This window comes from Periplaneta americana, unplaced genomic scaffold (assembly GCF_040183065.1).
Source record: "Periplaneta americana isolate PAMFEO1 unplaced genomic scaffold, P.americana_PAMFEO1_priV1 scaffold_20, whole genome shotgun sequence".
Taxonomy (NCBI): Eukaryota; Metazoa; Arthropoda; class Insecta; order Blattodea; family Blattidae; genus Periplaneta; species Periplaneta americana.
The window spans coordinates 2,205,548-2,277,636 of record NW_027185501.1 but is presented as its reverse complement, the minus strand read 5'-3'; positions in this window follow the sequence as shown (position 1 = coordinate 2,277,636).

Here is a 72,089-nt window from a genome sequence, read left to right as displayed (position 1 = left end):
TATGTAGCAAACATTGGGAGCGAGAAGATGGGACCCACAGTGCACGGAGTTATGAAGCAAACATTGGGAGCGAGAAGATGGACCCACCGTGCACGGAGTTATGAAGCAAACATTTGGAGCGAGAAGATGGACCCACAGTGCACGGAGTTATGGAGCAAACATTGGGAGCGAGAAGATGGACCCACCGTGCACGGAGTTATAAAGCAAACATTGGGAGCGAGAAGATGGTCCCACCTTGCACGGAGTTATGTAGCAAACATTGGGAGCGAGAAGATGGGACCCACAGTGCACGGAGTTATGAAGCAAACATTGGGAGCGAGAAGATGGACCCACCGTGCTCGGAGTAATGTAGCAAACATTGGGAGCGAGAAGATGGACCCACAGTGCACGGAGTTATGTAGCAAATATTGGGAGCGAGAAGATGGGACCCACCGTGCACGGAGTTATGAAGCAAACATTGGGAGCGAGAAGATGGGACCCACCGTGCACGGAGTTATGTAGCAAACATTGGGAGCGAGAAGATGGGACCCACAGTGCACGGAGTTATGTAGCAAACATTGGGAGCGAGAAGATGGAACCCAACGTGCACGGAGTTATGTAGCAAACATTGGGAGCGAGAAGATGGGACCCATCGTGCACGGAGTTATGTAGCATACATTGGGAGCGAGAAGATGGGACCCACAGTGCACGGAGTTATGAAGCAAACATTAGGAGCGAGAAGATGGGACCCACCGTGCACGGAGGTATGTAGCAAACATTGGGAGCGAGTAGATGGGACCCACCGTGCACGGAGTTAAGTAGCAAACATTGGGAGCGAGAAGATGGGACCCACAGTGCACGGAGTTATGTAGCAAACATTGGGAGCGAGAAGATGGGACCCACCGTGCACGGAGTTATGTAGCAAACATTGGGAGCGAGAAGATGGGACCCACCGTGCACGGAGTTATGTAGCAAATATTGGGAGCGAGAAGATGGACCCACCGTGCACGGAGTTATGTAGCAAACATTGGGAGCGAGAAGATGGGACCCACAGTGCACGGAGTTATGTAGCAAACATTGGGAGCGAGAAGATGGGACACACCGTGCACGGAGTTATCTAGCAAACATTGGGAGCGAGAAGATGGGACCCACCATGCACGGAGTTATGTAGCAAACATTGGGAAAGAGAAGATGGACCCACAGTGCACGGAGTTATGTAGCAAACATTGGGAGCGAGAAGATGGGACCCACCGTGCACGGAGTTATGTAGCAAACATTGGGAGCGAGAAGATGGGACCCACCGTACACGGAGTTATGTAGCAAACATTGGGAGCGAGAAGATGAACCCACCGTGCACGGAGTTATGTAGCAAATATTGGGAGCGAAAAGATGGACCCACAGTGCACGGAGTTATGTAGCAAACATTGGGAGCGAGAAGATGGGACCCACAGTGCACGGAGTTATGAAGCAAACATTGGGAGCGAGAAGATGGACCCACCGTGCACGGAGTTATGTAGCAAACATTGGGAGCGAGAAGATGGACCCACAGTGCACAGAGTTATGTAGCAAACATTGGGAGCGAGAAGATGGACCCACAGTGCACGGAGTTATGAAGCAAACATTGGGAGCGAGAAGATGGACCCACCGTGCACGGAGTTATGTAGCAAACATTGGGAGCGAGAAGATGGGACCCACCGTGCACGGAGATATATAGCAAACATTGGGAGCGAGAAGATGGGACCCACCGTGCACGGAGTTATGTAGCAAACATTGGGAGCGAGAATATGGGACCCACAGTGCACGGAGTTATGTAGCAAACATTGGGAGCGAGAAGATGGGACCCACCGTGCACGGAGTTATGTAGCAAACATTGGGAACGAGAAGATGGGACCCACAGTGCACGGAGTTATGAAGCAAACATTGGGAGCGAGAAGATGGACCCACCGTGCTCGGAGTAATGTAGCAAACATTGGGAGCGAGAAGATGGACCCACAGTGCACGGAGTTATGTAGCAAATATTGGGAGCGAGAAGATGGGACCCACCGTGCACGGAGTTATGAAGCAAACATTGGGAGCGAGAAGATGGGACCCACCGTGCACGGAGTTATGTAGCAAACATTGGGAGCGAGAAGATGGGACCCACAGTGCACGGAGTTATGTAGCAAACATTGGGAGCGAGAAGATGGAACCCACCGTGCACGGAGTTATGTAGCAAACATTGGGAGCGAGAAGATGGGACCCATCGTGAACGGAGTTATGTAGCATACATTTGGAGCGAGAAGATGGGACCCACAGTGCACGGAGTTATGAAGCAAACATTAGGAGCGAGAAGATGGGACCCACCGTGCACGGAGTTATGTAGCAAACATTGGGAGCGAGTAGATGGGACCCACCGTGCACGGAGTTATGTAGCAAACATTGGGAGCGAGAAGATGAGACCCACAGTGCACGGAGTTATGTAGCAAACATTGGGAGCGAGAAGATGGGACCCACCGTGCACGGAGTTATGTAGCAAAAATTGGGAGCGAGAAGATGGGACCCACCGTGCACGGAGTTATGTAGCAAACGTTGGGAGCGAGAAGATGGACCCACCGTGCACGGAGTTATGTAGCAAACATTGGGAGCGAGAAGATGGGACCCACAGTGCACGGAGTTACGTAGCAAACATTGGGAGCGAGAAGATGGGACCCACCGTGTACGGAGTTATGTAGCAAACATTGGGAGCGAGAAGATGGGACCCACCATGCACGGAGTTATGTAGCAAACATTGGGAAAGAGAAGATGGACCCACAGTGCACGGAGTTATGTAGCAAACATTGGGAGCGAGAAGATGGGACCCACCGTGCACGGAGTTATGTAGCAAATATTGGGAGCGAGAAGATGGGACCCACCGTGCACGGAGATATGTAGCAAACATTGGGAGCGAGAAGATGAACCCACCGTGCACGGAGTTATGTAGCAAACATTGGGAGCGAAAAGATGGACCCACAGTGCACGGAGTTATGTAGCAAACATTGGGAGCGAGAAGATGGGACCCACAGTGCACGGAGTTATGAAGCAAACATTGGGAGCGAGAAGATGGACCCACCGTGCACGGAGTTATGTAGCAAACATTGGGAGCGAGAAGATGGACCCACAGTGCACGGAGTTATGTAGCAAACATTGGGAAAGAGAAGATGGACCCACAGTGCACGGAGTTATGAAGCAAACATTGGGAACGAGAAGATGGACCCACCGTGCACGGAGTTATGTAGCAAACATTGGGAGCGAGAAGATGGGACCAACCGTGCACAGAGATATGTAGCAAACATTGGGAACGAGAAGATGGGACCCACCGTGCACGGAGTTATGTAGCAAACATTGGGAGCGAGAATATGGGACCCACAGTGCACGGAGTTATGTAGCAAGCATTGGGAGCGAGAAGATGGGACCCACCGTGCACGGAGTTATGTAGCAAACATTGGGAGCGAGAAGATGGGACCACCGTGCACGGAGTTATGTAGCAAACATTGGGAGCGAGAAGATGGACCCAACGTGCACGTAGTTATGTAGCAAACATTTGGAGCGAGAAGATGGGACCCATCGTGCACGGACTTATGTAGGAAATATTGGGAGCGAGAAGATGGGACCCACCGTGCACGGAGTTATGTAGCAAACATTGGGAGCGAGAAGATGGGACCCACCGTGCACGGAGTTATGTAGCAAACATTGGGAGCGAGAAGATGGGACCCACAGTGCACGGAGTTATGTAGCAAACATTGGGAGCGAGAAGATAGACCCACAGTGCACGGAGTTATGTAGCAAATATTGGGAGCAAGAAGATGGGACCCACCGTGCACGGAGTTATGTAGCAAACATTGGGAGCGAGAAGATGAGACCCACCGTGCACGGAGTTATGTAGCAAACATTGGGAGCGAGAAGATGGACCCAAAGTGCACGGAGTTATGTAGCAAACATTGGGAGCGAGAAGATGGACCCACAGTGCACGGAGTTATGTAGCAAACATTGGGAGCGAGAAGATGGGACCCACAGTGCACGGAGTTATGAAGCAAACATTGGGAGCGAGAAGATGGACCCACCGTGCACGGAGGTATGTAGCAAACATTGGGATCGAGAAGATGGACCCACAGTGCACGGAATTATGTAGCAAACATTGAGAGCGAGAAGATGGACCCACAGTGCACGGAGTTATGAAGCAAATATTGTGAGCGAGAAGATGGACCCACCGTGCACGGAGTTATGTAGCAAACATTGGAAGCGAGAAGATGGGACCCACCGTGCACGGAGTTATGTAGCAAACATTGGGAGCGAGAAAATGGGACCCACAGTGCACGGAGTTATGTAGCAAACATTGGGAGCGAGAAGATGGGACCCACCGTGCACGGAGTTATGTAGCATACATTGGGAACGAGAAGATGGGACCCACCGTGCACGGAGTTATGTAGCAAACATTGGGAGCGAGAAGATGGACCCACCGTGCACGTAGTTATGTAGCAAACATTGGGAGCGAAAAGATGGGACCCACAGTGCACGGAGTTATGTAGCATACGTTGGGAGCGAGAAGATGGCACCCACCGTGCACGGAGTTATGTAGCAAACATTGGGAGCGAGAAGATGGGACCCACCGTGCACGGAGTTATGTAGCAAACATTGGGAGCGAGAAGATGGGACCCACCGTGCACGGAGTTATGTAGCAAACATTGGGAGCGAGAAGATGAGACCCACAGTGCACGGAGTTATAAAGCAAACATTGGGTGCGAGAAGATGGGACCCACCGTGCACGGAGTTTTGTAGCAAACATTGGGAGCGAGTAGATGGGACCCACCGTGCACGGAGTTATGTAGCAAACATTGGGAGCGAGAAGATGGGACCCACCGTGCACGGAGTTATGTACCAAACATTGAGAGCGAGAATTATGGACCCACAGTGCACGGAGTTATGTAGTAAGCATTGGGAGCGAGAAGATGGGACCCACCGTACACGGAGTTATGTAGCAAATATTGGGAGCGAGATGATGGGACCCACAGTGCACGGAGTTATGAAGCAAACATTGGGAGCGAGAAGATGGGACCCACCGTCACGGAGTTATGTAGCAAACATTGGGAGCGAGAAGATGGGACCCACAGTGCACGGAGTTATGAAGCAAACATTGGGAGCGAGAAGATGGGACCCACAGTGCAAGGAGTTATGTAGCAAAATTTGGAGCGAGAAAATGGACCCACCGTGCACGGAGTTATGTAGCAAACATTGGGAGCGAGAAGATGGGACCCACAGTGCACGGAGTTATGTAGCAAACATTGGGAGCGAGAAGATGGTACCCACCGTGCACGGAGTTATGTAGCAAACATTGGGAGCGAGAAGATGGGACCCACCATGCACGGAGTTTTGTAGCAAACATTGGGAACGAGAAGATGGACCCACCGTGCACGTAGTTATGTAGCAAATATTGGGAGCGAGAAGATGGGACCCACCGTGCACGGAGTTATGTAGCAAACATTGGGAGCGAGAAGATGGGACCCACAGTGCACGGAGTTATGAAGCAAACATTGGGAGCGAGAAGATGGACCCACCGTGCACGGAGTTATGTAGCAAACATTGGGAGCGAGAAGATGGACCCACAGTGCACGGAGTTATGTAGCAAACATTGGGAGCGAGAAGATGGACCCACAGTGCACGGAGTTATGAAGCAAACATTGGGAGCGAGGAGATGGACCCACCGTGCACGGAGTTATGTAGCAAACATCGGGAGCGAGAAGATGGGACCCACCGTGCACGGAGATATGTAGCAAACATTGGGAGCGAGAAGATGGGACCCACCGTCCACGGAGTTATGTAGCAAACATTGGGAGCGAGAATATGGGACCCACAGTGCACGGAGTTATGTAGCAAACATTGGGAGCGAGAAGATGGGACCCACCGTGCACGGAGTTATGTAGCAAACATTGGGAGCGAGAAGATGGGACTACCGTGCACGGAGTTATGTAGCAAACATTGGGAGCGAGAAGATGGACCCACCGTGCACGTAGTTATGTAGCAAACATTGGGAGCGAGAAGATGGGACCCACCGTGCACGGAGTTATGTAGCAAATATTGGGAGCGAGAAGATGGGACCCACCGTGCACGGAGTTATGTAGCAAACATTGGGAGCGAGAAGATGGGACCCACAGTGCACGGAGTTATGAAGCAAACATTGGGAGCGAGAAGATGGACCCACCGTGCACGGAGTTATGTAGCAAACATTGGGAGGGAGAAGATGGACCCTCAGTGCACGGAGTTATGTAGCAAACATTGGGAGCGAGAAGATGGACCCACAGTGCACGGAGTTATGAAGCAAACATTGGGAGCGAGAAGATGGGACCCACCGTGCACGGAGTTATGTAGCAAACATTGGGAGCGAGAAGATGAGACCCACAATGCACGGAGTTATAAAGCAAACATTGGGAGCGAGAAGATGGGACCCACCGTGCACGGAGTTATGTAGCAAACATTGGGAGCGAGAAGATGGACCCACCGTTCACGGAGTTATGTAGCAAACATTGGGAGCGAAAAGATGGGACCCACAGTGCACGGAGTTATGTAGCAAACATTGGGAGCGAGAAGATGGGACCCACCGTGCACGGAGTTATGAAGCAAACCTTGGGAGCGAGAAGATGGGACCCACAGTGCACGGAGTTATGAAGCAAACATTGGGAGCGAGAAGATGGACCCACCGTGCACGGAGTTATGTAGCAAACATTGGGAGCGAGAAGATGGACCCACCGTGCACGTAGTTATGTAGCAAATATTGGGAGCGAGAAGATGGGACCCACCGTGCACGGAGTTATGTAGCAAACATTGGGAGCGAGAAGATGGGACCCACCGAGCACAGAGTTATGTAGCAAACATTGGGAGCGAGAAGATAGACCCACAGTGCACGGAGTTATGTAGCAAATATTGGGAGCAAGAAGATGGGACCCACCGTGCACGGAGTTATGTAGCAAACATTGGGAGCGAGAAGATGAGACCCACCGTGCACGGAGTTATGTAGCAAACATTGGGAGCGAGAAGATGGACCCACCGTGCACGGAGTTATGTAGCAAACATTGGGAGCGAGAAGATGGACCCACAGTGCACGGAGTTATGTAGCAAACATTGGGAGCGAGAAGATGGGACCCACAGTGCACGGAGTTATGAAGCAAATATTGGGAGCGAGAAGATGGACCCACCGTGCACGGAGTTATGTAGCAAACATTGGGAGCGAGAAGATGGGACCCACCGTGCACGGAGATATGTAGCAAACATTGGGAGCGAGAAGATGGGACCCACCGTGCACGGAGTTATGTAGCAAACATTGGGAGCGAGAAGATGGGACCCACAGTGCACGGAGTTATGTAGCAAACATTGGGAGCGAGAAGATGGGACCCACCGTGCACGGAGTTATGTAGCAAACATTGGGACCGAGAAGTTGGGACCCACCGTGCACGGAGTTATGTAGCAAACATTGGGAGCGAGAAGATGGACCCACCGTGCACGTAGTTATGTAGCAAACATTGGGAGCGAAAAGATGGGACCCACAGTGCACGGAGTTATGTAGCATACGTTGGGAGCGAGAAGAAGGCACCCACCGTGCACGGAGTTATGTAGCAAACATTGGGAGGGGTACATGGGACCCACCGTGCACGGAGTTATGTAGCAAACATTGGGAGCGAGAAGATGGGACCCACCGTGCACGGAGTTATGTAGCAAACATTGGGAGCGAGAAGATGGGACCCACCGTGCACGGAGTTATGTAGCAAACATTGGGAGCGAGAAGATGGGACCCACAGTGCACGGAGTTATGTAGCAAACATTGGGAGCGAGAAGATAGACCCACAGTGCACGGAGTTATGTAGCAAATATTGGGAGCAAGAAGATGGGACCCACCGTGCACGGAGTTATGTAGCAAACATTGGGAGCGAGAAGATGAGACCCACCGTGCACGGAGTTATGTAGCAAACATTGGGAGCGAGAAGATGGACCCACAGTGCACGGAGTTATGTAGCAAACATTGGGAGCGAGAAGATGGACCCACAGTGCACGGAGTTATGTAGCAAACATTGGGAGCGAGAAGATGGGACCCACAGTGCACGGAGTTATGAAGCAAACATTGGGAGCGAGAAGATGGACCCACCGTGCACGGAGGTATGTAGCAAACATTGGGATCGAGAAGATGGACCCACAGTGCACGGAATTATGTAGCAAACATTGAGAGCGAGAAGATGGACCCACAGTGCACGGAGTTATGAAGCAAATATTGTGAGCGAGAAGATGGACCCACCGTGCACGGAGTTATGTAGCAAACATTGGAAGCGAGAAGATGGGACCCACCGTGCACGGAGTTATGTAGCAAACATTGGGAGCGAGAAAATGGGACCCACAGTGCACGGAGTTATGTAGCAAACATTGGGAGCGAGAAGATGGGACCCACCGTGCACGGAGTTATGTAGCATACATTGGGAACGAGAAGATGGGACCCACCGTGCACGGAGTTATGTAGCAAATATTGGGAGCGAGAAGATGGACCCACCGTGCACGTAGTTATGTAGCAAACATTGGGAGCGAAAAGATGGGACCCACAGTGCACGGAGTTATGTAGCATACGTTGGGAGCGAGAAGATGGCACCCACCGTGCACGGAGTTATGTAGCAAACATTGGGAGCGAGAAGATGGGACCCACCGTGCACGGAGTTATGTAGCAAACATTGGGAGCGAGAAGATGGGACCCACCGTGCACGGAGTTATGTAGCAAACATTGGGAGCGAGAAGATGAGACCCACAGTGCACGGAGTTATAAAGCAAACATTGGGTGCGAGAAGATGGGACCCACCGTGCACGGAGTTTTGTAGCAAACATTGGGAGCGAGTAGATGGGACCCACCGTGCACGGAGTTATGTAGCAAACATTGGGAGCGAGAAGATGGGACCCACCGTGCACGGAGTTATGTACCAAACATTGAGAGCGAGAATTATGGACCCACAGTGCACGGAGTTATGTAGTAAGCATTGGGAGCGAGAAGATGGGACCCACCGTACACGGAGTTATGTAGCAAATATTGGGAGCGAGAAGATGGGACCCACAGTGCACGGAGTTATGAAGCAAACATTGGGAGCGAGAAGATGGGACCCACCGTGCACGGAGTTATGTAGCAAACATTGGGAGCGAGAAGATGGGACAAACCGTGCACGGAGTTATGTAGCAAACATTGGGAGCGAGAAGATGGGACCCACCGTGCACGGAGATATATAGCAAACATTGGGAGCGAGAAGATGGGACCCACCGTGCACGGAGTTATGTAGCAAACATTGGGAGCGAGAATATGGGACCCACAGTGCACGGAGTTATGTAGCAAACATTGGGAGCGAGAAGATGGGACCCACAGTGCACTGATTTATGAAGCAAACATTGGGAGCGAGAAGATGGACCCACCGTGCACGGAGTTATGTAGCAAACATTGGGAGCGAGAAGATGGACAAACAGTGCACGGAGTTTTGAAGCAAACATTGGGAGCGAGAAGATGGACCCACCGTGCACGGAGTTATGTAGCAAACATTGGGAGCAAGAAGATGGGACCCACAGTGCACTGATTTATGAAGCAAACATTGGGAGCGAGAAGATGGACCCACCGTGCACGGAGTTATGTAGCAAATATTGGGAGCGAGAAGATGGGACCCACAGTGCACGGAGTTATGTAGCAAACATAGGGAGCGAGAAGATGGGACGCACCGTGCACGGAGTTATGTAGCAAACATTGGGAGCGAGAAGATGGGACCCACAGTGCACGGAGTTATGAAGCAAACATTGGGAGCGAGAAGATGGACCCACAGTGCACGGAGTTATGTAGCAAACATTGGGAGCGAGAAGATGGACCCACAGTGCACGGAGTTATGTAGCAAACATTGGGAGCGAGAAGATGGGACCCACAGTGCACGGAGTTATGAAGCAAACATTGGGAGCGAGAAGATGGACCCACCGTGCACGGAGTTATGTAGCAAACATTGGGAGCGAGAAGATGGACCAACAGTGCACGGAGTTATGTAGCAAACATTGGGAGCGAGAAGATGGACCCACAGTGCACGGAGTTATGAAGCAAACATTGGGAGCGAGAAGATGGACCCACCGTGCACGGAGTTATGAAGCAAACATTGGGAGCGAGAAGATGGACCCACCGTGCACGGAGTTATGTAGCAAACATTGGGAGCGAGAAGATGGGACCCACACTGCACGGAGTTATGAAGCAAACATTGGGAGCCAGAAGATGGACCCACCGTGCACGGAGTTATGTAGCAAACATTGGGAGCGAGAAGATGGACCCACAGTGCACGGAGTTATGTAGCAAACATTGGGAGCGAGAAGATGGACCCACAGTGCACGGAGTTATGGAGCAAACATTGGGAGCGAGAAGATGGTCCCACCGTGCACGGAGTTATGAAGCAAACATTGGGAGCGAGAAGATGGACCCACCTTGCACGGAGTTATGTAGCAAACATTGGGAGCGAGAAGATGGGTCCCACAGTGCACGGAGTTATGAAGCAAACATTGGGAGCGAGAAGATGGACCCACCGTGCTCGGAGTTATGTAGCAAACATTGGGAGCGAGAAGATGGACCCACAGTGCACGGATTTATGTAGCAAACATTGGGAGCGAGAAGATGGGACCCACAGTGCACGGAGTTATGAAGCAAACATTGGGAGAGAGAAGATGGACCCACCGTGCACGGAGTTATGAAGCAAACATTGGGAGCGAGAAGATGGACCAACAGTGCACGGAGTTATGTAGCAAACATTGGGAGCGAGAAGATGGACCCACAGTGCACGGAGTTATGAAGCAAACATTGGGAGCGAGAAGATGGACCCACCGTGCACGGAGTTATGAAGCAAACATTGGGAGCGAGAAGATGGACACACCGTGCACGGAGTTATGTAGCAAACATTGGGAGCGAGAAGATGGGACCCACAGTGCACGGAGTTATGTAGCAAACATTGGGAGCGAGAAGATGGACCCACCGTGCACGGAGTTATGTAGCAAACATTGGGAGCGAGAAGATGGACCCACAGTGCACGGAGGTATGTAGCAAACATTGGGAGCGAGAAGATGGGACCCACCGTGCACGGAGTTATGTAGCAAACATTGGGAGCGAGAAGATGGGACCCACAGTGCACGGAGTTATGAAGCAAACATTGGGAGCGAGAAGATGGACCCACAGTGCACGGAGTTATGTAGCAAACATGGGGAGCGAGAAGATGGACCCACAGTGCACGGAGTTATGTAGCAAACATTGGGAGCGAGAAGATGGGACCCACAGTGCACGGAGTTATGAAGCAAACATTGGGAGCGAGAAGATGGACCCACCGTGCACGGAGTTATGAAGCAAACATTGGGAGCGAGAAGATGCACCCACAGTGCACGGAGTTATGGAGCAAACATTGGGAGCGAGAAGATGGACCCACCGTGCACGGAGTTATAAAGCAAACATTGGGAGCGAGAAGATGGACCCACCTTGCACGGAGTTATGTAGCAAACATTGGGAGCGAGAAGATGGGACCCACAGTGCACGGAGTTATGAAGCAAACATTGGGAGCGAGAAGATGGACCCACCGTGCTCGGAGTAATGTGGCAAACATTGGGAGCGAGAAGATGGACCCACAGTGCACGGAGTTATGTAGCAAATATTGGGAGCGAGAAGATGGGACCCACCGTGCACGGAGTTATGAAGCAAACATTGGGAGCGAGAAGATGGGACCCACCGTGCACGGAGTTATGTAGCAAACATTGGGAGCGAGAAGATGGGACCCACAGTGCACGGAGTTATGTAGCAAACATTGGGAGCGAGAAGATGGAACCCACCGTGCACGGAGTTATGTAGCAAACATTGGGAGCGAGAAGATGGGACCCATCGTGCACGGAGTTATGTAGCATACATTGGGAGCGAGAAGATGGGACCCACAGTGCACGGAGTTATGAAGCAAACATTAGGAGCGAGAAGATGGGACCCACCGTGCACGGAGTTATGCAGCAAACATTGGGAGCGAGTAGATGGGACCCACCGTGCACGGAGTTAAGTAGCAAACATTGGGAGCGAGAAGATGGGACCCACAGTGCACGGAGTTATGTAGCAAACATTGGGAGCGAGAAGATGGGACCCACCGTGCACGGAGTTATGTAGCAAACATTGGGAGCGAGAAAATGGGACCCACCGTGCACGGAGTTATGTAGCAAACATTGGGAGCGAGAAGATGGACCCACCGTGCACGGAGTTATGTAGCAAACATTGGGAGCGAGAAGATGGGACCCACAGTGCACGGAGTTATGTAGCAAACATTGGGAGCGAGAAGATGGGACACACCGTGCACGGAGTTATCTAGCAAACATTGGGAGCGAGAAGATGGGACCCACCATGCACGGAGTTATGTAGCAAACATTGGGAAAGAGAAGATGGACCCACAGTGCACGGAGTTATGTAGCAAACATTGGGAGCGAGAAGATGGGACCCACCGTGCACGGAGTTATGTAGCAAACATTGAGAGCGAGAAGATGGGACCCACCGTGCACGGAGTTATGTAGCAAACATTGGGAGCGAGAAGATGAACCCACCGTGCACGGTGTTATGTAGCAAATATTGGGAGCGAAAAGATGGACCCACAGTGCACGGAGTTATGTAGCAAACATTGGGAGCGAGAAGATGGGACCCACAGTGCACGGAGTTATGAAGCAAACATTGGGAGCGAGAAGATGGACCCACCGTGCACGGAGTTAAGTAGCAAACATTGGGAGCAAGAAGATGGGACCCACAGTGCACGGAGTTATGTAGCAAACATTGGGAGCGAGAAGATGGGACCCACCGTGCACGGAGTTATGTAGCAAACATTGGGAGCGAGAAGATGGGACCCACCGTGCACGGAGTTATGTAGCAAACATTGGGAGCGAGAAGATGGACCCACCGTGCACGGAGTTATGTAGCAAACATTGGGAGCGAGAAGATGGGACCCACAGTGCACGGAGTTATGTAGCAAACATTGGGAGCGAGAAGATGGGACACACCGTGCACGGAGTTATCTAGCAAACATTGGGAGCGAGAAGATGGGACCCACCATGCACGGAGTTATGTAGCAAACATTGGGAAAGAGAAGATGGACCCACAGTGCACGGAGTTATGTAGCAAACATTGGGAGCGAGAAGATGGGACCCACCGTGCACGGAGTTATGTAGCAAACATTGGGAGCGAGAAGATGGCACCCACCGTGCACGGAGTTATGTAGTAAACATTGGGAGCGAGAAGATGAACCCACCGTGCACGGTGTTATGTAGCAAATATTGGGAGCGAAAAGATGGACCCACAGTGCACGGAGTTATGTAGCAAACATTGGGAGCGAGAAGATGGGACCCACAGTGCACGGAGTTATGAAGCAAACATTGGGAGCGAGAAGATGGACCCACCGTGCACGGAGTTATGTAGCAAACATTGGGAGCGAGAAGATGGACCCACAGTGCACGGAGTTATGTAGCAAACATTGGGAGCGAGAAGATGGACCCACAGTGCACGGAGTTATGAAGCAAACATTGGGAGCGAGAAGATGGACCCACCGTGCACGGAGTTATGTAGCAAACATTGGGAGCGAGAAGATGGGACCCACCGTGCACGGAGATATATAGCAAACATTGGGAGCGAGAAGATGGGACCCACCGTGCACGGAGTTATGTAGCAAACATTGGGAGCGAGAATATGGGACCCACAGTGCACGGAGTTATGTAGCAAACATTGGGAGCGAGAAGATGGGACCCACCGTGCACGGAGTTATGTAGCAAACATTGGGAACGAGAAGATGGGACCCACAGTGCACGGAGTTATGAAGCAACCATTGGGAGCGAGAAGATGGACCCACCGTGCTCGGAGTAATGTAGCAAACATTGGGAGCGAGAAGATGAACCCACAGTGCACGGAGTTATGTAGCAAATATTGGGAGCGAGAAGATGGGACCCACCGTGCACGGAGTTATGAAGCAAACATTGGGAGCGAGAAGATGGGACCCACCGTGCACGGAGTTATGTAGCAAACATTGGGAGCGAGAAGATGGGACCCATCGTGCACGGAGTTATGTAGGATACATTGGGAGCGAGAAGATGGGACCCACCGTGCACGGAGTTATGAAGCAAACATTAGGAGCGAGAAGATGGGACCCACCGTGCACGGAGTTATGTAGCAAACATTGGGAGCGAGTAGATGGGACCCACCGTGCACGGAGTTATGTAGCAAACATTGGGAGCGAGAAGATGGGACCCACAGTGCACGGAGTTATGTAGCAAACATTGGGAGCGAGAAGATGGGACCCACCGTGCACGGAGTTATGTAGCAAAAATTGGGAGCGAGAAGATGGGACCCACCGTGCACGGAGTTATGTAGCAAACATTGGGAGCGAGAAGATGGACCCACCGTGCACGGAGTTATGTAGCAAACATTGGGAGCGAGAAGATGGGACCCACAGTGCACGGAGTTATGTAGCAAACATTGGGAGCGAGAAGATGGGACCCACCGTGTACGGAGTTATGTAGCAAACATTGGGAGCGAGAAGATGGGACCCACCATGCACGGAGTTATGTAGCAAACATTGGGAAAGAGAAGATGGACCCACAGTGCACGGAGTTATGTAGCAAACATTGGGAGCGAGAAGATGGGACCCACCGTGCACGGAGTTATGTAGCAAATATTGGGAGCGAGAAGATGGGACCCACCGTGCACGGAGTTATGTAGCAAACATTGGGAGCGAGAAGATGAACCCACCGTGCACGGAGTTATGTAGCAAACATTGGGAGCGAAAAGATGGACCCACAGTGCACGGAGTTATGTAGCAAACATTGGGAGCGAGAAGATGGGAACCACAGTGCACGGAGTTATGAAGCAAACATTGGGAGCGAGAAGATGGACCCACCGTGCACGGAGTTATGTAGCAAACATTGGGAGCGAGAAGATGGACCCACAGTGCACGGAGTTATGTAGCAAACATTGGGAGCGAGAAGATGGACCCACAGTGCACGGAGTTATGAAGCAAACATTGGGAGCGAGAAGATGGACCCACCGTGCACGGAGTTATGTAGCAAACATTGGGAGCGAGAAGATGGGACCAACCGTGAACGGAGATATGTAGCAAACATTGGGAACGAGAAGATGGGACCCACCGTGCACGGAGTTATGTAGCAAACATTGGGAGCGAGAATATGGGACCCACAGTGCACGGAGTTATGTAGCAAACATTGGGAGCGAGAAGATGGGACCCACCGTGCACGGAGTTATGTAGCAAACATTGGGAGCGAGAAGATGGGACCACCGTGCACGGAGTTATGTAGCAAACATTGGGAGCGAGAAGATGGACCCAACGTGCACGTAGTTATGTAGCAAACATTGGGAGCGAGAAGATGGGACCCATCGTGCACGGACTTATGTAGGAAATATTGGGAGCGAGAAGAAGGGACCCACCGTGCACGGAGTTATGTAGCAAACATTGGGAGCGAGAAGATGGGACCCACCGTGCACGGAGTTATGTAGCAAACATTGGGAGCGAAAAGATGGGACCCACAGTGCACGGAGTTATGTAGCAAACATTGGGAGCGAGAAGATAGACCCACAGTGCACGGAGTTATGTAGCAAATATTGGGAGCAAGAAGATGGGACCCACCGTGCACGGAGTTATGTAGCAAACATTGGGAGCGAGAAGATGAGACCCACCGTGCACGGAGTTATGTAGCAAACATTGGGAGCGAGAAGATGGAACCACAGTGCACGGAGTTATGTAGCAAACATTGGGAGCGAGAAGATGGACCCACAGTGCACGGAGTTATGTAGCAAACATTGGGAGCGAGAAGATGGGACCCACAGTGCACGGAGTTATGAAGCAAACATTGGGAGCGAGAAGATGGACCCACCGTGCACGGAGGTATGTAGCAAACATTGGGATCGAGAAGATGGACCCACAGTGCACGGAGTTATGTAGCAAACATTGAGAGCGAGAAGATGGACCCACAGTGCACGGAGTTATGAAGCAAATATTGTGAGCGAGAAGATGGACCCACCGTGCACGGAGTTATGTAGCAAACATTGGAAGCGAGAAGATGGGACCCACCGTGCACGGAGTTATGTAGCAAACATTGGGAGCGAGAAGATGGGACCCACAGTGCACGGAGTTATGTAGCAAACATTGGGAGCGAGAAGATGGGACCCACCGTGCACGGAGTTATGTAGCATACATTGGGAACGAGAAGATGGGACCCACCGTGCACGGAGTTATGTAGCAAACATTGGGAGCGAGAAGATGGACCCACCGTGCCCGTAGTTATGTAGCAAACATTGGGAGCGAAAAGATGGGACCCACAGTGCACGGAGTTATGTAGCATACGTTGGGAGCGAGAAGATGGCACCCACCGTGCACGGAGTTATGTAGCAAACATTGGGAGCGAGAAGATGGGACCCACCGTGCACGGAGTTATGTAGCAAACATTGGGAGCGAGAAGATGGGACCCACCGTGCACGGAGTTATGTAGCAAACATTGGGAGCGAGAAGATGAGACCCACAGTGCACGGAGTTATAAAGCAAACATTGGGTGCGAGAAGATGGGACCCACCGTGCACGGAGTTTTGTAGCAAACATTGGGAGCGAGTAGATGGGACCCACCGTGCACGGAGTTATGTAGCAAACATTGGGAGCGAGAAGATGGGACCCACCGTGCACGGAGTTATGTACCAAACATTGAGAGCGAGAATTATGGACCCACAGTGCACGGAGTTATGTAGTAAGCATTGGGAGCGAGAAGATGGGACCCACCGTACATGGAGTTATGTAGCAAATATTGGGAGTGAGAAGATGGGACCCACAGTGCACGGAGTTATGAAGCAAACATTGGGAGCGAGAAGATGGGACCCACCGTGCACGGAGTTATGTAGCAAACATTGGGAGCGAGAAGATGGGACCCACAGTGCACGGAGTTATGAAGCAAACATTGGGAGCGAGAAGATGGACCCACAGTGCACGGAGTTATGTAGCAAACATTGGGAGCGAGAAGATGGACCCACAGTGCACGGAGTTATGTAGCAAACATTGGGAGCGAGAAGATGGGACCCACAGTGCACGGAGTTATGAAGCAAACATTGGGAGCCAGAAGATGGTCCCACCGTGCACGGAGTTATGTAGCAAACATTGGGAGCGAGAAGATGGACCCACAGTGCACGGAGTTATGAAGCAAACATTGGGAGCGAGAAGATGGACCCACCGTGCACGGAGTTATGTAGCAAACATTGGGAGCGAGAAGATGGGACCCACCGTGCACGGAGATATGTAGCAAACATTGGGAGCGAGAAGATGGGACCCACCGTGCACGGAGTTATGTAGCAAACATTGGGAGCGAGAATATGGGACTCACAGTGCACGGGGTTATGTAGCAAACAATGGGAGCGAGAAGATGGGACCCACCGTGCACGGAGTTATGTAGCAAACATTGGGAGCGAGAAGATGGGACCACCGTGCACGGAGTTATGTAGCAAACATTGGGAGCGAGAAGATGGACGCAACGTGCACGTAGTTATGTAGGAAACATTGGGAGCGAGAAGATGGGACCCACCGTGCACGGAGGTATGTTGCAAATATTGGGAGCGAGAAGATTGGACCCACCGTGCACGGAGTTATGTAGCAAACATTGGGAGCGAGAAGATGGGACCCACCGTGCACGGAGTTATGTAGCAAACATTGGGAGCGAGAAGATGGGACCCACAGTGCACGGAGTTATGTAGCAAACATTGGGAGCGAGAAGATAGACCCACAGTGCACGTAGTTATGTAGCAAATATTGGGAGCAAGAAGATGGGACCCACCGTGCACGGAGTTATGTAGCAAACATTGGGAGCGAGAAGATGAGACCCACCGTGCACGGAGTTATGTAGCAAACATTGGGAGCGAGAAGATGGACCCACCGTGCACGGAGTTATGTAGCAAATATTGGGAGCGAGAAGATGGACCCACAGTGCACGGAGTTATGTAGCAAACATTGGGAGCGAGAAGATGGGACCCACAGTGCACGGAGTTATGAAGCAAACATTGGGAGCGAGAAGATGGACCCACAGTGCACGGAGTTATGTAGCAAACATTGGGATCGAGAAGATGGACCCACAGTGCACGGAGTTATGTAGCAAACATTGGGAGCGAGAAGATGGACCCACAGTGCACGGAGTTATGAAGCAAATATTGTGAGCGAGAAGATGGACCCACCGTGCACGGAGTTATGTAGCAAACATTGGGAGCGAGAAGATGGGACCCACCGTGCACGGAGTTATGTAGCAAACATTGGGAGCGAGAAGATGGGACCCACAGTGCACGGAGTAATGTAGCAAACATTGGGAGCGAGAAGATGGGACCCACCGTGCACGGAGTTATGTAGCAAACATTGGGAGCGAGAAGATGGGACCCACCGTGCACGGAGTTATGTAGGAAACATTGGGAGCGAGAAGATGGACTCACCGTGCACGTAGTTATGTAGCAACCATTGGGAGCGAAAAGATGGGACCCACAGTGCACGGAGTTATGTAGCATACGTTGGGAGCGAGAAGATGGCACCCACCGTGCACGGAGTTATGTAGCAAACATTGGGAGCGAGAAGATGGGACCCACCGTGCACGGAGTTATGTAGCAAACATTGGGAGCGAGAAGATGGGACCCACCGTGCACGGAGTTATGTAGCAAACATTGGGAGCGAGAAGATGAGACCCACAGTGCACGGAGTTATAAAGCAAACATTGGGAGCGAGAAGATGGGACCCACCGTGCACGGAGTTTTGTAGCAAATATTGGGAGCGAGTAGATGGGACCCACCGTGCACGGAGTTATGTAGCAAACATTGGGAGCGAGAAGATGGACCCACAGTGCACGGAGTTATGAAACAAACATTGGGAGCGAGAACATGGACCCAGAGTGCACGGAGTTATGAAGCAAACATTGGGAGCGAGTTGATGGGACCCACCGTGCACGGAGTTATGCAGCAAACATTGAGAGCGAGAATTATGGACCCACAGTGCACGGAGTTATGTAGCAAACATTGGGAGCGAGAAGATGGGACCCACAGTGCACGGAGTTATGAAGCAAACATTGGGAGCGAGAAGATGGGACCCACCGTGCACGGAGTTATGTAGCAAACATTGGGAGCGAGAAGATGGGACCCACAGTGCACGGAGTTATGAAGCAAACATTGGGAGCGAGAAGATGGACCCACAGTGCACGGAGTTATGAAGCAAACATTGGGAGCGAGAAGATGGACCCACCGTGCTCGGAGTAATGTAGCAAACATTGGGAGCGAGAAGATGGGACCCACAGTGCACGGAGTTATGAAGCAAACATTGGGAGCGAGAAGATGGACCCACCGTGCACGGAGTTATGTAGCAAACATTGGGAGCGAGAAGATGGACCAACAGTGCACGGAGTTATGTAGCAAACATTGGGAGCGAGAAGATGGACCCACAGTGCACGGAGTTATGAAGCAAACATTGGGAGCGAGAAGATGGACCCACCGTGCACGGAGTTATGTAGCAAACATTTGGAGCGAGAAGATGGACCAACAGTGCACGGAGTTATGTAGCAAACATTGGGAGCGAGAAGATGGGACCCACAGTGCACGGAGTTATGAAGCAAACATTGGGAGCGAGAAGAAGAACCCACAGTGCACGGAGGTATGTAGCAAACATTGGGAGCGAGAAGATGGACCCACAGTGCACGGAGTTATGTAGCAAACATTGGGAGCGAGAAGATGGGACCCACAGTGCACGGAGTTATGTAGCAAACATTGGGAGCGAGAAGATGAACCCACAGTGCACGGAGTTATGTAGCAAATATTGGGAGCGAGAAGATGGACCCACAGTGCATGGAGTTATGGAGCAAACATTGGGAGGAGAAGATGGACCCACCGTGCACGGAGTTATGAAGCAAACATTGGGAGCGAGAAGATGGACCCTCCGTGCACGGAGTTATGTAGCAAACATTGGGAGCGAGAAGATGGGACCCACAGTGCACGGAGTTATGAAGCAAACATTGGGAGCGAGAAGATGGACCCACCGTGCTCGGAGTTATGTAGCAAACATTGGGAGCGAGAAGATGGACCCACAGTGCACGGAGTTATGTAGCAAACATTGGGAGCGAGAAGATGGACCCACAGTGCACGGAGTTATGTAGCAAACATTGGGAGCGAGAAGATGGAGCCACAGTGCACGGAGTTATGTAGCAAATATTGGGAGCGAGAAGATTGACCCACCGTGCACGGAGTTATGTAGCAAACATTGGGAGCGAGAAGATGGACCCACAGTGCACGGAGTTATGTAGCAAACATTGGGAGCGAGAAGATGGACCCACCGTGCACGGAGTTATGTAGCAAACATTGGGAGCAAGAAGATGGACCCACAGTGCACGGAGTTATGTAGCAAACATTGGGAGCGAGAAGATGGGACCCACCGTGCACGGAGTTATGTAGCAAACATTGGGAGCGAGAAGATGGGACCCACAGTGCACGGAGTTATGAAGCAAACATTGGGAGCGAGAAGATGGACCCACCGTGCACGGAGTTATGTAGCAAACATTGGGAGCGAGAAGATGGGATCCACATTGCACGGAGTTATGAAGCAAACATTGGGAGCGAGAAGATGGACCCACTGTGACGGAGTTATGTAGCAAACATTGGGAGCGAGAAGATGGACCCACAGTGCATGGAGTTATGTAGCAAACATTGGGAGCGAGAAGATGGACCCACAGTGCACGGAGTTATGAAGCAAACATTGGGAGCGAGAAGATGGACCCACCGTGCACGGAGTTATGAAGCAAACATTGGGAGCGAGAAGATGGACCCACAGTGCACGGAGTTATGTAGCAAACATTGGGAGCGAGAAGATGGACCCACAGTGCACGGAGTTATGAAGCAAACATTGGGAGCGAGAAGATGGACCCACCGTGCACGGAGTTATGTAGCAAATATTGGGAGCGAGAAGATTGACCCACCGTGCACGGAGTTATGTAGCAAACATTGGGAGCGAGAAGATGGACACACAGTGCACGGAGTTATGTAGCAAACATTGGGAGCGAGAAGATGGACCCACAGTGCACGGAGTTATGAAGCAAACATTGGGAGCGAGAAGATGGACCCACCGTGCACGGAGTTATGAAGAAAACATTGGGAGCGAGAAGATGGACCCACAGTGCACGGAGTTATGTAGCAAACATTGGGAGCGAGAAGATGGACCCACAGTGCACGTAGTTATGTAGCAAACATTGGGAGCGAGAAGATGGGACCCACAGTGCACGGAGTTATGTAGCAAACATTGGGAGCGAGAAGATGGACCCACCGTGCACGGAGTTATGAAGCAAACATTGGGAGCGAGAAGATGGACCCAAAGTGCACGGAGTTATGTAGCAAACATTGGGAGCGAGAAGATGGACCCACAGTGCAAGGAGTTATGTAGCAAACATTGGGAGCGAGAAGATGGGACCCACAGTGCACGGAGTTATGTAGCAAACATTGGGAGCGAGAAGATGGGACCCACCGTGCACGGAGTTATGTAGCAAACATTGGGAGCGAGAAGATGGGACCCACAGTGCACGGAGTTATGAAGCAAAATTGGGAGCGAGAAGATGGACCCACCGTCCACGGAGTTATGTAGCAAACATTGGGAGCGAGAAGATGGACCCACAGTGCACGGAGTTATGTAGCAAACATTGGGAGCGAGAAGATGGACCCACAGTGCACGGAGTTATGGAGCAAACATTGGGAGCGAGAAGATGGACCCACCGTGCACGGAGTTATGAAGCAAACATTGGGAGCGAGAAGATGGACCCACCTTGCACGGAGTTATGTAGCAAACATTGGGAGAGAGAAGATGGGACCCACAGTTCACGGAGTTATGAAGCAAACATTGGGAGCGAGAAGATGGACCCACCGTGCTCGGAGTAATGTAGCAAATATTGGGAGCGAGAAGATGGACCCACAGTGCACGGAGTTATGTAGCAAATATTGGGAGCGAGAAGATGGGACCCACCGTGCACGGAGTTATGAAGCAAACATTGGGAGCGAGAAGATGGGACCCACCGTGCACGGAGTTATGTAGCAAACATTGGGAGCGAGAAGATGGACCCACAGTGCACGGAGTTATGAAGCAAACATTGGGAGCGAGAAGATGGACCCACCGTGCACGGAGTTATGAAGAAAACATTGGGAGCGAGAAGATGGACCCACAGTGCACGGAGTTATGTAGCAAACATTGGGAGCGAGAAGATGGACCCACAGTGCACGTAGTTATGTAGCAAACATTGGGAGCGAGAAGATGGGACCCACAGTGCACGGAGTTATGTAGCAAACATTGGGAGCGAGAGGATGGACCCACCGTGCACGGAGTTATGAAGCAAACATTGGGAGCGAGAAGATGGACCCAAAGTGCACGGAGTTATGTAGCAAACATTGGGAGCGAGAAGATGGACCCACAGTGCAAGGAGTTATGTAGCAAACATTGGGAGCGAGAAGATGGGACCCACAGTGCACGGAGTTATGTAGCAAACATTGGGAGCGAGAAGATGCGACCCACCGTGCACGGAGTTATGTAGCAAACATTGGGAGCGAGAAGATGGGACCCACAGCGCACGGAGTTATGAAGCAAAATTGGGAGCGAGAAGATGGACCCACCGTCCACGGAGTTATGTAGCAAACATTGGGAGCGAGAAGATGGACCCACAGTGCACGGAGTTATGTAGCAAACATTGGGAGCGAGAAGATGGACCCACAGTGCACGGAGTTATGGAGCAAACATTGGGAGCGAGAAGATGGACCCACCGTGCACGGAGTTATGAAGCAAACATTGGGAGCGAGAAGATGGACCCACCTTGCACGGAGTTATGTAGCAAACATTGGGAGAGAGAAGATGGGACCCACAGTTCACGGAGTTATGAAGCAAACATTGGGAGCGAGAAGATGGACCCACCGTGCTCGGAGTAATGTAGCAAATATTGGGAGCGAGAAGATGGACCCACAGTGCACGGAGTTATGTAGCAAATATTGGGAGCGAGAAGATGGGACCCACCGTGCACGGAGTTATGAAGCAAACATTGGGAGCGAGAAGATGGGACCCACCGTGCACGGAGTTATGTAGCAAACATTGGGAGCGAGAAGATGGGACCCACAGTGCACGGAGTTATTTAGCACACATTGGGAGCGAGAAGATGGACCCACAGTGCACGGAGTTATGGAGCAAACATTGGGAGCGAGAAGATGGACCCAACGTGCACGGAGTTATGAAGCAAACATTGGGAGCGAGAAGATGGACCCACCTTGCACGGAGTTATGTAGCAAACATTGGGAGCGAGAAGATGGGACCCACAGTGCACGGAGTTATGTAGCAAATATTGGGAGCGAGAAGATGGGACCCACCGTGCACGGAGTTATGAAGCAAACATTGGGAGCGAGAAGATGGACCCACCGTGCTCGGAGTAATGTAGCAAACATTGGGAGCGAGAAGATGGACCCACAGTGCACGGAGTTATGTAGCAAATATTGGGAGCGAAAAGATGGGACCCACCGTGCACGGAGTTATGAAGCAAACATTGGGAGCGAGAAGATGGGACCCACCGTGCACGGAGTTATGTAGCAAACATTGGGAGCGAGAAGATGGGACCCACAGTGCACGGAGTTATGTAGCAAACATTGGGAGCGAGAAGATGGAACCCACCGTGCACGGAGTTATGTAGCAAACATTGGGAGCGAGAAGATGGGACCCACCGTGCACGGAGTTATGTAGCATACATTGGGAGCGAGAAGATGGGACCCACAGTGCACGGAGTTATGAAGCAAACATTAGGAGCGAGAAGATGGGACCCACCGTGCACGGAGTTATGTAGCAAACATTGGGAGCGAGTAGATGGGACCCACCGTGCACGGAGTTATGTAGCAAACATTGGGAGCGAGAAGATGGGACCCACAGTGCACGGAGTTATGTAGCAAACATTGGGAGCGAGAAGATGGGACATACCGTGCACGGAGTTATGTAGCAAACATTGGGAGCGAGAAGATGGGACCCACCGTGCACGGAGTTATGTAGCAAACATTGGGAGCGAGAAGATGGACCCACCGTGCACGGAGTTATGTAGCAAACATTGGGAGCGAGAAGATGGGACCCACAGTGCACGGAGTTATGTAGCAAACATTGGGAAAGAGAAGATGGACCCACCGTGCACGGAGTTATGTAGCAAACATTGGGAGCGAGAAGATGGACAAACAGTGCACGGAGTTTTGAAGCAAACATTGGGAGCGAGAAGATGGACCCACCGTGCACGGAGTTATGTAGCAAACATTGGGAGCAAGAAGATGGGACCCACAGTGCACTGAGTTATGAAGCAAACATTGGGAGCGAGAAGATGGACCCACCGTGCACGGAGTTATGTAGCAAATATTGGGAGCGAGAAGATGGACCCACAGTGCACGGAGTTATGTAGCAAACATAGGGAGCGAGAAGATGGGACCCACCGTGCACGGAGTTATGTAGCAAACATTGGGAGCGAGAAGATGGGACCCACAGTGCACGGAGTTATGAAGCAAACATTGGGAGCGAGAAGATGGACCCACAGTGCACGGAGTTATGTAGCAAACATTGGGAGCGAGAAGATGGACCCACAGTGCACGGAGTTATGTAGCAAACATTGGGAGCGAGAAGATGGGACCCACAGTGCACGGAGTTATGAAGCAAACATTGGGAGCGAGAAGATGGACCCACCGTGCACGGAGTTATGTAGCAAACATTGGGAGCGAGAAGATGGACCAACAGTGCACGGAGTTATGTAGCAAACATTGGGAGCGAGAAGATGGACCCACAGTGCACGGAGTTATGAAGCAAACATTGGGAGCGAGAAGATGGACCCACCGTGCACGGAGTTATGAAGCAAACATTGGGAGCGAGAAGATGGACCCACCGTGCACGGAGTTATGTAGCAAACATTGGGAGCGAGAAGATGGGACCCACAGTGCACGGAGTTATGAAGCAAACATTGGGAGCCAGAAGATGGACCCACCGTGCACGGAGTTATGTAGCAAACATTGGGAGCGAGAAGATGGACCCACAGTGCACGGAGTTATGTAGCAAACATTGGGAGCGAGAAGATGGACCCACAGTGCACGGAGTTATGGAGCAAACATTGGGAGCGAGAAGATGGTCCCACCGTGCACGGAGTTATGAAGCAAACATTGGGAGCGAGAAGATGGACCCACCTTGCACGGAGTTATGTAGCAAACATTGGGAGCGAGAAGATGGGACCCACAGTGCACGGAGTTATGGAGCAAACATTGGGAGCGAGAAGATGGTCCCACAGTGCACGGAGTTATGAAGCAAACATTGGGAGCGAGAAGATGGACCCACCGTGCTCGGACTTATGTAGCAAACATTGGGAGCGAGAAGATGGACCCACAGTGCACGGAGTTATGTAGCAAACATTGGGAGCGAGAAGATGGGACCCACAGTGCACGGAGTTATGAAGCAAACATTGGGAGCGAGAAGATGGACCCACCGTGCACGGAGTTATGTAGCAAACATTGGGAGCGAGAAGATGGACCAACAGTGCACGGAGTTATGTAGCAAACATTGGGAGCGAGAAGATGGACCCACAGTGCACGGAGTTATGAAGCAAACATTGGGAGCGAGAAGATGGACCCACCGTGCACGGAGTTATGAAGCAAACATTGGGAGCGAGAAGATGGACCCACCGTGCACGGAGTTATGTAGCAAACATTGGGAGCGAGAAGATGGGACCCACAGTGCACGGAGTTATGAAGCAAACATTGGGAGCGAGAAGATGGACCCACCGTGCACGGAGTTATGTAGCAAACATTGGGAGCGAGAAGATGGACCCACAGTGCACGGAGGTATGTAGCAAACATTGGGAGCGAGAAGATGGGACCCACCGTGCACGGAGTTATGAAGCAAACATTGGGAGCGAGAAGATGGACCCACAGTGCACGGAGTTATGTAGCAAACATTGGGAGCGAGAAGATGGACCCACAGTGCACGGAAGTATGTAGCAAACATTGGGAGCGAGAAGATGGGACCCACAGTGCACGGAGTTATGAAGCAAACATTGGGAGCGAGAAGATGGACCCACCGTGCACGGAGTTATGTAGCAAACATTGGGAGCGAGAAGATGGACCCACAGTGCACGGAGTTATGTAGCAAACATTGGGAGCGAGAAGATGGACCCACAGTGCACGGAGTTATGGAGCAAACATTGGGAGCGAGAAGATGGACCCACCGTGCACGGAGTTATGAAGCACACATTGGGAGCGAGAAGATGGACCCAACTTGCACGGAGTTATGTAGCAAACATTGGGAGCGAGAAGATGGGACCCACAGTGCACGGAGTTATGAAGCAAACATTGGGAGCGAGAAGATGGACCCACCGTGCTCGGAGTAATGTAGCAAACATTGGGAGCGAGAAGATGGACCCACAGTGCACGGAGTTATGTAGCAAATATTGGGAGCGAGAAGATGGGACCCACCGTGCACGGAGTTATGAAGCAAACATTGGGAGCGAGAAGATGGGACCCACCGTGCACGGAGTTATGTAGCAAACATTGGGAGCGAGAAGATGGGACCCACAGTGCACGGAGTTATGTAGCAAACATTGGGAGCGAGAAGATGGAACCCACCGTGCACGGAGTTATGTAGCAAACATTGGGAGCGAGAAGATGGGACCCATCGTGCACGGAGTTATGTAGCATACATTGGGAGCGAGAAGATGGGACCCACAGTGCACGGAGTTATGAAGCAAACATTAGGAGCGAGAAGATGGGACCCACCGTGCACGGAGTTATGTAGCAAACATTGGGAGCGAGTAGATGGGACCCACCGTGCACGGAGTTAAGTAGCAAACATTGGGAGCGAGAAGATGGGACCCACAGTGCACGGAGTTATGTAGCAAACATTGGGAGGGAGAAGATGGGACCCACCGTGCACGGAGTTATGTAGCAAACATTGGGAGCGAGAAGATGGGACCCACCGTGCACGGAGTTATGTAGCAAACATTGGGAGCGAGAAGATGGACCCACCGTGCACGGAGTTATGTAGCAAACATTGGGAGCGAGAAGATGGGACCCACAGTGCACGGAGTTATGTAGCAAACATTGGGAGCGAGAAGATGGGACCCACCGTGCACGGAGTTATCTAGCAAACATTGGGAGCGAGAAGATGGGACCCACCATGCACGGAGATATGTAGCAAACATTGGGAAAGAGAAGATGGACCCACAGTGCACGGAGTTATGTAGCAAACATTGGGAGCGAGAAGATTGGACCCACAGTGCACGGAGTTATGAAGCAAATATTGGGAGCGAGAAGATGGACCCACCGTGCACGGAGTTATGTAGCAAACATTGGGAGCGAGAAGATGGACCCACAGTGCACGGAGTTATGTAGCAAACATTGGGAGCGAGAAGATGGACCCACAGTGCACGGAGTTATGAAGCAAACATTGGGAGCGAGAAGATGGACCCACCGTGCACGGAGTTATGTAGCAAACATTGGGAGCGAGAAGATGGGACCCACCGTGCACGGAGATATGTAGCAAACATTGGGAGCGAGAAGATGGGACCCACCGTGCACGGAGTTATGTAGCAAACATTGGGAGCGAGAATATGGGACCCACAGTGCACGGAGTTATGTAGCAAACATTGGGAGCGAGAAGATGGGACCCACCGTGCACGGAGTTATGTAGCAAACATTGAAAACGAGAAGATGGGACCCACAGTGCACGGAGTTATGAAGCAAACATTGGGAGCGAGAAGATGGACCCACCGTGCTCGGAGTAATGTAGCAAACATTGGGAGCGAGAAGATGGACCCACAGTGCACGGAGTTATGTAGCAAATATTGGGAGCGAGAAGATGGGACCCACCGTGCACGGAGTTATGAAGCAAACATTGGGAGGGAGAAGATGGGACCCACCGTGCACGGAGTTATGTAGCAAACATTGGGAGCGAGAAGATGGGACCCACAGTGCACGGAGTTATGTAGCAAACATTGGGAGCGAGAAGATGGACCCACCGTGCACGGAGTTATGTAGCAAACATTGGGAGCGAGAAGATGGGACCCATCGTGCATGGAGTTATGTAGCATACATTGGGAGCGAGAAGATGGGACCCACAGTGCACGGAGTTATGAAGCAAACATTAGGAGCGAGAAGATGGGACCCACCGTGCACGGAGTTATGTAGCAAACATTGGGAGCGAGTAGATGGGACCCACCGTGCACGGAGTTATGTAGCAAACTTTGGGAGCGAGAAGATGGGACCCACAGTGCACGGAGTTATGTAGCAAACATTGGGAGCGAGAAGATGGAACCCACCGTGCACGGAGTTATGTAGCAAACATTGGGAGCGAGAAGATGGGACCCACCGTGCACGGAGTTATGTAGCATACATTGGGAGCGAGAAGATGGGACCCACAGTGCACGGAGTTATGAAGCAAACATTAGGAGCGAGAAGATGGGACCCACCGTGCACGGAGTTATGTAGCAAACATTGGGAGCGAGTAGATGGGACCCACCGTGCACGGAGTTATGTAGCAAACATTGGGAGCGAGAAGATGGGACCCACAGTGCACGGAGTTATGTAGCAAACATTGGGAGCGAGAAGATGGGACATACCGTGCACGGAGTTATGTAGCAAACATTGGGAGCGAGAAGATGGGACCCACCGTGCACGGAGTTATGTAGCAAACATTGGGAGCGAGAAGATGGACCCACCGTGCACGGAGTTATGTAGCAAACATTGGGAGCGAGAAGATGGGACCCACAGTGCACGGAGTTATGTAGCAAACATTGGGAAAGAGAAGATGGACCCACCGTGCACGGAGTTATGTAGCAAACATTGGGAGCGAGAAGATGGACAAACAGTGCACGGAGTTTTGAAGCAAACATTGGGAGCGAGAAGATGGACCCACCGTGCACGGAGTTATGTAGCAAACATTGGGAGCAAGAAGATGGGACCCACAGTGCACTGAGTTATGAAGCAAACATTGGGAGCGAGAAGATGGACCCACCGTGCACGGAGTTATGTAGCAAATATTGGGAGCGAGAAGATGGACCCACAGTGCACGGAGTTATGTAGCAAACATAGGGAGCGAGAAGATGGGACCCACCGTGCACGGAGTTATGTAGCAAACATTGGGAGCGAGAAGATGGGACCCACAGTGCACGGAGTTATGAAGCAAACATTGGGAGCGAGAAGATGGACCCACAGTGCACGGAGTTATGTAGCAAACATTGGGAGCGAGAAGATGGACCCACAGTGCACGGAGTTATGTAGCAAACATTGGGAGCGAGAAGATGGGACCCACAGTGCACGGAGTTATGAAGCAAACATTGGGAGCGAGAAGATGGACCCACCGTGCACGGAGTTATGTAGCAAACATTGGGAGCGAGAAGATGGACCAACAGTGCACGGAGTTATGTAGCAAACATTGGGAGCGAGAAGATGGACCCACAGTGCACGGAGTTATGAAGCAAACATTGGGAGCGAGAAGATGGACCCACCGTGCACGGAGTTATGAAGCAAACATTGGGAGCGAGAAGATGGACCCACCGTGCACGGAGTTATGTAGCAAACATTGGGAGCGAGAAGATGGGACCCACAGTGCACGGAGTTATGAAGCAAACATTGGGAGCCAGAAGATGGACCCACCGTGCACGGAGTTATGTAGCAAACATTGGGAGCGAGAAGATGGACCCACAGTGCACGGAGTTATGTAGCAAACATTGGGAGCGAGAAGATGGACCCACAGTGCACGGAGTTATGGAGCAAACATTGGGAGCGAGAAGATGGTCCCACCGTGCACGGAGTTATGAAGCAAACATTGGGAGCGAGAAGATGGACCCACCTTGCACGGAGTTATGTAGCAAACATTGGGAGCGAGAAGATGGGACCCACAGTGCACGGAGTTATGGAGCAAACATTGGGAGCGAGAAGATGGTCCCACAGTGCACGGAGTTATGAAGCAAACATTGGGAGCGAGAAGATGGACCCACCGTGCTCGGACTTATGTAGCAAACATTGGGAGCGAGAAGATGGACCCACAGTGCACGGAGTTATGTAGCAAACATTGGGAGCGAGAAGATGGGACCCACAGTGCACGGAGTTATGAAGCAAACATTGGGAGCGAGAAGATGGACCCACCGTGCACGGAGTTATGTAGCAAACATTGGGAGCGAGAAGATGGACCAACAGTGCACGGAGTTATGTAGCAAACATTGGGAGCGAGAAGATGGACCCACAGTGCACGGAGTTATGAAGCAAACATTGGGAGCGAGAAGATGGACCCACCGTGCACGGAGTTATGAAGCAAACATTGGGAGCGAGAAGATGGACCCACCGTGCACGGAGTTATGTAGCAAACATTGGGAGCGAGAAGATGGGACCCACAGTGCACGGAGTTATGAAGCAAACATTGGGAGCGAGAAGATGGACCCACCGTGCACGGAGTTATGTAGCAAACATTGGGAGCGAGAAGATGGACCCACAGTGCACGGAGGTATGTAGCAAACATTGGGAGCGAGAAGATGGGACCCACCGTGCACGGAGTTATGAAGCAAACATTGGGAGCGAGAAGATGGACCCACAGTGCACGGAGTTATGTAGCAAACATTGGGAGCGAGAAGATGGACCCACAGTGCACGGAAGTATGTAGCAAACATTGGGAGCGAGAAGATGGGACCCACAGTGCACGGAGTTATGAAGCAAACATTGGGAGCGAGAAGATGGACCCACCGTGCACGGAGTTATGTAGCAAACATTGGGAGCGAGAAGATGGACCCACAGTGCACGGAGTTATGTAGCAAACATTGGGAGCGAGAAGATGGACCCACAGTGCACGGAGTTATGGAGCAAACATTGGGAGCGAGAAGATGGACCCACCGTGCACGGAGTTATGGAGCACACATTGGGAGCGAGAAGATGGACCCAACTTGCACGGAGTTATGTAGCAAACATTGGGAGCGAGAAGATGGGACCCACAGTGCACGGAGTTATGAAGCAAACATTGGGAGCGAGAAGATGGACCCACAGTGCTCGGAGTAATGTAGCAAACATTGGGAGCGAGAAGATGGACCCACAGTGCACGGAGTTATGTAGCAAATATTGGGAGCGAGAAGATGGGACCCACCGTGCACGGAGTTATGAAGCAAACATTGGGAGCGAGAAGATGGGACCCACCGTGCACGGAGTTATGTAGCAAACATTGGGAGCGAGAAGATGGGACCCACAGTGCACGGAGTTATGTAGCAAACATTGGGAGCGAGAAGATGGAACCCACCGTGCACGGAGTTATGTAGCAAACATTGGGAGCGAGAAGATGGGACCCATCGTGCACGGAGTTATGTAGCATACATTGGGAGCGAGAAGATGGGACCAACAGTGCACGGAGTTATGAAGCAAACATTAGGAGCGAGAAGATGGGACCCACCGTGCACGGAGTTATGTAGCAAACATTGGGAGCGAGTAGATGGGACCCACCGTGCACGGAGTTAAGTAGCAAACATTGGGAGCGAGAAGATGGGACCCACAGTGCACGGAGTTATGTAGCAAACATTGGGAGGGAGAAGATGGGACCCACCGTGCACGGAGTTATGTAGCAAACATTGGGAGCGAGAAGATGGGACCCACCGTGCACGGAGTTATGTAGCAAACATTGGGAGCGAGAAGATGGACCCACCGTGCACGGAGTTATGTAGCAAACATTGGGAGCGAGAAGATGGGACCCACAGTGCACGGAGTTATGTAGCAAACATTGGGAGCGAGAAGATGGGACCCACCGTGCACGGAGTTATCTAGCAAACATTGGGAGCGAGAAGATGGGACCCACCATGCACGGAGATATGTAGCAAACATTGGGAAAGAGAAGATGGACCCACAGTGCACGGAGTTATGTAGCAAACATTGGGAGCGAGAAGATTGGACCCACAGTGCACGGAGTTATGAAGCAAATATTGGGAGCGAGAAGATGGACCCACCGTGCACGGAGTTATGTAGCAAACATTGGGAGCGAGAAGATGGACCCACAGTGCACGGAGTTATGTAGCAAACATTGGGAGCGAGAAGATGGACCCACAGTGCACGGAGTTATGAAGCAAACATTGGGAGCGAGAAGATGGACCCACCGTGCACGGAGTTATGTAGCAAACATTGGGAGCGAGAAGATGGGACCCACCGTGCACGGAGATATGTAGCAAACATTGGGAGCGAGAAGATGGGACCCACCGTGCACGGAGTTATGTAGCAAACATTGGGAGCGAGAATATGGGACCCACAGTGCACGGAGTTATGTAGCAAACATTGGGAGCGAGAAGATGGGACCCACCGTGCACGGAGTTATGTAGCAAACATTGAAAACGAGAAGATGGGACCCACAGTGCACGGAGTTATGAAGCAAACATTGGGAGCGAGAAGATGGACCCACCGTGCTCGGAGTAATGTAGCAAACATTGGGAGCGAGAAGATGGACCCACAGTGCACGGAGTTATGTAGCAAATATTGGGAGCGAGAAGATGGGACCCACCGTGCACGGAGTTATGAAGCAAACATTGGGAGGGAGAAGATGGGACCCACCGTGCACGGAGTTATGTAGCAAACATTGGGAGCGAGAAGATGGGACCCACAGTGCACGGAGTTATGTAGCAAACATTGGGAGCGAGAAGATGGACCCACCGTGCACGGAGTTATGTAGCAAACATTGGGAGCGAGAAGATGGGACCCATCGTGCACGGAGTTATGTAGCATACATTGGGAGCGAGAAGATGGGACCCACAGTGCACGGAGTTATGAAGCAAACATTAGGAGCGAGAAGATGGGACCCACCGTGCACGGAGTTATGTAGCAAACATTGGGAGCGAGTAGATGGGACCCACCGTGCACGGAGTTATGTAGCAAACTTTGGGAGCGAGAAGATGGGACCCACAGTGCACGGAGTTATGTAGCAAACATTGGGAGCGAGAAGATGGGACCCACCGTGCACGGAGTTATGTAGCAAAAATTGGGAGCGAGAAGATGGGACCCACCGTGCACGGAGTTATGTAGCAAACATTGGGAGCGAGAAGATGGACCCACCGTGCACGGAGTTATGTAGCAAACATTGGGAGCGAGAAGATGGGACCCACAGTGCACGGAGTTATGTAGCAAACATTGGGAGCGAGAAGATGTGACCCACCTTGCACGGAGTTATGTAGCAAACATTGGGAGCGAGAAGATGGGACCCACCATGCACGGAGTTATGTAGCAAACATTGGGAAAGAGAAGATGGACCCACAGTGCACGGAGTTATGTAGCAAACATTGGGAGCGAGAAGATGGGACCCACCGTGCACGGAGTTATGTAGCAAATATTGGGAGCGAGAAGATGGGACCCACCGTGCACGGAGTTATGTAGCAAACATTGGGAGCGAGAAGATGAACCCACCGTGCACGGAGTTATGTAGCAAACATTGGGAGCGAAAAGATGGACCCACAGTGCACGGAGTTATGTAGCAAACATTGGGAGCGAGAAGATGGGACCCACAGTGCACGGAGTTATGAAGCAAACATTGGGAGCGAGAAGATGGACCCACCGTGCACGGAGTTATGTAGCAAACATTGGGAGCGAGAAGATGGACCCACAGTGCACGGAGTTATGTAGCAAACATTGGGAGCGAGAAGATGGACCCACAGTGCACGTAGTTATGAAGCAAACATTGGGAGCGAGAAGATGGAACCACCGTGCACGGAGTTATGTAGCAAACATTGGGAGCGAGAAGATGGGACCCACCGTGCACGGAGATATGTAGCAAACATTGGGAACGAGAAGATGGGACCCACCGTGCACGGAGTTATGTAGCAAACATTAGGAGCGAGAATATGGGACCCACAGTGCACGGAGTTATGTAGCAAACATTGGGAGCGAGAAGATGGGACCCACCGTGCACGGAGTTATGTAGCAAACATTGGGAGCGAGAAGATGGGACCACCGTGCACGGAGTTATGTAGCAAACATTGGGAGCGAGAAGATGGACCCAACGTGCACGTAGTTATGTAGCAAACATTGGGAGCGAGAAGATGGGACCCACCGTGCACGGAGTTATGTAGCAAATATTGGGAGCGAGAAGATGGGACCCACCGTGCACGGAGTTATGTAGGAAACATTGGGAGCGAGAAGATGGGACCCACCGTGCACGGAGTTATGTAGCAAACATTGGGAGCGAGAAGATGGGACCCACAGTGCACGGAGTTATGTAGCAAACATTGGGAGCGAGAAAATAGACCCACAGTGCACGGAGTTATGTAGCAAATATTGGGAGTAAGAAGATGGGACCCACCGTGCACGGAGTTATGTAGCAAACATTGGGAGCGAGAAGATGAGACCCACCGTGCACGGAGTTATGTAGCAAACATTGGGAGCGAGAAGATGGACCCACCGTGCACGGAGTTATGTAGCAAACATTGGGAGCGAGAAGATGGACCCACAGTGCACGGAGTTATGTAGCAAACATTGGGAGCGAGATGATGGGACCCACAGTGCACGGAGTTATGAAGCAAACATTGGGAGCGAGAAGATGGACCCACCGTGCACGGAGGTATGTAGCAAACATTGGGATCGAGAAGATGGAGCCACAGTGCACGGAGTTATGAAGCAAATATTGAGAGCGAGAAGATGGACCCACCGTGCACGGAGTTATGTAGCAAACATTGGAAGCGAGAAGATGGGACCCAACGTGCACGGAGTTATGTAGCAAACATTGGGAGCGAGAAGATGGGACCCACAGTGCACGGAGTTATGTAGCAAACATTGGGAGCAAGAAGATGGGACCCACCGTGCACGGAGTTATGTAGCATACATTGGGAGCGAGAAGATGGGACCCACCGTGCACGGAGTTATGTAGCAAACATTGGGAGCGAGAAGATGGACCCACCGTGCACGTAGTTATGTAGCAAACATTGGGAGCGAAAAGATGGGACCCACAGTGCACGGAGTTATGTAGCAAACATTGGGAGCGAGAAGATGGCACCCACCGTGCACGGAGTTATGTAGCAAACATTGGGAGCGAGAAGATGGGACCCACCGTGCACGGAGTTATGTAGCAAACATTGGGAGCGAGAAGATGGGACCCACCGTGCACGGAGTTATGTAGCAAACATTGGGAGCGAGAAGATGAGACCCACAGTGCACGGAGTTATAAAGCAAACATTGGGTGCGAGAAGATGGGACCCACCGTGCACGGAGTTTTGTAGCAAACATTGGGAGCGAGTAGATGGGACCCACCGTGCACGGAGTTATGTAGCAAACATTGGGAGCGAGAAGATGGACCCACAGTGCACGGAGTTTTTGAAAAAAACATTGGGAGCGAGAACATGGACCCACAGTGCACGGAGTTATGAAGCAAACATTGGGAGCGAGAAGATGGGACCCACCGTGCACGGAGATATGTACCAAACATTGGGAGCGAGAAGATGGGACCCACCGTGCACGGAGTTATGTAGCAAACATTGAGAGCGAGAATTATGGACCCACAGTGCACGGAGTTATGTAGCAAGCATTGGGAGCGAGAAGATGGGACCCACCGTACACGGAGATATGTAGCAAATATTGGGAGCGAGAAGATGGGACCCACAGTGCACGGAGTTATGAAGCAAACATTGGGAGCGAGAAGATGGGACCCACCGTGCAAGGAGTTATGTAGCAAACATTGGGAGCGAGAAGATGGGACCCACAGTGCACGGAGTTATGAAGCAAACATTGGGAGCGAGAAGATGGACCCACAGTGCACGGAGTTATGTAGCAAACATTGGGAGCGAGAAGATGGACCCACAGAGCACGGAGTTATGTAGCAAACATTGGGAGCGAGAAGATGGGACCCACAGTGCACGGAGTTATGAAGCAAACATTGGGAGCGAGAAGATGGACCACCGTGCACGGAGTTATGTAGCAAACATTGGGAGCGAGAAGATGGACCCACAGTGCACGGAGTTATGAAGCAAACATTGGGAGCGAGAAGATGGACCCACCGTGCACGGAGTTATGTAGCAAACATTGGGAGCGAGAAGATGGGACCCACCGTGCACGGAGATATGTAGCAAACATTGGGAGCGAGAAGATGGGACCCACCGTGCACGGAGTTATGTAGCAAACATTGGGAGCGAGAATATGGGACCCACAGTGCACGGAGTTATGTAGCAAACATTGGGAGCGAGAAGATGGGACCCACCGTGCACGGAGTTATGTAGCAAACATTGGGAGGGAGAAGATGGGACCACCGTGCACGGAGTTATGTAGCAAACATTGGGAGCGAGATGGACGCAACGTGCACGTAGTTCTGTAGCAAACATTGGGAGCGAGAAGATGGGACCCACCGTGCACGGAGTTATGTAGGAAATATTGGGAGAAAGAAGATTGGACCCACCGTGCACGGAGTTATGTAGCAAACATTGGGAGCGAGAAGATGGGACCCACAGTGCACGGAGTTATGTAGCAAACATTGGGAGCGAGAAGATGGGACCCACAGTGCACGGAGTTATGTAGCAAACATTGGGAGCGAGAAGATAGACCCACAGTGCACGGAGTTATGTAGCAAATATTGGGAGCAAGAAGATGGGACCCACCGTGCACGGAGTTATGTAGCAAACATTGGGAGCGAGAAGATGAGACCCACCGTGCACGGAGTAATGTAGCAAACATTGGGAGCGAGAAGATGGACCCACCGTGCACGGAGTTATGTAGCAAACATTGGGAGCGAGAAGATGGACCCACAGTGCACGGAGTTATGTAGCAAACATTGGGAGCGAGAAGATGGGACCCACAGTGCACGGAGTTATGAAGCAAACATTGGGAGCGAGAAGATGGACCCACCGTGCACGGAGTTATGTAGCAAACATTGGGATCGAGAAGATGGACCCACAGTGCACGGAGTTATGTAGCAAACATTGGGAGCGAGAAGATGGACCCACAGTGCACGGAGTTATGAAGCAAATATTGTGAGCGAGAAGATGGACCCACCGTGCACGGAGTTATGTAGCAAACATTGGAAGCGAGAAGATGGGACCCACCGTGCACGGAGTTATGTAGCAAACATTGGGAGCGAGATGATGGGACCCACAGTGAACGGAGTTATGTAGCAAACATTGGGAGCGAGAAGATGGGACCCACCGTGCACGGAGTTATGTAGCAAACATTGGGAGCGAGAAGATGGGACCCACCGTGCACGGAGCTATGTAGCAAACATTGGGAGCGAGAAGATGGACCCACAGTGCATGGAGTAATGGAGCAAACATTGGGAGCGAAAAGATGGGACCCACAGTGCACGGAGTTATGTAGCATACGTTGGGAGCGAGAAGATGGCACCCACCGTGCACGGAGTTATGAAGCAAACATTGGGAGCGAGAAGATGGGACCCAACGTGCACGGAGTTATGTAGCAAACATTGGGAGCGAGAAGATGGGACCCACCGTGCACGGAGTTATGTAGCAAAAATAGGGAGCGAGAGGATGAGACCCACAGTGCACGGAGTTATAAAGCAAACATTGGGAGCGAGAAGATGGGACCCACCGTGCACGGAGTTTTGTAGCAAACATTGGGAGCGAGTAGATGGGACCCACCGTGCACGGAGTTATGTAGCAAACATTGGGAGCGAGAAGATGGACCCACAGTGCACGGAGTTATGAAACAAACATTGGGAGCGAGAACATGGACCCACAGTGCACGGAGTTATGAAGCAAACATTGGGAGCGAGAAGATGGGACCCACCGTGCACGGAGATATGTAGCAAACATTGGGAGCGAGAAGATGGGACCCACTGTGCACGGAGTTATGTAGCAAACATTGAGAGCGAGAATTATGGACCCACAGTGCACGGAGTTATGTAGCAAACATTGGGAGCGAGAAGATGGGACCCACCGTACACGGAGTTGTGTAGCAAATATTGGGAGCGAGAAGATGGGACCCACAGTGCACGGAGTTATGAAGCAAACATTTGGAGCGAGAAGATGGGACCCACCGTGCACGGAGTTATGTAGCAAACATTGGGTGCGAGAAGATGGGACCCACAGTGCACGGAGATATGAAGCAAACATTGGGAGCGAGAAGATGGACCCACAGTGCACGGAGTTATGAAGCAAACATTGGGAGCGAGAAGATGGACCCACCGTGCTCGGAGTAATGTAGCAAACATTGGGAGCGAGAAGATGGGACCCACAGTGCACGGAGTTATGAAGCAAACATTGGGAGCGAGAAGATGGACCCACCGTGCACGGAGTTATGTAGCAAACATTGGGAGCGAGAAGATGGACCAACAGTGCACGGAGTTATGTAGCAAACATTGGGAGCGAGAACATGGACCCACAGTGCACGGAGTTATGAAGCAAACATTGGGAGCGAGAAGATGGACCCACCGTGCACGGAGTTATGTAGCAAACATTGGGAGCGAGAAGATGGACCAACAGTGCACGGAGTTATGTAGCAAACATTGGGAGCGAGAAGATGGACCCACAGTGCACGGAGTTATGAAGCAAACATTGGGAGCGAGAAGATGGACCCACCGTGCACGGAGTTATGAAGCAAACATTGGGAGCGAGAAGATGGACCCACCGTGCACGGAGTTATGTAGCAAACATTGGGAGCGAGAAGATGGGACCCACAGTGCACGGAGTAATGAAGCAAACATTGGGAGCGAGAAGATGGACCCACCGTGCACGGAGTTATGTAGCAAACATTGGGAGCGAGAAGATGGACCCACAGTGCACGGAGGTATGTAGCAAACATTGGGAGCGAGAAGATGGGACCCACCGTGCACGGAGTTATGTAGCAAACATTGGGAGCGAGAAGATGGGACCCACAGTGCACGGAGTTATGAAGCAAACATTGGGAGCGAGAAGATGGACCCACAGTGCACGGAGTTATGTAGCAAACATTGGGAGCGAGAAGATGGACCCACAGTGCACGGAGGTATGTAGCAAACATTGGGAGCGAGAAGATGGGACCCACAGTGCACGGAGTTATGAAGCAAACATTGGGAGCGAGAAGATGGACCCACCGTGCACGGAGTTATGTAGCAAACATTGGGAGCGAGAAGATGGACCCACAGTGCACGGAGTTATGTAGCAAACATTGGGAGCGAGAAGATGGACCCACAGTGCACGGAGTTATGGAGCAAACATTGGGAGCGAGAAGATGGACCCACCGTGCACGGAGTTATGAAGCACACATTGGGAGCGAGAAGATGGACCCAACTTGCACGGAGTTATGTAGCAAACATTGGGAGCGAGAAGATGGGACCCACAGTGCACGGAGTTATGAAGCAAACATTGGGAGCGAGAAGATGGACCCACCGTGCTCGGAGTAATGTAGCAAACATTGGGAGCGAGAAGATGGACCCACAGTGCACGGAGTTATGTAGCAAATATTGGGAGCGAGAAGATGGGACCCACCGTGCACGGAGTTATGAAGCAAACATTGGGAGCGAGAAGATGGGACCCACCGTGCACGGAGTTATGTAGCAAACATTGGGAGCGAGAAGATGGGACCCACAGTGCACGGAGTTATGTAGCAAACATTGGGAGCGAGAAGATGGAACCCACCGTGCACGGAGTTATGTAGCAAACATTGGGAGCGAGAAGATGGGACCCATCGTGCACGGAGTTATGTAGCATACATTGGGAGCGAGAAGATGGGACCCACAGTGCACGGAGTTATGAAGCAAACATTAGGAGCGAGAAGATGGGACCCTCCGTGCACGGAGTTATGTAGCAAACATTGGGAGCGATTAGATGGGACCCACCGTGCACGGAGTTAAGTAGCAAACATTGGGAGCGAGAAGATGGGACCCACAGTGCACGGAGTTATGTAGCAAACATTGGGAGGGAGAAGATGGGACCCACCGTGCACGGAGTTATGTAGCAAACATTGGGAGCGAGAAGATGGGACCCACCGTGCACGGAGTTATGTAGCAAACATTGGGAGCGAGAAGATGGACCCACCGTGCACGGAGTTATGTAGCAAACATTGGGAGCGAGAAGATGGGACCCACAGTGCACGGAGTTATGTAGCAAACATTGGGAGCGAGAAGATGGGACCCACCGTGCACGGAGTTATCTAGCAAACATTGGGAGCGAGAAGATGGGACCCACCATGCACGGAGTTATGTAGCAAACATTGGGAAAGAGAAGATGGACCCACAGTGCACGGAGTTATGTAGCAAACATTGGGAGCGAGAAGATGGGACCCACAGTGCACGGAGTTATGAAGCAAATATTGGGAGCGAAAAGATGGACCCACCGTGCACGGAGTTATGTAGCAAACATTGGGAGCGAGAAGATGGACCCACAGTGCACGGAGTTATGTAGCAAACATTGGGAGCGAGAAGATGGACCCACAGTGCACGGAGTTATGAAGCAAACATTGGGAGCGAGAAGATGGACCCACCGTGCACGGAGTTATGTAGCAAACATTGGGAGCGAGAAGATGGGACCCACCGTGCACGGAGATATGTAGCAAACATTGGGAGCGAGAAGATGGGACCCACCGTGCACGGAGTTATGTAGCAAACATTGGGAGCGAGAATATGGGACCCACAGTGCACGGAGTTATGTAGCAAACATTGGGAGCGAGAAGATGGGACCCACCGTGCACGGAGTTATGTAGCAAACATTGAAAACGAGAAGATGGGACCCACAGTTCACGGAGTTATGAAGCAAACATTGGGAGCGAGAAGATGGACCCACCGTGCTCGGAGTAATGTAGCAAACATTGGGAGCGAGAAGATGGACCCACAGTGCACGGAGTTATGTAGCAAATATTGGGAGCGAGAAGATGGGACCCACCGTGCACGGAGTTATGAAGCAAACATTGGGAGCGAGAAGATGGGACCCACCGTGCACGGAGTTATGTAGCAAACATTGGGAGCGAGAAGATGGGACCCACAGTGCACGGAGTTATGTAGCAAACATTGGGAGCGAGAAGATGGACCCACCGTGCACGGAGTTATGTAGCAAACATTGGGAGCGAGAAGATGGGAACCATCGTGCACGGAGTTATGTAGCATACATTGGGAGCGAGAAGATGGGACCCACAGTGCACGGAGTTATGAAGCAAACATTAGGAGCGAGAAGATGGGACCCACCGTGCACGGAGTTATGTAGCAAACATTGGGAGCGAGTAGATGGGACCCACCGTGCACGGAGTTATGTAGCAAACTTTGGGAGCGAGAAGATGGGACCCACAGTGCACGGAGTTATGTAGCAAACATTGGGAGCGAGAAGATGGGGCCCACCGTGCACGGAGTTATGTAGCAAAAATTGGGAGCGAGAAGATGGGACCCACCGTGCACGGAGTTATGTAGCAAACATTGGGAGCGAGAAGATGGACCCACCGTGCACGGAGTTATGTAGCAAACATTGGGAGCGAGAAGATGGGACCCACAGTGCACGGAGTTATGTAGCAAACATTGGGAGCGAGAAGATGGGACCCACCTTGCACGGAGTTATGTAGCAAACATTGGGAGCGAGAAGATGGGACCCACCATGCACGGAGTTATGTAGCAAACATTGGGAAAGAGAAGATGGACCCACAGTGCACGGAGTTATGTAGCAAACATTGGGAGCGAGAAGATGGGACCCACCGTGCACGGAGTTATGTAGCAAATATTGGGAGCGAGAAGATGGGACCCACCGTGCACGGAGTTATGTAGCAAACATTGGGAGCGAGAAGATGAACCCACCGTGCACGGAGTTATGTAGCAAACATTGGGAGCGAAAAGATGGACCCACAGTGCACGGAGTTATGTAGCAAACATTGGGAGCGAGAAGATGGGACCCACAGTGCACGGAGTTATGAAGCAAACATTGGGAGCGAGAAGATGGACCCACCGTGCACGGAGTTATGTAGCAAACATTGGGAGCGAGAAGATGGACCCACAGTGCACGGAGTTATGTAGCAAACATTGGGAGCGAGAAGATGGACCCACAGTGCACGTAGTTATGAAGCAAACATTGGGAGCGAGAAGATGGACCCACCGTGCACGGAGTTATGTAGCAAACATTGGGAGCGAGAAGATGGGACCCACCGTGCACGGAGATATGTAGCAAACATTGGGAACGAGAAGATGGGACCCACCGTGCACGGAGTTATGTAGCAAACATTAGGAGCGAGAATATGGGACCCACAGTGCACGGAGTTATGTAGCAAACATTGGGAGCGAGAAGATGGGACCCACCGTGCACGGAGTTATGTAGCAAACATTGGGAGCGAGAAGATGGGACCACCGTGCACGGAGTTATGTAGCAAACATTGGGAGCGAGAAGATGGACCCAACGTGCATGTAGTTATGTAGCAAACATTGGGAGCGAGAAGACGGGACTCACCGTGCACGGAGTTATGTAGCAAATATTGGGTGCGAGAAGATGGGACCCACCGTGCACGGAGTTATGTAGGAAACATTGGGAGCGAGAAGATGGGACCCACCGTGCACGGAGTTATGTAGCAAACATTGGGAGCGAGAAGATGGGACCCACAGTGCACGGAGTTATGTAGCAAACATTGGGAGCGAGAAGATAGACCCACAGTGCACGGAGTTATGTAGCAAATATTGGGAGTAAGAAGATGGGACCCACCGTGCACGGAGTTATGTAGCAAACATTGGGAGCGAGAAGATGAGACCCACCGTGCACGGAGTTATGTAGCAAACATTGGGAGCGAGAAGATGGACCCACCGTGCACGGAGTTATGTAGCAAACATTGGGAGCGTGAAGATGGACCCACAGTGCACGGAGTAATGTAGCAAACTTTGGGAGCGAGAAGATGGGACCCACAGTGCACGGAGTTATGAAGCAAACATTGGGAGCGAGAAGATGGACCCACCGTGCACGGAGGTATGTAGCAAACATTGGGATCGAGAAGATGGAGCCACAGTGCACGGAGTTATGTAGCAAACATTGGGAGCGAGAAGATGGACCCACAGTGCACGGAGTTATGAAGCAAATATTGAGAGCGAGAAGATGGACCCACCGTGCACGGAGTTATGTAGCAAACATTGGAAGCGAGAAGATGGGACCCAACGTGCACGGAGTTATGTAGCAAACATTGGGAGCGAGAAGATGGGACCCACAGTGCACGGAGTTATGTAGCAAACATTGGGAGCAAGAAGATGGGACCCACCGTGCACGGAGTTATGTAGCATACATTGGGAGCGAGAAGATGGGACCCACCGTGCACGGAGTTATGTAGCAAACATTGGGAGCGAGAAGATGGACCCACCGTGCACGTAGTTATGTAGCAAACATTGGGAGCGAAAAGATGGGACCCACAGTGCACGGAGTTATGTAGCAAACATTGGGAGCGAGAAGATGGCACCCACCGTGCACGGAGTTATGTAGCAAACATTGGGAGCGAGAAGATGGGACCCACCGTGCACGGAGTTATGTAGCAAACATTGGGAGCGAGAAGATGGGACCCACCGTGCACGGAGTTATGTAGCAAACATTGGGAGCGAGAAGATGAGACCCACAGTGCACGGAGTTATAAAGCAAACATTGGGTGCGAGAAGATGGGACCCACCGTGCACGGAGTTTTGTAGCAAACATTGGGAGCGAGTAGATGGGACCCACCGTGCACGGAGTTATGTAGCAAACATTGGGAGCGAGAAGATGGACCCACAGTGCACGGAGTTATGAAAAAAACATTGGGAGCGAGAACATGGACCCACAGTGCACGGAGTTATGAAGCAAACATTGGGAGCGAGAAGATGGGACCCACCGTGCACGGAGATATGTAGCAAACATTGGGAGCGAGAAGATGGGACCCACCGTGCACGGAGTTATGTAGCAAACATTGAGAGCGAGAATTATGGACCCACAGTGCACGGAGTTATGTAGCAAGCATTGGGAGCGAGAAGATGGGACCCACCGTACACGGAGTTATGTAGCAAATATTGGGAGCGAGAAGATGGGACCCACAGTGCACGGAGTTATGAAGCAAACATTGGGAGCGAGAAGATGGGACCCACCGTGCAAGGAGTTATGTAGCAAACATTGGGAGCGAGAAGATGGGACCCACAGTGCACGGAGTTATGAAGCAAACATTGGGAGCGAGAAGATGGACCCACAGTGCACGGAGTTATGTAGCAAACATTGGGAGCGAGAAGATGGACCCACAGTGCACGGAGTTATGTAGCAAACATTGGGAGCGAGAAGATGGGACCCACAGTGCACGGAGTTATGAAGCAAACATTGGGAGCGAGAAGATGGACCACCGTGCACGGAGTTATGTAGCAAACATTGGGAGCGAGAAGATGGACCCACAGTGCACGGAGTTATGAAGCAAACATTGGGAGCGAGAAGATGGACCCACCGTGCACGGAGTTATGTAGCAAACATTGGGAGCGAGAAGATGGGACCCACCGTGCACGGAGATATGTAGCAAACATTGGGAGCGAGAAGATGGACCCACCGTGCACGGAGTTATGTAGCAAACATTGGGAGCGAGAATATGGGACCCACAGTGCACGGAGTTATGTAGCAAACATTGGGAGCGAGAAGATGGGACCCACCGTGCACGGAGTTATGTAGCAAACATTGGGAGCGAGAAGATGGGACCACCGTGCACGGAGTTATGTAGCAAACATTGGGAGCGAGATGGACGCAACGTGCACGTAGTTCTGTAGCAAACATTGGGAGCGAGAAGATGGGACCCACCGTGCACGGAGTTAAGTAGGAAATATTGGGAGAAAGAAGATTGGACCCACCGTGCACGGAGTTATGTAGCAAACATTGGGAGCGAGAAGATGGGACCCACAGTGCACGGAGTTATGTAGCAAACATTGGGAGCGAGAAGATGGGACCCACAGTGCACGGAGTTATGTAGCAAACATTGGGAGCGAGAAGATAGACCCACAGTGCACGGAGTTATGTAGCAAATATTGGGAGCAAGAAGATGGGACCCACCGTGCACGGAGTTATGTAGCAAACATTGGGAGCGAGAAGATGAGACCCACCGTGCACGGAGTAATGTAGCAAACATTGGGAGCGAGAAGATGGACCCACCGTGCACGGAGTTATGTAGCAAACATTGGGAGCGAGAAGACGGACCCACAGTGCACGGAGTTATGTAGCAAACATTGGGAGCGAGAAGATGGGACCCACAGTGCACGGAGTTATGAAGCAAACATTGGGAGCGAGAAGATGGACCCACCGTGCACGGAGTTATGTAGCAAACATTGGGATCGAGAAGATGGACCCACAGTGCACGGAGTTATGTAGCAAACATTGGGAGCGAGAAGATGGACCCACAGTGCACGGAGTTATGAAGCAAATATTGTGAGCGAGAAGATGGACCCACCGTGCACGGAGTTATGTAGCAAACATTGGAAGCGAGAAGATGGGACCCACCGTGCACGGAGTTATGTAGCAAACATTGGGAGCGAGAAGATGGGACCCACAGTGAACGGAGTTATGTAGCAAACATTGGGAGCGAGAAGATGGGACCCACCGTGCACGGAGTTATGTAGCAAACATTGGGAGCGAGAAGATGGGACCCACCGTGCACGGAGCTATGTAGCAAACATTGGGAGCGAGAAGATGGACCCACAGTGCATGGAGTAATGGAGCAAACATTGGGAGCGAAAAGATGGGACCCACAGTGCACGGAGTTATGTAGCATACGTTGGGAGCGAGAAGATGGCACCCACCGTGCACGGAGTTATGAAGCAAACATTGGGAGCGTGAAGATGGGACCCAACGTGCACGGAGTTATGTAGCAAACATTGGGAGCGAGAAGATGGGACCCACCGTGCACGGAGTTATGTAGCAAAAATAGGGAGCGAGAAGATGAGACCCACAGTGCACGGAGTTATAAAGCAAACATTGGGAGCGAGAAGATGGGACCCACCGTGCACGGAGTTTTGTAGCAAACATTGGGAGCGAGTAGATGGGACCCACCGTGCACGGAGTTATGTAGCAAACATTGGGAGCGAGAAGATGGACCCACAGTGCACGGAGTTATGAAACAAACATTGGGAGCGAGAACATGGACCCACAGTGCACGGAGTTATGAAGCAAACATTGGGAGCGAGAAGATGGGACCCACCGTGCACGGAGATATGTAGCAAACATTGGGAGCGAGAAGATGGGACCCACCGTGCACGGAGTTATGTAGCAAACATTGAGAGCGAGAATTATGGACCCACAGTGCACGGAGTTATGTAGCAAACATTGGGAGCGAGAAGATGGGACCCACCGTACACGGAGTTGTGTAGCAAATATTGGGAGCGAGAAGATGGGACCCACAGTGCACGGAGTTATGAAGCAAACATTGGGAGCGAGAAGATGGGACCCACCGTGCACGGAGTTATGTAGCAAACATTGGGTGCGAGAAGATGGGACCCACAGTGCACGGAGATATGAAGCAAACATTGGGAGCGAGAAGATGGACCCACAGTGCACGGAGTTATGAAGCAAACATTGGGAGCGAGAAGATGGAACCCACCGTGCACGGAGTTATGTAGCAAACATTGGGAGCGAGAAGATGGGACCCATCGTGCACGGAGTTATGTAGCATACATTGGGAGCGAGAAGATGGGACCCACAGTGCACGGAGTTATGAAGCAAACATTAGGAGCGAGAAGATGGGACCCTCCGTGCACGGAGTTATGTAGCAAACATTGGGAGCGATTAGATGGGACCCACCGTGCACGGAGTTAAGTAGCAAACATTGGGAGCGAGAAGATGGGACCCACAGTGCACGGAGTTATGTAGCAAACATTGGGAGGGAGAAGATGGGACCCACCGTGCACGGAGTTATGTAGCAAACATTGGGAGCGAGAAGATGGGACCCACCGTGCACGGAGTTATGTAGCAAACATTGGGAGCGAGAAGATGGACCCACCGTGCACGGAGTTATGTAGCAAACATTGGGAGCGAGAAGATGGGACCCACAGTGCACGGAGTTATGTAGCAAACATTGGGAGCGAGAAGATGGGACCCACCGTGCACGGAGTTATCTAGCAAACATTGGGAGCGAGAAGATGGGACCCACCATGCACGGAGTTATGTAGCAAACATTGGGAAAGAGAAGATGGACCCACAGTGCACGGAGTTATGTAGCAAACATTGGGAGCGAGAAGATGGGACCCACAGTGCACGGAGTTATGAAGCAAATATTGGGAGCGAAAAGATGGACCCACCGTGCACGGAGTTATGTAGCAAACATTGGGAGCGAGAAGATGGACCCACAGTGCACGGAGTTATGTAGCAAACATTGGGAGCGAGAAGATGGACCCACAGTGCACGGAGTTATGAAGCAAACATTGGGAGCGAGAAGATGGACCCACCGTGCACGGAGTTATGTAGCAAACATTGGGAGCGAGAAGATGGGACCCACCGTGCACGGAGATATGTAGCAAACATTGGGAGCGAGAAGATGGGACCCACCGTGCACGGAGTTATGTAGCAAACATTGGGAGCGAGAATATGGGACCCACAGTGCACGGAGTTATGTAGCAAACATTGGGAGCGAGAAGATGGGACCCACCGTGCACGGAGTTATGTAGCAAACATTGAAAACGAGAAGATGGGACCCACAGTTCACGGAGTTATGAAGCAAACATTGGGAGCGAGAAGATGGACCCACCGTGCTCGGAGTAATGTAGCAAACATTGGGAGCGAGAAGATGGACCCACAGTGCACGGAGTTATGTAGCAAATATTGGGAGCGAGAAGATGGGACCCACCGTGCACGGAGTTATGAAGCAAACATTGGGAGCGAGAAGATGGGACCCACCGTGCACGGAGTTATGTAGCAAACATTGGGAGCGAGAAGATGGGACCCACAGTGCACGGAGTTATGTAGCAAACATTGGGAGCGAGAAGATGGACCCACCGTGCACGGAGTTATGTAGCAAACATTGGGAGCGAGAAGATGGGAACCATCGTGCACGGAGTTATGTAGCATACATTGGGAGCGAGAAGATGGGACCCACAGTGCACGGAGTTATGAAGCAAACATTAGGAGCGAGAAGATGGGACCCACCGTGCACGGAGTTATGTAGCAAACATTGGGAGCGAGTAGATGGGACCCACCGTGCACGGAGTTATGTAGCAAACTTTGGGAGCGAGAAGATGGGACCCACAGTGCACGGAGTTATGTAGCAAACATTGGGAGCGAGAAGATGGGGCCCACCGTGCACGGAGTTATGTAGCAAAAATTGGGAGCGAGAAGATGGGACCCACCGTGCACGGAGTTATGTAGCAAACATTGGGAGCGAGAAGATGGACCCACCGTGCACGGAGTTATGTAGCAAACATTGGGAGCGAGAAGATGGGACCCACAGTGCACGGAGTTATGTAGCAAACATTGGGAGCGAGAAGATGGGACCCACCTTGCACGGAGTTATGTAGCAAACATTGGGAGCGAGAAGATGGGACCCACCATGCACGGAGTTATGTAGCAAACATTGGGAAAGAGAAGATGGACCCACAGTGCACGGAGTTATGTAGCAAACATTGGGAGCGAGAAGATGGGACCCACCGTGCACGGAGTTATGTAGCAAATATTGGGAGCGAGAAGATGGGACCCACCGTGCACGGAGTTATGTAGCAAACATTGGGAGCGAGAAGATGAACCCACCGTGCACGGAGTTATGTAGCAAACATTGGGAGCGAAAAGATGGACCCACAGTGCACGGAGTTATGTAGCAAACATTGGGAGCGAGAAGATGGGACCCACAGTGCACGGAGTTATGAAGCAAACATTGGGAGCGAGAAGATGGACCCACCGTGCACGGAGTTATGTAGCAAACATTGGGAGCGAGAAGATGGACCCACAGTGCACGGAGTTATGTAGCAAACATTGGGAGCGAGAAGATGGACCCACAGTGCACGTAGTTATGAAGCAAACATTGGGAGCGAGAAGATGGACCCACCGTGCACGGAGTTATGTAGCAAACATTGGGAGCGAGAAGATGGGACCCACCGTGCACGGAGATATGTAGCAAACATTGGGAACGAGAAGATGGGACCCACCGTGCACGGAGTTATGTAGCAAACATTAGGAGCGAGAATATGGGACCCACAGTGCACGGAGTTATGTAGCAAACATTGGGAGCGAGAAGATGGGACCCACCGTGCACGGAGTTATGTAGCAAACATTGGGAGCGAGAAGATGGGACCACCGTGCACGGAGTTATGTAGCAAACATTGGGAGCGAGAAGATGGACCCAACGTGCACGTAGTTATGTAGCAAACATTGGGAGCGAGAAGACGGGACTCACCGTGCACGGAGTTATGTAGCAAATATTGGGTGCGAGAAGATGGGACCCACCGTGCACGGAGTTATGTAGGAAACATTGGGAGCGAGAAGATGGGACCCACCGTGCACGGAGTTATGTAGCAAACATTGGGAGCGAGAAGATGGGACCCACAGTGCACGGAGTTATGTAGCAAACATTGGGAGCGAGAAGATAGACCCACAGTGCACGGAGTTATGTAGCAAATATTGGGAGTAAGAAGATGGGACCCACCGTGCACGGAGTTATGTAGCAAACATTGGGAGCGAGAAGATGAGACCCACCGTGCACGGAGTTATGTAGCAAACATTGGGAGCGAGAAGATGGACCCACCGTGCACGGAGTTATGTAGCAAACATTGGGAGCGTGAAGATGGACCCAGTGCACGGAGTTATGTAGCAAACTTTGGGAGCGAGAAGATGGGACCCACAGTGCACGGAGTTATGAAGCAAACATTGGGAGCGAGAAGATGGACCCACCGTGCACGGAGGTATGTAGCAAACATTGGGATCGAGAAGATGGAGCCACAGTGCACGGAGTTATGTAGCAAACATTGGGAGCGAGAAGATGGACCCACAGTGCACGGAGTTATGAAGCAAATATTGAGAGCGAGAAGATGGACCCACCGTGCACGGAGTTATGTAGCAAACATTGGAAGCGAGAAGATGGGACCCAACGTGCACGGAGTTATGTAGCAAACATTGGGAGCGAGAAGATGGGACCCACAGTGCACGGAGTTATGTAGCAAACATTGGGAGCAAGAAGATGGGACCCACCGTGCACGGAGTTATGTAGCATACATTGGGAGCGAGAAGATGGGACCCACCGTGCACGGAGTTATGTAGCAAACATTGGGAGCGAGAAGATGGACCCACCGTGCACGTAGTTATGTAGCAAACATTGGGAGCGAAAAGATGGGACCCACAGTGCACGGAGTTATGTAGCAAACATTGGGAGCGAGAAGATGGCACCCACCGTGCACGGAGTTATGTAGCAAACATTGGGAGCGAGAAGATGGGACCCACCGTGCACGGAGTTATGTAGCAAACATTGGGAGCGAGAAGATGGGACCCACCGTGCACGGAGTTATGTAGCAAACATTGGGAGCGAGAAGATGAGACCCACAGTGCACGGAGTTATAAAGCAAACATTGGGTGCGAGAAGATGGGACCCACCGTGCACGGAGTTTTGTAGCAAACATTGGGAGCGAGTAGATGGGACCCACCGTGCACGGAGTTATGTAGCAAACATTGGGAGCGAGAAGATGGACCCACAGTGCACGGAGTTATGAAAAAAACATTGGGAGCGAGAACATGGACCCACAGTGCACGGAGTTATGAAGCAAACATTGGGAGCGAGAAGATGGGACCCACCGTGCACGGAGATATGTAGCAAACATTGGGAGCGAGAAGATGGGACCCACCGTGCACGGAGTTATGTAGCAAACATTGAGAGCGAGAATTATGGACCCACAGTGCACGGAGTTATGTAGCAAGCATTGGGAGCGAGAAGATGGGACCCACCGTACACGGAGTTATGTAGCAAATATTGGGAGCGAGAAGATGGGACCCACAGTGCACGGAGTTATGAAGCAAACATTGGGAGCGAGAAGATGGGACCCACCGTGCAAGGAGTTATGTAGCAAACATTGGGAGCGAGAAGATGGGACCCACAGTGCACGGAGTTATGAAGCAAACATTGGGAGCGAGAAGATGGACCCACAGTGCACGGAGTTATGTAGCAAACATTGGGAGCGAGAAGATGGACCCACAGTGCACGGAGTTATGTAGCAAACATTGGGAGCGAGAAGATGGGACCCACAGTGCACGGAGTTATGAAGCAAACATTGGGAGCGAGAAGATGGACCACCGTGCACGGAGTTATGTAGCAAACATTGGGAGCGAGAAGATGGACCCACAGTGCACGGAGTTATGAAGCAAACATTGGGAGCGAGAAGATGGACCCACCGTGCACGGAGTTATGTAGCAAACATTGGGAGCGAGAAGATGGGACCCACCGTGCACGGAGATATGTAGCAAATATTGGGAGCGAGAAGATGGACCCACCGTGCACGGAGTTATGTAGCAAACATTGGGAGCGAGAATATGGGACCCACAGTGCACGGAGTTATGTAGCAAACATTGGGAGCGAGAAGATGGGACCCACCGTGCACGGAGTTATGTAGCAAACATTGGGAGCGAGAAGATGGGACCACCGTGCACGGAGTTATGTAGCAAACATTGGGAGCGAGATGGACGCAACGTGCACGTAGTTCTGTAGCAAACATTGGGAGCGAGAAGATGGGACCCACCGTGCACGGAGTTAAGTAGGAAATATTGGGAGAAAGAAGATTGGACCCACCGTGCACGGAGTTATGTAGCAAACATTGGGAGCGAGAAGATGGGACCCACAGTGCACGGAGTTATGTAGCAAACATTGGGAGCGAGAAGATGGGACCCACAGTGCACGGAGTTATGTAGCAAACATTGGGAGCGAGAAGATAGACCCACAGTGCACGGAGTTATGTAGCAAATATTGGGAGCAAGAAGATGGGACCCACCGTGCACGGAGTTATGTAGCAAACATTGGGAGCGAGAAGATGAGACCCACCGTGCACGGAGTAATGTAGCAAACATTGGGAGCGAGAAGATGGACCCACCGTGCACGGAGTTATGTAGCAAACATTGGGAGCGAGAAGACGGACCCACAGTGCACGGAGTTATGTAGCAAACATTGGGAGCGAGAAGATGGGACCCACAGTGCACGGAGTTATGAAGCAAACATTGGGAGCGAGAAGATGGACCCACCGTGCACGGAGTTATGTAGCAAACATTGGGATCGAGAAGATGGACCCACAGTGCACGGAGTTATGTAGCAAACATTGGGAGCGAGAAGATGGACCCACAGTGCACGGAGTTATGAAGCAAATATTGTGAGCGAGAAGATGGACCCACCGTGCACGGAGTTATGTAGCAAACATTGGAAGCGAGAAGATGGGACCCACCGTGCACGGAGTTATGTAGCAAACATTGGGAGCGAGAAGATGGGACCCACAGTGAACGGAGTTATGTAGCAAACATTGGGAGCGAGAAGATGGGACCCACCGTGCACGGAGTTATGTAGCAAACATTGGGAGCGAGAAGATGGGACCCACCGTGCACGGAGCTATGTAGCAAACATTGGGAGCGAGAAGATGGACCCACAGTGCATGGAGTAATGGAGCAAACATTGGGAGCGAAAAGATGGGACCCACAGTGCACGGAGTTATGTAGCATACGTTGGGAGCGAGAAGATGGCACCCACCGTGCACGGAGTTATGAAGCAAACATTGGGAGCGAGAAGATGGGACCCAACGTGCACGGAGTTATGTAGCAAACATTGGGAGCGAGAAGATGGGACCCACCGTGCACGGAGTTATGTAGCAAAAATAGGGAGCGAGAAGATGAGACCCACAGTGCACGGAGTTATAAAGCAAACATTGGGAGCGAGAAGATGGGACCCACCGTGCACGGAGTTTTGTAGCAAACATTGGGAGCGAGTAGATGGGACCCACCGTGCACGGAGTTATGTAGCAAACATTGGGAGCGAGAAGATGGACCCACAGTGCACGGAGTTATGAAACAAACATTGGGAGCGAGAACATGGACCCACAGTGCACGGAGTTATGAAGCAAACATTGGGAGCGAGAAGATGGGACCCACCGTGCACGGAGATATGTAGCAAACATTGGGAGCGAGAAGATGGGACCCACCGTGCACGGAGTTATGTAGCAAACATTGAGAGCGAGAATTATGGACCCACAGTGCACGGAGTTATGTAGCAAACATTGGGAGCGAGAAGATGGGACCCACCGTACACGGAGTTGTGTAGCAAATATTGGGAGCGAGAAGATGGGACCCACAGTGCACGGAGTTATGAAGCAAACATTGGGAGCGAGAAGATGGGACCCACCGTGCACGGAGTTATGTAGCAAACATTGGGTGCGAGAAGATGGGACCCACAGTGCACGGAGATATGAAGCAAACATTGGGAGCGAGAAGATGGACCCACAGTGCACGGAGTTATGAAGCAAACATTGGGAGCGAGAAGATGGACCCACCGTGCTCGGAGTAATGTAGCAAACATTGGGAGCGAGAAGATGGGACCCACAGTGCACGGAGTTATGAAGCAAACATTGGGAGCGAGAAGATGGACCCACCGTGCACGGAGTTATGTAGCAAACATTGGGAGCGAGAAGATGGACCAACAGTGCACGGAGTTATGTAGCAAACATTGGGAGCGAGAAGATGGACCCACAGTGCACGGAGTTATGAAGCAAACATTGGGAGCGAGAAGATGGACCCACCGTGCACGGAGTTATGTAGCAAACATTGGGAGCGAGAAGATGGACCAACAGTGCACGGAGTTATGTAGCAAACATTGGGAGCGAGAAGATGGGACCCACAGTGCACGGAGTTATGAAGCAAACATTGGGAGCGAGAAGTTGGGACCCACAGTGCACGGAGTTATGAAGCAAACATTGGGAGCGAGAAGATGGACCCACCGTGCACGGAGTTATGTAGCAAACATTGGGAGCGAGAAGATGAACCCACAGTGCACGGAGTTATGTAGCAAATATTGGGAGCGAGAAGATGGACCCACAGTGCATGGAGTTATGGAGCAAACATTGAGAGCGAGAAGATGGACCCACCGTGCACGGAGTTATGAAGCAAGCATTGGGAGCGAGAAGATGGACCCTCCGTGCACGGAGTTATGTAGCAAACGTTGGGAGCGAGAAGATGGGACCCACAGTGCACGGAGTTATGAAGCAAATATTGGGAGCGAGAAGATGGACCCACCTTGCTCGGAGTTATGTAGCAAACATTGGGAGCGAGAAGATGGACCCACAGTGCACGGAGTTATGTAGCAAACATTGGGAGCGAGAAGATGGACCCACAGTGCACGGAGTTATGTAGCAAACATTGGGAGCGAGAAGATGGAGCCACAGTGCACGGAGTTATGTAGCAAATATTGGGAGCGAGAAGATTGACCCACCGTGCACGGAGTTATGTAGCAAACATTGGGAGCGAGAAGATGGACCCACAGTGCACGGAGTTATGTAGCAAACATTGGGAGCGAGAAGATGGACCCACCGTGCACGGAGTTATGTAGCAAACATTGGGAGCGAGAAGATGGACCCACAGTGCACGGAGTTATGTAGCATACATTGGGAGCGAGAAGATGGGACCCACCGTGCACGGAGTTATGTAGCAAACATTGGGAGCGAGAAGATGGGACCCACAGTGCACGGAGTTATGAAGCAAACATTGGGTGCGAGAAGATGGACCCACCGTGCACGGAGTTATGTAGCAAACATTGGGAGCGAGAAGATGGGATCCACATTGCACGGAGTTATGAAGCAAACATTGGGAGCGAGAAGACGGACCCACAGTGCACGGAGTTATGTAGCAAACATTGGGAGCGAGAAGATGGACCCACAGTGCATGGAGTTATGTAGCAAACATTGGGAGCGAGAAGATGGACCCACAGTGCACGGAGTTATGAAGCAAACATTGGATGCGAGAAGATGGACCCACCGTGCACGGAGTTATGTAGCAAACATTGGGAGCGAGAAGATGGACCCACAGTGCACGGAGTTATGTAGCAAACATTGGGAGCGAGAAGATGGACCCACAGTGCACGGAGTTATGAAGCAAACATTGGGAGCGAGAAGATGGACCCACCGTGCACGGAGTTATGTAGCAAATATTGGGAGCGAGAAGATGGACCCACCGTGCACGGAGTTATGTAGCAAACATTGGGAGCGAGAAGATGGACCCACAGTGCACGGAGTTATGTAGCAAACATTGGGAGCGAGAAGATGGACCCACAGTGCACGGAGTTATGAAGCAAACATTGGGAGCGAGAAGATGGACCCACCGTGCACGGAGTTATGAAGCAAACATTGGGAGCGAGAAGATGGACCCACAGTGCACGGAGTTATGTAGCAAACATTGGGAGCGAGAAGATGGACCCACAGTGCACGTAGTTATGTAGCAAACATTGGGAGCGAGAAGATGGGACCCACAGTGCACGGAGATATGTAGCAAACATTGGGAGCGAGAAGATGGACCCACCGTGCACGGAGTTATGAAGCAAACATTGGGAGCGAGAAGATGGACCCAAAGTGCACGGAGTTATGTAGCAAACATTGGGAGCGAGAAGATGGACCCACAGTGCACGGAGTTATGTAGCAAACATTGGGAGCGAGAAGATGGGACCCACAGTGCACGGAGTTATGTAGCAAACATTGGGAGCGAGAAGATGGGACCCACCGTGCACGGAGTTATGTAGCAAACATTGGGGAACGAGATGATGGGACCCACAGTGCACGGAGTTATGAAGCAAACATTGGGAGCGAGAAGATGGACCCACCGTGCACGGAGTTATGTAGCAAACATTGGGAGCGAGAAGATGGACCCACAGTGCACGGAGTTATGTAGCAAACATTGGGAGCGAGAAGATGGACCCACAGTGCACGGAGTTATGGAGCAAACATTGGGAGCGAGAAGATGGACCCACCGTGCACGGAGTTATGAAGCAAACATTGGGAGCGAGAAGATGGACCCAACTTGCACGGAGTTATGTAGCAAACATTGGGAGCGAGAAGATGGGACCCACAGTTCACGGAGTTATGAAGCAAACATTGGGAGCGAGAAGATGGACCCACCGTGCTCGGAGTAATGTAGCAAATATTGGGAGCGAGAAGATGGACCCACAGTGCACGGAGTTATGTAGCAAATATTGGGAGCGAGAAGATGGGACCCACCGTGCACGGAGTTATGAAGCAAACATTGGGAGCGAGAAGATGGGACCCACCGTGCACGGAGTTATGTAGCAAACATTGGGAGCGAGAAGATGGGACCCACAGTGCACGGAGTTATGAAGCAAACATTGGGAGCGAGAAGATGGACCCACAGTGCACGTAGTTATGTAGCAAACATTGTGAGCGAGATGATGGACCCACAGTGCACGGAGTTATGTAGCAAACATTGGGAGCGAGAAGATGGGACCCACAGTGCACGGAGTTATGAAGCAAACATTGGGAGCGAGAAGATGGACCCACCGTGCACGGAGTTATGTAGCAAACATTGGGAGCGAGAAGATGGACCAACAGTGCACGGAGTTATGTAGCAAACATTGGGAGCGAGAAGATGGACCCACAGTGCACGGAGTTATGAAGCAAACATTGGGAGCGAGAAGATGGACCCACCGTGCACGGAGTTATGAAGCAAACATTGGGAGCGAGAAGATGGACCCACCGTGCACGGAGTTATGTAGCAAACATTGGGAGCGAGAAGATGGGACCCACAGTGCACGGAGTTATGAAGCAAACATTGGGAGCCAGAAGATGGACCCACCGTGCACGGAGTTATGTAGCAAACATTGGGAGCGAGAAGATGGACCCACAGTGCACGGAGTTATGTAGCAAACATTGGGAGCGAGAAGATGGACCCACAGTGCACGGAGTTATGGAGCAAACATTGGGAGCGAGAAGATGGTCCCACCGTGCACGGAGTTATGAAGCAAACATTGGGAGCGAGAAGATGGACCCACCTTGCACGGAGTTATGTAGCAAACATTGGGAGCGAGAAGATGGGACCCACAGTGCACGGAGTTATGAAGCAAACATTGGGAGCGAGAAGATGGACCCACCGTGCTCGGAGTTATGTAGCAAACATTGGGAGCGAGAAGATGGACCCACAGTGCACGGAGTTATGTAGCAAACATTGGGAGCGAGAAGATGGGACCCACAGTGCACGGAGTTATGAAGCAAACATTGGGAGCGAGAAGATGGACCCACCGTGCACGGAGTTATGTAGCAAACATTGGGAGCGAGAAGATGGACCAACAGTGCACGGAGTTATGTAGCAAACATTGGGAGCGAGAAGATGGACCCACAGTGCACGGAGTTATGAAGCAAACATTGGGAGCGAGAAGATGGACCCACCGTGCACGGAGTTATGAAGCAAACATTGGGAGCGAGAAGATGGACCCACCGTGCACGGAGTTATGTAGCAAACATTGGGAGCGAGAAGATGGGACCCACAGTGCACGGAGTTATGAAGCAAACATTGGGAGCGAGAAGATGGACCCACCGTGCACGGAGTTATGTAGCAAACATTGGGAGCGAGAAGATGGACCCACAGTGCACGGAGGTATGTAGCAAACATTGGGAGCGAGAAGATGGGACCCACCGTGCACGGAGTTATGTAGCAAACATTGGGAGCGAGAAGATGGGACCCACAGTGCACGGAGTTATGAAGCAAACATTGGGAGCGAGAAGATGGACCCACAGTGCACGGAGTTATGTAGCAAACATTGGGAGCGAGAAGATGGACCCACAGTGCACGGAGGTATGTAGCAAACATTGGGAGCGAGAAGATGGGACCCACAGTGCACGGAGTTATGAAGCAAACATTGGGAGCGAGAAGATGGACCCACCGTGCACGGAGTTATGTAGCAAACATTGGGAGCGAGAAGATGGACCCACAGTGCACGGAGTTATGTAGCAAACATTGGGAGCGAGAAGATGGACCCACAGTGCACGGAGTTATGGAGCAAACATTGGGAGCGAGAAGATGGACCCACCGTGCACGGAGTTATGAAGCACACATTGGGAGCGAGAAGATGGACCCAACTTGCACGGAGTTATGTAGCAAACATTGGGAGCGAGAAGATGGGACCCACAGTGCACGGAGTTATGAAGCAAACATTGGGAGCGAGAAGATGGACCCACCGTGCTCGGAGTAATGTAGCAAACATTGGGAGCGAGAAGATGGACCCACAGTGCACGGAGTTATGTAGCAAATATTGGGAGCGAGAAGATGGGACCCACCGTGCACGGAGTTATGAAGCAAACATTGGGAGCGAGAAGATGGGACCCACCGTGCACGGAGTTATGTAGCAAACATTGGGAGCGAGAAGATGGGACCCACAGTGCACGGAGTTATGTAGCAAACATTGGGAGCGAGAAGATGGAACCCACCGTGCACGGAGTTATGTAGCAAACATTGGGAGCGAGAAGATGGGACCCACAGTGCACGGAGTTATGAAGCAAACATTAGGAGCGAGAAGATGGGACCCACCGTGCACGGAGTTATGTAGCAAACATTGGGAGCGAGTAGATGGAACCCACCGTGCACGGAGTTAAGTAGCAAACATTGGGAGCGAGAAGATGGGACCCACAGTGCACGGAGTTATGTAGCAAACATTGGGAGGGAGAAGATGGGACCCACCGTGCACGGAGTTATGTAGCAAACATTGGGAGCGAGAAGATGGGACCCACCGTGCACGGAGTTTTGTAGCAAACATTGGGAGCGAGAAGATGGACCCACCGTGCACGGAGTTATGTAGCAAACATTGGGAGCGAGAAGATGGGACCCACAGTGCACGGAGTTATGTAGCAAACATTGGGAGCGAGAAGATGGGACCCACCGTGCACGGAGTTATGTAGCAAACATTGGGAGCGAGAAGATGGGACCCACCATGCACGGAGATATGTAGCAAACATTGGGAAAGAGAAGATGGACCCACAGTGCACGGAGTTATGTAGCAAACATTGGGAGCGAGAAGATGGGACCCACAGTGCACGGAGTTATGAAGCAAATATTGGGAGCGAGAAGATGGACCCACCGTGCACGGAGTTATGTAGCAAACATTGGGAGCGAGAAGATGGACCCACAGTGCACGGAGTTATGTAGCAAACATTGGGAGCGAGAAGATGGACCCACAGTGCACGGAGTTATGAAGCAAACATTGGGAGCGAGAAGATGGACCCACCGTGCACGGAGTTATGTAGCAAACATTGGGAGCGAGAAGATGGGACCCACCGTGCACGGAGATATGTAGCAAACATTGGGAGCGAGAAGATGGGACCCACCGTGCACGGAGTTATGTAGCAAACATTGGGAGCGAGAATATGGGACCCACAGTGCACGGAGTTATGTAGCAAACATTGGGAGCGAGAAGATGGGACCCACCGTGCACGGAGTTATGTAGCAAACATTGAAAACGAGAAGATGGGACCCACAGTGCACGGAGTTATGAAGCAAACATTGGGAGCGAGAAGATGGAACCACCGTGCTCGGAGTAATGTAGCAAACATTGGGAGCGAGAAGATGGACCCACAGTGCACGGAGTTATGTAGCAAATATTGGGAGCGAGAAGATGGGACCCACCGTGCACGGAGTTATGAAGCAAACATTGGGAGCGAGAAGATGGGACCCACCGTGCACGGAGTTATGTAGCAAACATTGGGAGCGAGAAGATGGGACCCACATTGCACGGAGTTATTTAGCAAACATTGGGAGCGAGAAGATGGACCCACCGTGCACGGAGTTATGTAGCAAACATTGGGAGCGAGAAGATGGGACCCATCGTGCACGGAGTTATGTAGCATACATTGGGAGCGAGAAGATGGGACCCACAGTGCACGGAGTTATGAAGCAAACATTAGGAGCGAGAAGATGGGACCCACCGTGCACGGAGTTATGTAGCAAACATTGGGAGCGAGTAGATGGGACCCACCGTGCACGGAGTTATGTAGCAAACTTTGGGAGCGAGAAGATGGGACCCACAGTGCACGGAGTTATGTAGCAAACATTGGGAGCGAGAAGATGGGACCCACCGTGCACGGAGTTATGTAGCAAAAATTGGGAGCGAGAAGATGGGACCCACCGTGCACGGAGTTATGTAGCAAACATTGGGAGCGAGAATATGGACCCACCGTGCACGGAGTTATGTAGCAAACATTGGGAGCGAGAAGATGGGACCCACAGTGCACGGAGTTATGTAGCAAACATTGGGAGCGAGAAGATGGGACCCACCTTGCACGGAGTTATGTAGCAAACATTGGGAGCGAGAAGATGGGACCCACCATGCACGGAGTTATGTAGCAAACATTGGGAAAGAGAAGATGGACCCACAGTGCACGGAGTTATGTAGCAAACATTGGGAGCGAGAAGATGGGACCCAACGTGCACGGAGTTATGTAGCAAATATTGGGAGCTAGAAGATGGGACCCACCGTGCACGGAGTTATGTAGCAAACATTGGGAGCGAGAAGATGAACCCACCGTGCACGGAGTTATGTAGCAAACATTGGGAGCGAAAAGATGGACCCACAGTGCACGGAGTTATGTAGCAAACATTGGGAGCGAGAAGATGGGACCCACAGTGCACGGAGTTATGAAGCAAACATTGGGAGCGAGAAGATGGACCCACCGTGCACGGAGTTATGTAGCAAACATTGGGTGCGAGAAGATGGACCCACAGTGCACGGAGTTATGTAGCAAACATTGGGAGCGAGAAGATGGACCCACAGTGCACGTAGTTATGAAGCAAACATTGGGAGCGAGAAGATGGAACCACCGTGCACGGAGTTATGTAGCAAACATTGGGAGCGAGAAGATGGGACCCACCGTGCACGGAGATATGTAGCAAACATTGGGAACGAGAAGATGGGACCCACCGTGCACGGAGTTATGTAGCAAACATTAGGAGAGAGAATATGGGACCCACAGTGCACGGAGTTATGTAGCAAACATTGGGAGCGAGAAGATGGGACCCACCGTGCACGGAGTTATGTAGCAAACATTGGGAGCGAGAAGATGGGACCACCGTGCACGGAGTTATGTAGCAAACATTGGGAGCGAGAAGATGGACCCAACGTGCACGTAGTTATGTAGCAAACATTGGGAGCGAGAAGATGGGACCCACCGTGCACGGAGTTATGTAGCAAATATTGGGAGCGAGAAGATGGGACCCACCGTGCACGGAGTTATGTAGGAAACATTGGGAGCGAGAAGATGGGACCCACCGTGCACGGAGTTATGTAGCAAACATTGGGAGCGAGAAGATGGGACCCACAGTGCACGGAGTTATGTAGCAAACATTGGGAGCGAGAAGATAGACCCACAGTGCACGGAGTTATGTAGCAAATATTGGGAGTAAGAAGATGGGACCCACCGTGCACGGAGTTATGTAGCAAACATTGGGAGCGAGAAGATGAGACCCACCGTGCACGGAGTTATGTAGCAAACATTGGGAGCGAGAAGATGGACCCACCGTGCACGGAGTTATGTAGCAAACATTGGGAGCGAGAAGATGGACCCACAGTGCACGGAGTTATGTAGCAAACATTGGGAGCGAGATGATGGGACCCACAGTGCACGGAGTTATGAAGCAAACATTGGGAGCGAGAAGATGGACCCACCGTGCACGGAGGTATGTAGCAAACATTGGGATCGAGAAGATGGAGCCACAGTGCACGGAGTTATGTAGCAAACATTGGGAGCGAGAAGATGGACCCACAGTGCACGGAGTTATGAAGCAAATATTGAGAGCGAGAAGATGGACCCACCGTGCACGGAGTTATGTAGCAAACATTGGAAGCGAGAAGATGGGACCCAACGTGCACGGAGTTATGTAGCAAACATTGGGAGCGAGAAGATGGGACCCACAGTGCACGGAGTTATGTAGCAAACATTGGGAGCAAGAAGATGGGACCCACCGTGCACGGAGTTATGTAGCATACATTGGGAGCGAGAAGATGGGACCCACCGTGCACGGAGTTATGTAGCAAACATTGGGAGCGAGAAGATGGACCCACCGTGCACGTAGTTATGTAGCAAACATTGGGAGCGAAAAGATGGGACCCACAGTGCACGGAGTTATGTAGCAAACATTGGGAGCGAGAAGATGGCACCCACCGTGCACGGAGTTATGTAGCAAACATTGGGAGCGAGAAGATGGGACCCACCGTGCACGGAGTTATGTAGCAAACATTGGGAGCGAGAAGATGGGACCCACCGTGCACGGAGTTATGTAGCAAACATTGGGAGCGAGAAGATGAGACCCACAGTGCACGGAGTTATAAAGCAAACATTGGGTGCGAGAAGATGGGACCCACCGTGCACGGAGTTTTGTAGCAAACATTGGGAGCGAGTAGATGGGACCCACCGTGCACGGAGTTATGTAGCAAACATTGGGAGCGAGAAGATGGACCCACAGTGCACGGAGTTATGAAAAAAACATTGGGAGCGAGAACATGGACCCACAGTGCACGGAGTTATGAAGCAAACATTGGGAGCGAGAAGATGGGACCCACCGTGCACGGAGATATGTAGCAAACATTGGGAGCGAGAAGATGGGACCCACCGTGCACGGAGTTATGTAGCAAACATTGAGAGCGAGAATTATGGACCCACAGTGCACGGAGTTATGTAGCAAGCATTGGGAGCGAGAAGATGGGACCCACCGTACACGGAGTTATGTAGCAAATATTGGGAGCGAGAAGATGGGACCCACAGTGCACGGAGTTATGAAGCAAACATTGGGAGCGAGAAGATGGGACCCACCGTGCAAGGAGTTATGTAGCAAACATTGGGAGCGAGAAGATGGGACCCACAGTGCACGGAGTTATGAAGCAAACATTGGGAGCGAGAAGATGGACCCACAGTGCACGGAGTTATGTAGCAAACATTGGGAGCGAGAAGATGGACCCACAGTGCACGGAGTTATGTAGCAAACATTGGGAGCGAGAAGATGGGACCCACAGTGCACGGAGTTATGAAGCAAACATTGGGAGCGAGAAGATGGACCACCGTGCACGGAGTTATGTAGCAAACATTGGGAGCGAGAAGATGGACCCACAGTGCACGGAGTTATGAAGCAAACATTGGGAGCGAGAAGATGGACCCACCGTGCACGGAGTTATGTAGCAAACATTGGGAGCGAGAAGATGGGACCCACCGTGCACGGAGATATGTAGCAAACATTGGGAGCGAGAAGATGGGACCCACCGTGCACGGAGTTATGTAGCAAACATTGGGAGCGAGAATATGGGACCCACAGTGCACGGAGTTATGTAGCAAACATTGGGAGCGAGAAGATGGGACCCACCGTGCACGGAGTTATGTAGCAAACATTGGGAGCGAGAAGATGGGACCACCGTGCACGGAGTTATGTAGCAAACATTGGGAGCGAGATGGACGCAACGTGCACGTAGTTCTGTAGCAAACATTGGGAGCGAGAAGATGGGACCCACCGTGCACGGAGTTAAGTAGGAAATATTGGGAGAAAGAAGATTGGACCCACCGTGCACGGAGTTATGTAGCAAACATTGGGAGCGAGAAGATGGGACCCACAGTGCACGGCGTTATGTAGCAAACATTGGGAGCGAGAAGATGGGACCCACAGTGCACGGAGTTATGTAGCAAACATTGGGAGCGAGAAGATAGACCCACAGTGCACGGAGTTATGTAGCAAATATTGGGAGCAAGAAGATGGGACCCACCGTGCACGGAGTTATGTAGCAAACATTGGGAGCGAGAAGATGAGACCCACCGTGCACGGAGTAATGTAGCAAACATTGGGAGCGAGAAGATGGACCCACCGTGCACGGAGTTATGTAGCAAACATTGGGAGCGAGAAGATGGACCCACAGTGCACGGAGTTATGTAGCAAACATTGGGAGCGAGAAGATGGGACCCACAGTGCACGGAGTTATGAAGCAAACATTGGGAGCGAGAAGATGGACCCACCGTGCACGGAGTTATGTAGCAAACATTGGGATCGAGAAGATGGACCCACAGTGCACGGAGTTATGTAGCAAACATTGGGAGCGAGAAGATGGACCCACAGTGCACGGAGTTATGAAGCAAATATTGTGAGCGGGAAGATGGACCCACCGTGCACGGAGTTATGTAGCAAACATTGGAAGCGAGAAGATGGGACCCACCGTGCACGGAGTTATGTAGCAAACATAGGGAGCGAGATGATGGGACCCACAGTGAACGGAGTTATGTAGCAAACATTGGGAGCGAGAAGATGGGACCCACCGTGCACGGAGTTATGTAGCAAACATTGGGAGCGAGAAGATGGGACCCACCGTGCACGGAGCTATGTAGCAAACATTGGGAGCGAGAAGATGGACCCACAGTGCATGGAGTAATGGAGCAAACATTGGGAGCGAAAAGATGGGACCCACAGTGCACGGAGTTATGTAGCATACGTTGGGAGCGAGAAGATGGCACCCACCGTGCACGGAGTTATGAAGCAAACATTGGGAGCGAGAAGATGGGACCCAACGTGCACGGAGTTATGTAGCAAACATTGGGAGCGAGAAGATGGGACCCACCGTGCACGGAGTTATGTAGCAAAAATAGGGAGCGAGAAGATGAGACCCACAGTGCACGGAGTTATAAAGCAAACATTGGGAGCGAGAAGATGGGACCCACCGTGCACGGAGTTTTGTAGCAAACATTGGGAGCGAGTAGATGGGACCCACCGTGCACGGAGTTATGTAGCAAACATTGGGAGCGAGAAGATGGACCCACAGTGCACGGAGTTATGAAACAAACATTGGGAGCGAGAACATGGACCCACAGTGCACGGAGTTATGAAGCAAACATTGGGAGCGAGAAGATGGGACCCACCGTGCACGGAGATATGTAGCAAACATTGGGAGCGAGGAGATGGGACCCACCGTGCACGGAGTTATGTAGCAAACATTGAGAGCGAGAATTATGGACCCACAGTGCACGGAGTTATGTAGCAAACATTGGGAGCGAGAAGATGGGACCCACCGTACACGGAGTTGTGTAGCAAATATTGGGAGCGAGAAGATGGGACCCACAGTGCACGGAGTTATGAAGCAAACATTGGGAGCGAGAAGATGGGACCCACCGTGCACGGAGTTATGTAGCAAACATTGGGTGCGAGAAGATGGGACCCACAGTGCACGGAGATATGAAGCAAACATTGGGAGCGAGAAGATGGACCCACAGTGCACGGAGTTATGAAGCAAACATTGGGAGCGAGAAGATGGACCCACCGTGCTCGGAGTAATGTAGCAAACATTGGGAGCGAGAAGATGGGACCCACAGTGCACGGAGTTATGAAGCAAACATTGGGAGCGAGAAGATGGACCCACCGTGCACGGAGTTATGTAGCAAACATTGGGAGCGAGAAGATGGACCAACAGTGCACGGAGTTATGTAGCAAACATTGGGAGCGAGAACATGGACCCACAGTGCACGGAGTTATGAAGCAAACATTGGGAGCGAGAAGATGGACCCACCGTGCACGGAGTTATGTAGCAAACATTGGGAGCGAGAAGATGGACCAACAGTGCACGGAGTTATGAAGCAAACATTGGGAGCGAGAAGATGGGACCCACCGTGCACGGAGATATGTAGCAAACATTGGGAGCGAGAAGATGGGACCCACCGTGCACGGAGTTATGTAGCAAACATTGAGAGCGAGAATTATGGACCCACAGTGCACGGAGTTATGTAGAAAGCATTGGGAGCGAGAAGATGGGACCCACCGTACACGGAGTTATGTAGCAAATATTGGGAGCGAGAAGATGGGACCCACAGTGCACGGAGTTATGAAGCAAGCATTGGGAGCGAGAAGATGGTACCCACCGTGCAAGGAGTTATGTAGCAAACATTGGGAGCGAGAAGATGGGACCCACAGTGCACGGAGTTATGAAGCAAACATTGGGAGCGAGAAGATGGACCCACAGTGCACGGAGTTATGTAGCAAACATTGGGAGCGAGAAGATGGACACACAGTGCACGGAGTTATGTAGCAAACATTGGGAGCGAGAAGATGGGACCCACAGTGCACGGAGTTATGAAGCAAACATTGGGAGCGAGAAGATGGACCACCGTGCACGGAGTTATGTAGCAAAAATAGGGAGCGAGAAGATGGACCCACAGTGCACGGAGTTATGAAGCAAACATTGGGAGCGAGAAGATGGACCCACCGTGCACGGAGTTATGTAGCAAACATTGGGAGCGAGAAGATGGGACCCACCGTGCACGGAGATATGTAGCAAACATTGGGAGCGAGAAGATGGGACCCACCGTGCACGGAGTTATGTAGCAAACATTGGGAGCGAGAATATGGGACCCACAGTGCACGGAGTTATGTAGCAAACATTGGGAGCGAGAAGATGGGACCCACCGTGCACGGAGTTATGTAGCAAACATTGGGAGCGAGAAGATGGGACCACCGTGCACGGAGTTATGTAGCAAACATTGGGAGCGAGATGGACGCAACGTGCACGTAGTTCTGTAGCAAACATTGGGAGCGAGAAGATGGGACCCACAGTGCACGGAGTTAAGTAGGAAATATTGGGAGAAAGAAGATTGGACCCACCGTGCACGGAGTTATGTAGCAAACATTGGGAGCGAGAAGATGGACCCACAGTGCACGGAGTTATGGAGCAAACATTGGGAGCGAGAAGATGGACCCACCGTGCACGGAGTTATGAAGCACACATTGGGAGCGAGAAGATGGACCCAACTTGCACGGAGTTATGTAGCAAACATTGGGAGCGAGAAGATGGGACCCACAGTGCACGGAGTTATGAAGCAAACATTGGGAGCGAGAAGATGGACCCACCGTGCTCGGAGTAATGTAGCAAACATTGGGAGCGAGAAGATGGACCCACAGTGCACGGAGTTATGTAGCAAATATTGGGAGCGAGAAGATGGGACCCACCGTGCACGGAGTTATGAAGCAAACATTGGGAGCGAGAAGATGGGACCCACCGTGCACGGAGTTATGTAGCAAACATTGGGAGCGAGAAGATGGGACCCACAGTGCACGGAGTTATGTAGCAAACATTGGGAGCGAGAAGATGGAACCCACCGTGCACGGAGTTATGTAGCAAACATTGGGAGCGAGAAGATGGGACCCACAGTGCACGGAGTTATGAAGCAAACATTAGGAGCGAGAAGATGGGACCCACCGTGCACGGAGTTATGTAGCAAACATTGGGAGCGAGTAGATGGAACCCACCGTGCACGGAGTTAAGTAGCAAACATTGGGAGCGAGAAGATGGGACCCACAGTGCACGGAGTTATGTAGCAAACATTGGGAGGGAGAAGATGGGACCCACCGTGCACGGAGTTATGTAGCAAACATTGGGAGCGAGAAGATGGGACCCACCGTGCACGGAGTTATGTAGCAAACATTGGGAGCGAGAAGATGGACCCACCGTGCACGGAGTTATGTAGCAAACATTGGGAGCGAGAAGATGGGACCCACAGTGCACGGAGTTATGTAGCAAACATTGGGAGCGAGAAGATGGGACCCACCGTGCACGGAGTTATGTAGCAAACATTGGGAGCGAGAAGATGGGACCCACCATGCACGGAGATATGTAGCAAACATTGGGAAAGAGAAGATGGACCCACAGTGCACGGAGTTATGTAGCAAACATTGGGAGCGAGAAGATGGGACCCACAGTGCACGGAGTTATGAAGCAAATATTGGGAGCGAGAAGATGGACCCACCGTGCACGGAGTTATGTAGCAAACATTGGGAGCGAGAAGATGGACCCACAGTGCACGGAGTTATGTAGCAAACATTGGGAGCGAGAAGATGGACCCACAGTGCACGGAGTTATGAAGCAAACATTGGGAGCGAGAAGATGGACCCACCGTGCACGGAGTTATGTAGCAAACATTGGGAGCGAGAAGATGGGACCCACCGTGCACGGAGATATGTAGCAAACATTGGGAGCGAGAAGATGGGACCCACCGTGCACGGAGTTATGTAGCAAACATTGGGAGCGAGAATATGGGACCCACAGTGCACGGAGTTATGTAGCAAACATTGGGAGCGAGAAGATGGGACCCATCCGTGCACGGAGTTATGTAGCAAACATTGAAAACGAGAAGATGGGACCCACAGTGCACGGAGTTATGAAGCAAACATTGGGAGCGAGAAGATGGACCCACCGTGCTCGGAGTAATGTAGCAAACATTGGGAGCGAGAAGATGGACCCACAGTGCACGGAGTTATGTAGCAAATATTGGGAGCGAGAAGATGGGACCCACCGTGCACGGAGTTATGAAGCAAACATTGGGAGCGAGAAGATGGGACCCACCGTGCACGGAGTTATGTAGCAAACATTGGGAGCGAGAAGATGGGACCCAGAGTGCACGGAGTTATGTAGCAAACATTGGGAGCGAGAAGATGGACCCACCGTGCACGGAGTTATGTAGCAAACATTGGGAGCGAGAAGATGGGACCCATCGTGCACGGAGTTATGTAGCATACATTGGGAGCGAGAAGATGGGACCCACAGTGCACGGAGTTATGAAGCAAACATTAGGAGCGAGAAGATGGGACCCACCGTGCACGGAGTTATGTAGCAAACATTGGGAGCGAGTAGATGGGACCCACCGTGCACGGAGTTATGTAGCAAACTTTGGGAGCGAGAAGATGGGACCCACAGTGCACGGAGTTATGTAGCAAACATTTGGAGCGAGAAGATGGGACCCACCGTGCACGGAGTTATGTAGCAAAAATTGGGAGCGAGAAGATGGGACCCACCGTGCACGGAGTTATGTAGCAAACATTGGGAGCGAGAATATGGACCCACCGTGCACGGAGTTATGTAGCAAACATTGGGAGCGAGAAGATGGGACCCACAGTGCACGGAGTTATGTAGCAAACATTGGGAGCGAGAAGATGGGACCCACCTTGCACGGAGTTATGTAGCAAACATTGGGAGCGAGAAGATGGGACCCACCATGCACGGAGTTATGTAGCAAACATTGGGAAAGAGAAGATGGACCCACAGTGCACGGAGTTATGTAGCAAACATTGGGAGCGAGAAGATGGGACCCAACGTGCACGGAGTTATGTAGCAAATATTGGGAGCTAGAAGATGGGACCCACCGTGCACGGAGTTATGTAGCAAACATTGGGAGCGAGAAGATGAACCCACCGTGCACGGAGTTATGTAGCAAACATTGGGAGCGAAAAGATGGACCCACAGTGCACGGAGTTATGTAGCAAACATTGGGAGCGAGAAGATGGGACCCACAGTGCACGGAGTTATGAAGCAAACATTGGGAGCGAGAAGATGGACCCACCGTGCACGGAGTTATGTAGCAAACATTGGGTGCGAGAAGATGGACCCACAGTGCACGGAGTTATGTAGCAAACATTGGGAGCGAGAAGATGGACCCACAGTGCACGTAGTTATGAAGCAAACATTGGGAGCGAGAAGATGGAACCACCGTGCACGGAGTTATGTAGCAAACATTGGGAGCGAGAAGATGGGACCCACCGTGCACGGAGATATGTAGCAAACATTGGGAACGAGAAGATGGGACCCACCGTGCACGGAGTTATGTAGCAAACATTAGGAGAGAGAATATGGGACCCACAGTGCACGGAGTTATGTAGCAAACATTGGGAGCGAGAAGATGGGACCCACCGTGCACGGAGTTATGTAGCAAACATTGGGAGCGAGAAGATGGGACCACCGTGCACGGAGTTATGTAGCAAACATTGGGAGCGAGAAGATGGACCCAACGTGCACGTAGTTATGTAGCAAACATTGGGAGCGAGAAGATGGGACCCACCGTGCACGGAGTTATGTAGCAAATATTGGGAGCGAGAAGATGGGACCCACCGTGCACGGAGTTATGTAGGAAACATTGGGAGCGAGAAGATGGGACCCACCGTGCACGGAGTTATGTAGCAAACATTGGGAGCGAGAAGATGGGACCCACAGTGCACGGAGTTATGTAGCAAACATTGGGAGCGAGAAGATAGACCCACAGTGCACGGAGTTATGTAGCAAATATTGGGAGTAAGAAGATGGGACCCACCGTGCACGGAGTTATGTAGCAAACATTGGGAGCGAGAAGATGAGACCCACCGTGCACGGAGTTATGTAGCAAACATTGGGAGCGAGAAGATGGACCCACCGTGCACGGAGTTATGTAGCAAACATTGGGAGCGAGAAGATGGACCCACAGTGCACGGAGTTATGTAGCAAACATTGGGAGCGAGATGATGGGACCCACAGTGCACGGAGTTATGAAGCAAACATTGGGAGCGAGAAGATGGACCCACCGTGCACGGAGGTATGTAGCAAACATTGGGATCGAGAAGATGGAGCCACAGTGCACGGAGTTATGTAGCAAACATTGGGAGCGAGAAGATGGACCCACAGTGCACGGAGTTATGAAGCAAATATTGAGAGCGAGAAGATGGACCCACCGTGCACGGAGTTATGTAGCAAACATTGGAAGCGAGAAGATGGGACCCAACGTGCACGGAGTTATGTAGCAAACATTGGGAGCGAGAAGATGGGACCCACAGTGCACGGAGTTATGTAGCAAACATTGGGAGCAAGAAGATGGGACCCACCGTGCACGGAGTTATGTAGCATACATTGGGAGCGAGAAGATGGGACCCACCGTGCACGGAGTTATGTAGCAAACATTGGGAGCGAGAAGATGGACCCACCGTGCACGTAGTTATGTAGCAAACATTGGGAGCGAAAAGATGGGACCCACAGTGCACGGAGTTATGTAGCAAACATTGGGAGCGAGAAGATGGCACCCACCGTGCACGGAGTTATGTAGCAAACATTGGGAGCGAGAAGATGGGACCCACCGTGCACGGAGTTATGTAGCAAACATTGGGAGCGAGAAGATGAGACCCACAGTGCACGGAGTTATAAAGCAAACATTGGGTGCGAGAAGATGGGACCCACCGTGCACGGAGTTTTGTAGCAAACATTGGGAGCGAGTAGATGGGACCCACCGTGCACGGAGTTATGTAGCAAACATTGGGAGCGAGAAGATGGACCCACAGTGCACGGAGTTATGAAAAAAACATTGGGAGCGAGAACATGGACCCACAGTGCACGGAGTTATGAAGCAAACATTGGGAGCGAGAAGATGGGACCCACCGTGCACGGAGATATGTAGCAAACATTGGGAGCGAGAAGATGGGACCCACCGTGCACGGAGTTATGTAGCAAACATTGAGAGCGAGAATTATGGACCCACAGTGCACGGAGTTATGTAGCAAGCATTGGGAGCGAGAAGATGGGACCCACCGTACACGGAGTTATGTAGCAAATATTGGGAGCGAGAAGATGGGACCCACAGTGCACGGAGATATGAAGCAAACATTGGGAGCGAGAAGATGGGACCCACCGTGCAAGGAGTTATGTAGCAAACATTGGGAGCGAGAAGATGGGACCCACAGTGCACGGAGTTATGAAGCAAACATTGGGAGCGAGAAGATGGACCCACAGTGCACGGAGTTATGTAGCAAACATTGGGAGCGAGAAGATGGACCCACAGTGCACGGAGTTATGTAGCAAACATTGGGAGCGAGAAGATGGGACCCACAGTGCACGGAGTTATGAAGCAAACATTGGGAGCGAGAAGATGGACCACCGTGCACGGAGTTATGTAGCAAACATTGGGAGCGAGAAGATGGACCCACAGTGCACGGAGTTATGAAGCAAACATTGGGAGCGAGAAGATGGACCCACCGTGCACGGAGTTATGTAGCAAACATTGGGAGCGAGAAGATGGGACCCACCGTGCACGGAGATATGTAGCAAACATTGGGAGCGAGAAGATGGGACCCACCGTGCACGGAGTTATGTAGCAAACATTGGGAGCGAGAATATGGGACCCACAGTGCACGGAGTTATGTAGCAAACATTGGGAGCGAGAAGATGGGACCCACCGTGCACGGAGTTATGTAGCAAACATTGGGAACGAGAAGATGGGACCACCGTGCACGGAGTTATGTAGCAAACATTGGGAGCGAGATGGACGCAACGTGCACGTAGTTCTGTAGCAAACATTGGGAGCGAGAAGATGGGACCCACCGTGCACGGAGTTAAGTAGGAAATATTGGGAGAAAGAAGATTGGACCCACCGTGCACG